The sequence below is a fragment of the Oncorhynchus clarkii genome, chromosome 17 (genome assembly GCF_045791955.1).
Source record: "Oncorhynchus clarkii lewisi isolate Uvic-CL-2024 chromosome 17, UVic_Ocla_1.0, whole genome shotgun sequence".
NCBI lineage: Eukaryota > Metazoa > Chordata > Actinopteri > Salmoniformes > Salmonidae > Oncorhynchus > Oncorhynchus clarkii.
Genome location: NC_092163.1, coordinates 51685807 through 51748663, shown reverse-complemented (window position 1 = coordinate 51748663; position 62857 = coordinate 51685807). Strand labels below are relative to the sequence as shown.

Genomic DNA, 62857 nt, shown 5'->3' with positions numbered 1-62857 from the left:
GCTGTGCAAAGTTGCTGGATATTGGCTAGAACTGGAACACGCTGTCGTACACGTCGATCCAGAGCATCCCAAACGTGCTCAATGGGTGACATGTCTGGTGAGTAGGCAGGCCATGGAAGAACTGGGACATTTTCAGCTTCCAGGAATTGTGTACAGATCCTTGCTAGATGTTGCCGTGCATTGTCATGCTGAAACACAAGGTGATGGCGGCCGATGATTGCCACAACAATGGTCAGCAATTGTGTTCGTTGTCTGTAGCTTATGGCTGACCATACCATAACCCCACTGCCGCCGTGAGGCACTCTGTTCACAATAATGACATCAGGAAACTGCTCGCCCACATGACATCATACGCCGTCTGCCATCTGCCCGGAACAGTTGAAACCGTGATTCATCCGTGAAGAGCACACTTCTCCATCGTGCCAGTGGCCATCGAAGGTGAGCAATTGCCCATTGATTTCGGTTACGACGCCAAACTGCAGTCAGGTTAAGACCCTGGTGAGGATGACGAGCATGCAGATAAACTTCCCTGAGACGGTTTCTGACAGTTTGTGCAGACATTTTTCAGATGTGCAAACCCACAATTTCATCAGCTATCCGGGTGGCTGGTCGCAGATGATCCTGAAGGTGAAGGTCCTGGGCTGGTATGGTTACGGTTGAGGCCGGTTGGACATACTGCCAAATTCTCTAAAACGACGTTGGAGGCGGCTTAAGGTAGAGCAATAAACATGAAATTCTCTGGAAATTCTCTGGACATTCCTGCAGGCAGCATGACAATTGCACACTCCCTCAAAACTTGAGACATCTGTGGCATTGCGTTGTGACAATACTGCACATTTTAGATTGGCCTTTTATTATCCTCTGCACCAAGTGTACTTGTGTAATGATCATGCTGTTTAATCAGCTTCTTGATATGCCACACCTGTCAGGTGGATGGATTACCTTGGCAAAGGAGAAATGATCACTAACAGGGATGTAAACAAATTGGTGTACAGAATTGAGAACATTTTTGTTGTTGTTGCATATTGAACAGTTATGTGATCTTTTATTTCAACTCATGAAACATGGGACCAACACTTCTCATGTTACAGTTATATTTTTGTTCAGTATATACACAGTGCCTTCAGAAAGTATTCAGACCCCTTGACATTTTGTTACATCTGAATACTTTCCGAAGGCACTGTAGAACTTGTTTGTTCAGTTTGTTTTGGTTAGATGACAAAATACTAACTTGTCATTTTGTAATGGAATTATGGTGCGCTGCAGCACCAGATGTGGGGAACCTCTTGGATGTGCGTGCACATAAAATGTGTTATTGTTTTGACAGTTGAAAAGGTCTATAGAAATGTGGGTACAATTTTGTGGACAAACTACAAATCGCACCTTTTAAAACCTCTTACAGGTCGGACCCTTTTTCCCACGTCTAAAATGACATACCCAAATCTAACTGCCTGTAACTCAGGACCTGACGCAAGGATATGCATATTCTTGATACTATTTGAAAGGAAACACTTTGAAGTTGTTGGAAATTAGAATTTAATATAGGAGAATAACACATTAGATCTGGTAAAAGATAATACAAAACAAAAAAATATATACCTTTTCTAAAAAAAAAAAAAAGTTTGTTCCATCATCTTTGAAATGCAAGCGAAAGGCCATACATTAACATAGGAGCCTAGGTGTAATTTAGAATTTGTCCACAAGATGGCAGCAGGTGTGTGCAAAGTTTCAGACTGATCCAGTGAAGAATTACCTGACTACACAACATTTTGCATCAAGTCTGCCAGGAGTTTTTCCAAATTAGTCAATTTATACATTTAGAAGTACATAACTATAGAGAACATACAAAATGCTATGGTAATAATAGCTTCCCCACAGAAAAGACACATCTAGATGGCTGGGCGGGGTGGGTGTGGAGCCAGAGACAGAAGTGGGGTCAAACCGTCGAACTCAGCTCCAACATTTTTTTCAAACAAAACTACATTACATTTTATCTCTGGGACCCTCAGGATGACAAATCAGAGCAAGATTACTGAATGTAAGTACATTATTTAGCCTGAATGTGTCAAACCAGTTGCTGTGCACTATCATCAAACAATAGCATGGTTTTATAAAAAAAAAAAAAAACTTTAACAAGGCACCCCTGTTACACTTTTTGACAATTGCTTACACATGATATCTGAAACTATGGCTCCTTTTCTCTAGACTCTACACACACAACCCCAAAACACACACAACATGCAAAACGTCACATCTCTTGCAAAACAAACACTTAATTCCAAACAATTTGAACTCCTCTCAAAATTGTGTTTTTGCAACAAAACTCTACACACAAACCATAAAATCCGCTCTTATACACGCCAACTACACACAGATTTGAAAAATGTAAAAACACTACCATCTTGTGTCTTTTGCATGTTCAATGTGCAGTGGAGTCCACGGCAGTTCATCATAGCACACGTACACGTGCACAAATATATACAGTATGTATGCATATTCAGTATATATTTACGCTATAAACAGAAATGCAAGGGGGGAAAAAATAACATTGATTTATTTCTCAAAACATTATTTTCATCCATATTTCAGGATGAACAGTAACAGACAAAACAAATACAGTACAAGATAAACAAATAGGCTAGTTACTATAAAGAAAAAACAATGCATCCTGTCTCCTATTTGGGTCTGGCCACAGCACCTCATCAACATCACAAGCTATGTTCTCTCTGGCTAAACAGCGGGGGAAGTAGCGTCTGGAGTGGCGTATCCAGCCCTGGCATGCCCCCTCGTTTATGTCACCACAGGCCTCCTCTTTGTCCTCGTCCCCCTCTTACTCTCTCCAAAATTTGCCTCCATTGTTATCCAAACCAAGAAAGCCAACCTGAAGTCTATTTATAGCGCTCAAGCTCTGATTTCGAAGTGAAGAAATTAGCTCTAAGTGTTTTCACTCGTGAGCATTGGGTGTAGGTAATCGGCAAATGAGTGTGTCATTTTGAATGGCAGTGTTTTCCAAACGAAACACAGGACCTGTTAGTTTTGAAAGATGTCTAATGTAGAGAACTGTGTTTAGTAAAAAGTGTTTTAAAATTGCAAACTGAGTGTAAAGCATGTAACGTACTTGCAGTTTTGCAGACTTGGTTTTAAGATTAGGTACATGAGTTTATGGTTTCACTGAGTGTGCCTCAAGTACCACTTTTAATGTGTAAGCGATTGTAAAAAAAAAAAAAAAAAAATTGCATTCCAGGTGACTACCACATGAAGCTGGTTGAGAGAATGCCAAGAGTATGCAAAGCTGTCAAGGCCAAGGGTGGCTACTTTAAAATACAGTTGAAGCCGGCAGTTTACATACATACACCATACAACAGCTAATTTTCAGGTTTCCCCCCTCTCCACTCGGACAAATTCCAGACCGTTCTAGTACGCGTTGCTTGAGAACATGCTCTTTGCTAAGAATTATAATAATTATATATATTTTTTTAACTATTTTAATTGAAAACAATCACAGTGAGGTACTTAATTGTTACGCAATTTGTTTTGATATTGAGATAAAAACAGCTGCTTTGGTCCTGTTTAAAAAACAGTTTGTTTGAATGTTATGTACAATACAAATTATACATCTCAAGCCAAAAACATGACAGCATCCTCTGAGGGGACAGCAAGTATTTTTGAAACCGTCTGTGAGATACAAGTTTGAGGTGGGGTTTTTGAAGTGTTTCTCTCACTTATGCTTTGGCCACAAATACAAGTATAGGATGAATCAAAAACACTATTTGGGTAGGAGTTAAGATGTGCTTTTAAAAGTGAGACTTTCACTGGACAGTTAAGGCCAAGACTTGAGTAAGGACTCTATAAATATGGCTCTGACTATAACTACATGAAACACTTCAAATAGACATTTATTTTAGCAGAAGACTACAGCAAGAGATTTAACAAAAAAAATATTTATTCCATTTGGATGATGTAGATATTTACATCGAATGCATCATATTCTTGGCATGTTGACAAACAAGTCAAAATGGACAAACAAGACATGGTGAACCTGCTGAAAACGATAAACAACCAGTGAGCGATTTATTGACATTCACAGCATTACTGACACCTGATTATTATGGTGATTGTTACTTGTGTTTACACAGATATTAGTAGTCATTTCAATTGATTTGTCATGATACTACAGATGCTAAACTACAGCTGCATTTTAGACATTGAGCAATAGAGCCAAACACATTCTAGATATAGCAGATCACTGATGCAACATGAAAAAAAGTCAATGAGTTTAGATTTGAACTAGATGACGAGGACCTTGATTGAAAAAAATAGATGTGCAAAACCACCTTTATATGTCTGATTTTATACCAGACATATATATATTGAAAAAAAAATATTACCTACAATTTATGTCCCCACCTAGAGTCCGATTCCAAATATCACATCTTCTGCAGCGGGTAAACGCAATAGTTGGTTTAATAGGAAATTCACAAAATAAAAAACAGCTTTAAAAAAAACACTTGTTAACAGACAAATGGTTGGACAAAAACTAAAATACTAAGAACAAGGAGTATTACATTTAGCTTCCACAGGCTGCCAATTCTGATCTTTACCAAATGATTGACAAAAGAGTTGATCTGATTGGTTAAAAGGCCAATTAGTGGACAAAGTTCAGAACTGGGCTGCCTGTGTAAACGCAGCCAGTGTCAAGACACTTTACAATTTGATTAAAAGCCATATGTCATGTATATAAAAAAGGTTTCACATCAGATTGTTCATAATACACTCACTCACACACATACAAAACACACTCACAGGCACACATACCCCGATAGTGGGGTGAATCACCATTGAACTGGATTCCAGTTCTCTAGACGTTTAGACAGGCAGCCTAATTCTGATATTTTTTTTCACAAAATTGTTTATGATCAATCAGATCAGCTCTGAGAAAGATCTGATATGATTGGTCAAAAGACCAATTTGTGGAAAAAAGATCAGGATTGGGATGCCTGTCTAAACACAGGCAATTTTGCACAGAAGGAAAGACACAGATCAGGTGAAGAACCAAGATTAAACAAGTATGTTTTTAAAAAGAACCTTAAAAGGGGAAATCAGCAGTCGCTAATTACATTTTTGGACTTATAAATGAATGATTCTTGAAGAATAAAATGTATAAATGCCTCCATCAGAACCCAAAATCTAAGCTTTTACTCCAATGTTTGTAACCAAAGTAAATGTAAACAAACACTATATAGCCTCAATACATGGTTAAAACTCAATGTTGATATCATGAATGGTCATCCCAATTTGAGAATAGTTACATTTCTCCAGCCCATCCCTCAGCTTTTTACCGAAACCGGGGATCACTCTTCGTTATTGTTTCCTCTGCTGATTGCCGCTGTAGATTGAAATATGTCAAATGAAAGATTCGGATGCACTCTTCAAATCCCGCTCCAAGGATTTTTTAAAATAGCAATTTGCATTGATTTCTGATTGAGTAGATGAAGTAGCCATGGTGAGCGTTGGCACTTTGGAGTCTAGGGCCTGGATTCAATCAGATCAAGCATTAACCAGTGGTAGCCAACACCTGCATAGCTGGTGTTTAGAAGGTGCTGGAAGTGGAACTGCTTTAGAGCTGAGCGGCTGCTCGTGCGGTTATTGTCACCAAGCCACACCCGTCCCACTCACGTTAGAAGTTCATAACGAGAAAGTCTAGGCTATATAGTAATAAAGACACTCAAATTGAACATCATTAACCTAAATAATGAGGATTCATATTTCAGCCTAATCGAGGTGTATATTACAACACATTCCCGTGTTTGAACTTGTAACAAGGCTGCATGGGATTATTACTAATGCGACTCGTCACATAAAATGGAAATGTCCGCAATAGGTATCACGCCGGGAGTCGCTTCCTGATTTGACAGCTCTAACGCCGTTACACCTACGACATTCAATGAATAAAAGCAATGAAACTGCTATGCAGTTGTCAGTTATCGCAGGTGAAGGAAGAACTGATTGAATCTAAACTTTGTGCGCCGTCACTCATCACTGGTGGGCGGGGACTGTGAACAGGGCTTCTTCCGGCATCCGTGAAATGTCTACATTCTGTACAATGAAAAGAGAGAGAAAGCAGTCAGTACTAGGACACAAGGTTAGTTTAATTGAACCTTTTTCTCTCCGTTTAGCTGTGTTCACATTAGCAGTTTGAAGTGACTCAAATCCTACTTATTTGCATATCCGAATCGAAAATCGGTACTTTTTCCTGCAGTCTGAACAGCCAAAAAGTACATAAGATTGGATACCTAGGTGGTTTGACGTCGGTTACAATCCGATTTCTGGCCATGCAACTTCTGTCTGAACGGTAAAATCAGATTTATGCCCTCAAGTGGTTTATTATTAGTCATATTTATTTTTTCATTTATTTAACTAGGCAAGTCCACTAAGAACAAATGTTTATATATCTTGTTGCTTGCGTGTGGTAGCAAACTAGCTTCTTAATTGTTTACATAAAAATGAGCGAATGTGCTAGAAAGTTAAACAGCTACCTAGCTAGCTAGTTGAGTGCTGTGGCTAGCCAAAAAGGACTGGTTTTGAAAGTTGGATCATCTTATCTTGAGGCTTTAAAAGTGTTGTTACACTATGATTTTGAACATTCAAAGCAAACATCCATGGCAGGCATCGTTGTCACCTTAGCACGCTACATAACGTCTCAGTGATAGGAGGCACGAGCACCACTACCAATCAGCCTACACACCAGTCATTACTATGACTTCTGTAGCCTTGTCAGCAAATTAATGCTGTCTAAACACACAAATCCGATTTGGTAACTTGTAACTTGCTGTTTGGACAGTCAGTAGTACAAATTGTATTTGAAAAACAAAAAAAACATATTTGAGCATTAAGGCCTGCAGTGTGATCAAGGCTTTTGAGAGTGCAAGCCCAGTAAAGAGTGCTTCTGTCTGGGGTACCTACCTCTGGCCTGTCCCTATGGGTGTTCACAGCTTCCACATTCAACCAGACAGACTCTACTTTACATCCTACATGGACAGGATGGGAGACAAAACAAAACATGTTCCTTCGTCAGACCACTAGAGAGCAGCAGCAGTACACTGGGTCTAATACACAGTTCAACACTACTAAGGTACATAAAATATAGGTGCAGTGTAAAGGATCCAGGTGTTCCGAATCAAATGGATAAATACATGTCATGGGAGTAAATATGCATGGAATAAAGCAGGGGCGCAACTTTTATAAAAATATAAAACACTAAAGCACACAATGCCACTTTTTGTATCACAGTGTAATGATACAACTGTGGGGGGGAGACATACACAAAAATGCTATTTCAGAATGTGTGGGAAGGGGGGGGGGGGGGGGGGCAGGTCCCCAGTGAAAGTTGCATCCCTGGAATAAAAGCATCTCATTGAAACCACTATGCTGTGTTTATTAATACTTTCATGCAGTTATTGATAATAGTGTACTCACCATACGCCACAGGGGTCAGCTTCAATACAGTGTGCAAAGGGCACTTCAGGTAAGGCAGCTCCTCTGAAGAACAAAAACAGAACAATGTTGTAAAAGCCTAAATGGATTCAATTGAGTTGAGTTAGAGCTACTACAATCATATACCAATGCTTCTCTGATCATGACTGATGAACAGCACATGCAGAACTCACTCTCTATAGTTTGTTATTGAATAGTAGGAATTAAACCGTACTACTGGGGTGTGTTGGGTATTTTAAGAGATATATGGTACCTGCACTCTTATCCAGGAAGTAAGCGAGCAGGCAGCGCATGACAGCCTGGTGACAGATGACCAGGACGTTCTCCTGCCTCTCCAGCTCCATGATGACTGGCTCCAACCGCTGCACCAGGTCCTCATAGGACTGAGGGGACAAGTAGAGGCCTGTTAACACACACACTTTGTCAGTCAGTGTTGGTGCTGCGATGGACTCACCTCTCCTTTAGGGTAGCGGTAGCGGTATTTGTCCTGGTCTCTCAGTGAAAACTCCACAGGGAAATGTACCTGGATCTCCTCATACATCATCTCTTCACACACACCCTAGGAGAGGGAAACAAAGTAAAACAAGCTGTTTAACAGCAGGGTTAGGATACATGGGAAGTGGGAACCACCAATCCCATTGGCATAATCATAGATACACTATGAAAGAATAAATACAAACAAAACACCAAGTCTAAACACACATGCAACAAAAAACTAAAAGGTTGTTTAACAGCAGGCTTAGGAGACATCACATTGAAATTAAAAGGACACATTCAATTCATATTTTAGGCCACAATTGCATACACACACACACAGACTTACAGCATCGATCTCATTGAGAGCCTTCCACTGCTCATAGGGGACAGCCACGGCCTCGGCTGTCTGAATGGTTCTCTTCATCTGACTGGTCCACACCTTCAGATTCTTAATGTTTTGCTCCTGGATAAACTTCCCCAGACACTTTGCAAACTGACCAACAGAAAAGGGAGAGAAAGATTGTTGCATATACATTTTTATTACGGAAAGACAGACGGCCAAACCAACAAACCTCCTTGCCCCTGCCAGACAGGCCTGAGTCTCCTCCGATGCGTCCTTTGACGTTGAGGTCACTCTCTCCATGGCGACATAGGTAGATGGAGCGTGGTGTGATGTGGATATTCATTAGGTAGTAGACAATGCGGCTCTGGATGTGGTCCAGCACCCTGTTCACCAGGTATCTCCGGCCCACGTCCATGATCTTAATGTAGGACAGATCCCTGGGGTGGGGGAGGGAGTAGGAGTGACTATCAGATCTATTAGCAGTGTGAGGTTAAGACTGCTGACCTTGTCCATGTGTATTCTGAGTATGTGTTTGCATTCTCACTTGTCCAGTATCTTGTCAAAACGTATTCTGAAACCACTAGTGTGTGTGCGTGCTCACCTGTCTAGAAGCTCATCCAGTGGCTGGTAAGAGTTCTCGTAGCACTTGATTCTCTTCATGAAGTCCTCGATGACCTCCTCTGTATTACAGTCTATGTAGTCAGGACTACCCAGCTTCACTTGCTGCAGGGACAGATATGAAATACAGACAGTAAGAGGAAATACAGACAGTAAGAGGAAATACAGACAGTAAGATGAAATACAGACAGTAAGAGGAAATACAGACAGTAAGAGGAAATACAGACAGTAAGAGGAAATACAGACAGTAAGATGAAATACAGACAGTAAGAGGAAATACAGACAGTAAGATGAAATACAGACAGTAAGAGGAAATACAGACAGTAAGAGGAAATGAGTCGAGAGAAAAAGAAGAAAACCATCTTGCGTGTCTGAATGTTTGCCAGGGCATATCAACAGAAAGATAGTACAAATTATTCATCAGGAGGCCTGTCACACAGGAATATCAATTATTAAAGCAGATGTCTTGAATTTTATGAGCAAGTATGCTTAATAATGTCTGATCTTTTATACAACCAGTGACACACGAACAGTGCTGAAAGATAGCAGAGATGTCACGCACCGCTATGTTCTCTGCAATGACATCAGGGTCGTCACACACAGACTCCACAAAGAACACCTGGGAGGTTGAAAATGAAGATTCAGTATAAAATACATTACAGTGAAATATACTGTACACTATAAGAAAAGGTAGTGAAGCCAAAGAATAGACAATAACTACAGATAGTAACACCTGGCCCTGTGGTTCCATACCTTAAAGCCATTCTGCTCTGCAAACCTGGTGATGGTCCATCTCCTCTCCCTGGTGGTGTTAGTGGCATCAAACACCTGAGGTAAGGAACATCAAACTCCAGTCAGTCACAACATCCTCATTTGCATTCAGGTAAGGAGTCCCGGCAGCATCAAGCAAAACATGAACATGTATAGGAGTTGCTGCACTTACCCAAACAAGTCTTGTAGACTGAAGAGCAATAGTGGGAACAAGGGTGCACATGCCAAAACACAAGTTATTCTCTGCATAGTAGGCTAGATTAATTACATACCTGTATATTGAATTTAACATTCAAGACAGCCCTGGCATTTGAATACATGTACCGAATGTACATAAATACATTCAGTAAATGTAATTACCAAGCAAGAAATAACTATTGGCGTGTGCACCCTTTTCCCACTATTCAGCAACATCCTCATTCACACTGTGATCATGAACCAAACAAGTCACCGTGGGCCTGATCTGCTCTACTCACCGCCACCTGGCCTCCCTCCACAGTCAGGTACTGGCACACATCATTCAGCGCCGTCAGTGCACACTGCCTATGGGTGGACACGAACACAACAGAATCAGAAAGATGGCAAGAAACTACTTCAAGAGACAATGTAGGTACAGATCTATGATAATTAACTGAATTGAAACTTTGCTAAAATAAAGCAACTGGGTCAAAATGTATTTTGTGGATATTAATGTAAATAGATACAGTTGAAAGAGGGGGGGGGGGGGGTGGAAAGAAGTATCTGCCTAGTAGAGCCCAACAAAGAGCCTATTCCCTGTAACTTTGGCCTGTAATGAGGGATAAGGGAATAGAGTGTTGAGTTAGGCCTAACTTGTCCCATGCATTTCAATCCATCAGCCCTTCTCCAGCCTCACCTCCTGATCTTCAGCCCCTCTTCATTGTCTGGACGGAAAAACTCAAAAGACTTGTAGATCTTCACACACTCCCTCCTGTACTGACCCACGTTGAACTCTAAACAACACATAGATACTTTTAGTCAAGATTAACATGTTTATAGGGTAAACCCTATTCCCTGTGTGTATGTGTCTATGTGTGTGTGAGACCGAGAGAAAAAGCTTGACCTAGTACCTTTGGTTGGCACACCAATCCAGTTGAGATAGCGGGTCAGCTTCTTGGAGATGTAGGTCTTCCCTCTCGCTGGGAGGCCCACCGTCACAATGAGGGTGGGACAGTTGGTCATACATACTGAGAGAGAAAGAGGAGATACAGAAAAATAGGAAGAGAGAGACAGAAAGTTGAATGAACAGAGACATTGTAAATATCAGTGGAAGGTACAGTCTATTGTTGAATCAAGTGGGACCTTGCCCCATTAACACAGAAACTAATCGAACAACTCAAGACGTTAATTAATGCGTAGACTGGATGGAGTAGCTTTGGGTGATCATTTGAGTGAAGGTAAAGCAGACACAAACAGATACATGCATTCACAATGAGAATTGAAACCCCTAGCATATCTGAACCAACTGAGGAACAATGAGAATGTAGAATGGAGAGAGGAGAAGTAGGCATGAATTGTGTTGTTGACAGAGGGAATCTAGGAATAAAAATAAATGAATAAATTGCTCCCATACCGGAGAGCAAGTCAAACAGACTATGGCTTTGCAAAGGCTGGTGAAGCTGTGAGACACATATTTGCAGATGTAATTATACTAGGGTAAATAGACCTGACGCTAAGAGGGATCCACAGACTGCACACAGGCATACTATCCGATGAGCCTAGAACAACCAACTTACAGTGATCAACTACAAAACAGCCTTATTGAAACCATCAACAAAAGTTCAAAAAGAGTGACACAGCATAAAAATGCTGACCAACTGCTTGCTCCTAGTGCTGAGGGCAAAAAAAGCATCTAATGACGTACTTAGCTTTTCTACGAGTGGTCTGAGGCAGGCATTAGATTACGAGCTCCTACGAATGTTGAAACAATGAACTTAGCCTTAAGATGCTTTTGGTAAACCGGGCCTGGTTTGACAAAGTCATCCTGTGGCCCTCTTCTAAACAGAGGGAAAAGTAGCCAACTGTACTACAAACTCTGGCTGCTAACAGGCTATCCCTCCTCCTTGGTAAACAAGCAATTGTAATCCCCTCCACTAGCCCTATGAAATCACACCAAGTCTGGCATGGTTCTGTGTTCTAGTATTTTTCCAATTACTGTGCCAAATATACAACGAGCCAAAGTGGGCACAACCACCTCTGAAATCTTCAGCGGTTGCACCTGAGGGAGAGAGTCGAGCTCAGCACAAGGGAGCATCTGGAATAGGTCAGAGGGAGAACAGTGTTTTTTTAGTGTGAGGACAAGGAACAAGTCAAACCTAAAATATTACAGATTCCAAGCAGTGGCTGACTGAACCCTTGGTTGACTCAGCGAAAAGTAGACAGAGTTCCACAGGAGGTGAGACAAATCAAGACTGCAGAGTAATCATCTGCTGCCTACCTACCACACACAAATTACACTGCCCTCCACGCAAACAAAATCTCTCTTCTGCAACACAGTTATGCAGCAGTATACCACCCTGAATCCCATTGCTGGCTTGCCTTTGAAGCTACGCCTGGTCAGTCCTTGGATGGGAGATCAGATGCAGCTGAAAGTGGTGTTGGAAGGCCTTTAGGGAGCACTCTTCCTTCTGATCAAAGGAGATCCCAATGCCCCAGGGTAGTGACAGGGACACTGCCCCACGTAGGGTGTCGTCTTTCGGATGGGACGTTAAACGGGTTTCCGGACTTCCTGTGGTCACTAAAGATCCCATGACACTTATAGGAAAAGTAGGGGTGTGTTAACCCAGGTGTCCTGGCTGAATTCGCAATCTGGCCCTCATACCATCATGGCCACCATCCCAGCTTCCAATTGGCTCATTCATCCCCTCTTCCCCCCTGTAACTCTACCCCAGGTCATGGCTGTAAAAGAGAATATGTTCCTAGTCAATTTACCAGGTAAAATAAAGATTAATTAAAGAAATATGCCCTCTAAGGAAATGTTCTTCATAAAACCGTCTGGGGAAACCTCTGTTGGGACCCGAATCCACAGTGAAGGGACATATGGAAGTTCTGTAGTGAATCAGTAAGTTTTCCCCAACTGTTTGTTTTGGACTTTTGACGATGGTTGGCTGCCTGTTATTCTGCCGCGCAACAATAACAGTGGCTCATATTGATCGTTTACCAGTCTCTCCTCAATGCTGCTGGGACATAGACAGGTGGACCAAACAAACAAATACACAAACAGGCGCTCCTGTGCTGTCCGTTCCATAAGTTCAACGTCGCCTTTACTGTGCATATATTTGCTCAAATTATGTTTAAAGGGCGGCTGAACTCACAGAATTTGCCTGGGCTTTCTGCTGCTCATTAAGAAAAACGTCAACAGTGAAGTCACCGTCAACAGTGAAGAGGTGACTCCGGGATGCTGGCCTTCTAGGCAGAGTTAAAGAAAAAGGCATATCTCAGACTGGCCAATAAAAGAAAAGATTAAGATGGGCAAAAGAACACAGACACTTGACAGAGGAACTCTGTCTAGAAGGCCAGCATCTCATAGTTGCCTCTTCACTGTTGAGACTGGTATTTTGCTGGTTTGCTGTATAACCACCAAAAAAAACAAGTGTTAAACAAATCTAAATATATTTCAGATTCTTCAAAGTAGCCACCCTTTGCCTTGATGACAGCTTTGCACATTCTCGGCATTCTCTCAAATAGCTTAATGAAGTAGTCACTTCGAATGCATTTCAATTAACAGGTGCGCCTTGTTAAAAGTTCATTTGTGGAATTTCTTTCCTTCTTAATGCATTTGAGCCAATCAGTTGCGTTGTGACAAGGTAGGTGTGGTATACAGAAGACAGCCTATTTTGGTAAAAGACCAAGTCCATATTATGGCAAGAACCTCTCAAACAAGCAAAGACAAATGACAGTCCATCGTTATGTTAAGACGAGGTCAGTCAATACGGAAAATGTCAGTGCAGTCGCAAAAAACATCAAGCACTATGATGAAACTTGCTCTCATGAGGACCGCCATCGGAAAGGAAGACCCAGAGTTACCTCTGCTGCAGAGAATAAGTTGGTTAGAGTTACCAGCCTCAGATTGGAGCCCAAATAAATGCTTTACAGTGTTCAAGTAACAGACACATCTCAACATCAACTGTTCAGAGGAGACTGTGTGAAATCAGGCATTCATGGTTGGATTGCTGCAAGAAACCACTACTAAAGGACACCAATAAGAAGAAGAGACTTGCTTGGGCCAAGAAACACAAGTATGGACATTAGACCGGTGAAAATCTGTCCTTTGGTCTGATGAGTCCAAATGTGAGATTTTTGGTTCTAACCGCTGTGTCTTTGTGAGACGCATAGTTGAATGGATGATCTCCGCATGTGTGTTTCCCACAGTGAAGCATGGAGGAGGTGGTGTGATGGTGCTTTGCTGGTGACACCGTCAGTGATTTATTTAGAATTCAAGGCACACTTAACCAGCATGGCTACCACAGCACTCTGCAGTTATACACCATCCCATCTGGTTTGTGCTTAGTGGGACTATCATTTGTTTTTCAAAAGGACAATGATCCAACAGACCTCCAGGCTGTGTATTTGACCAAGAAGGAGCGTGATGAGTGCTGCATTAGATTACCTGGCCTCCACAATCACTCGACCTCAACCCAATTGAGATGGTTTGGGATGAGTTGGAGCGCAGACTGAAGGAAAAGCAGCTAACAAGTGTGCAGCATATGTGGAAACTCTTTCAAGACTGTTGGAAACGCATTCCAGGTGAAGCTGGTTGAGACAATGCCAAGTGTGCAAAGCTGTCATCAAGGCAAAGGGTGGCTACTTTAAAAAATCTAAAATATATTTTGATTTGTTTAACACTTTTTTTGGTTACTACATGATTCCATATGTGTTATTTCATAGTTTTGATGTCTTCACTATTATTTTACAATGTAGAAAATAGTCAAATAAAGAAAAACCCTTGAATAAGTAGATGTGCAAACTTTTGACTGGTACTGTAAATAAATCAGAGGCGCTGCGTAATGGGCAGGTTTGTCTCAGGTCCTGCTGCTATGAGTGGATAGAGTGTAATCAGCCATCAATCATGACAATTCGCCCTTGTAAATCATAGTCCACAGATGCTAGGACGCCATAGTCCGGCATCCCTGTGACACTAGCTACACTGCCCAACCAACATGTCTCCAGTACATGTACTCTCTTAATTTGATTATGTTGACAGTTTGAGAAATTGCCTGAGCTGTGCTGAGAATTTTAAAAGATTGAATGCCAATGGTCCAATATTCTTGAACATTGCATACGTGTACATGTTTGGTCTGAGTCCGCAGATAGAGACGCTAGCTATAGTCTGGCATCCCATTGTGACATAGCTTCGTAGCGCTCTGAGACCACCATCCACGGGACTAACAGCCCTAATGCGCACCTAGCCAGAATTCCCAACCACTGCACTGCGTCCATTTGAACGTGTTGACAGTTTTGATTGAGCCACGCAGATAATTCGAAAATCGAGAAGTATGAAAGCCAATGGTCCAATATTGTAGAACACGCGTTTTGGACATTTGTGGCACTTTAATGGGCAAGTGCATGATTGTAATCCAAACCAACCCTCATGTAAATTGTGACAACCTCAGTTACACACATCTCACAAAACTCGGAATAGACTGACTATGACCAAATGTATCCTACTTACACGATTTAGTCAATTTTGCAATTGGAATACGTGTTTGACTAATACCGATGCCACATATGCAATTTCCACTAGATATGTTGGTTTTAGCATTCAGTTTCCATTTAAACATGTTTAGTTAAACAATAAAATAACCTTGTTTTACTCTACATCGGCATGGTTGGGTTGATCGGTTGTGCGATCACGGGCCAACCGGCGCGTTGTCATGTGCGTGTCATCTGCCTGGTCTAATTCAATTCTGAGCGCTTCCATACCCTTTCGGTATCATAGGCCATTTCTCTAGCAATTCATATAGTCATAGCCTATGCGTAATTGCAATATTGGCATGAATAAACATTTTGAAATGGAAATAGTGGATTCAATATTTGGCTAGTCCCTTGAAGAAAATCCTGACCTTGTCATGCTGCGCAACGCCACTGTGTAGAACACCTGGGTATCTCGAACTTCGATGAAGTACAACATATCTACATTTGTTTAAAATATAAAGTATTTGGCCAAATCGAGCATACCCTTCCGCTGCGCCCATGTGCTGTTGGCACAAGCCGGTGTTTCTCCAAGGCAACTTACCCCTTCTTTGTAAAATGTGTACAAAGAGCCCGTTTTTCCATGGCATCCATATTTTCTTCAGCGGGTTCTGAGTAAGCTCACGGGGTGATGTTGCCATTATATGGTATTCGTTGGAAGTCATCCCGACAGAAGCGATATTCTACTTAATGACAGCTAGTTTGAGCAACAGAGCTGCGAGGGAATGATATCATATTGGCTGAGGAACATAAAACGTATATCATTACCGTAATGTCACTACGCTGAGCGCATTAAATGGTGTAGGCTACTTTTATTATCATTCAATAAAGTTGAGCAAAACGTTGTAATTTAGGCTATTTTCTGTTTATTTACGTTTCTATGAAGATGACCTACCATTAACTCAGAGCATCTGTGTGTGTGTGAGGTCTGACTTTATTGTATGGGGCTTACTTGAAAAGGGATGCCAGTGTCAATGACTTCCCTGTTTTAGTCTACAGGCCTAGGCTTAAATGCAACATTAACATAATAACATGCCATGTTATATAGGAATACTATTAATGCTCCAAATACTGTCAGAGTTAGGAGAAAATATACATAGCCCGTTTGATTTTAAAATGCTTCAAAATGCATTGTTCACGTTTTAACAATATGGCTACTGCATGCTACAATTTAACAACCCAACTGTGCTTGTACCGTAATATCATAGAACAGTGCCCCAAAAAGAGGGGCGCACTAAACTAAAGTAGGGGAGGGATAAGAAACGGGTCTTCCGCTGTTCGCATGCAACGCACATGGACAGAGAATGTTGATGTGAATTTAACCAATCACAGGTGAAAAGAGGAAATGCATCATCCAATGGTAAGGCCGACACATTGGTCAGGAGGGCGTGTTCACGGCATGGGATCTAACGATAAACAACACAACACATCATGCTAATTCATGGCATATGTTCACGTTAGTTAACAGCAGTCGGTCAGCTACCTGGCCAAACGGGGTGATAAGCGGTAGTGTAAAGTACTACTTAAATATTTTTTTCAGGTATCTGTACTTTACTGTTTATATTTTTGACAACCTTTAATTTGATTTAGGAATGTAGTGAAGTAAAAGTACGTGCTTTTTACTCCTTACATTTTCCCTGACACCTAAAAGTACTTGTTACATTTTAAATGCTTAGCTGGACAGAAAAATTGTTAAATTCTTGCACTTATCAAGAGGACATGCCTGCTCATCTCTACTGCCTCTGATCTGGCAGACTCACCAAAGACAAATGCTTGTTTGTAAATGAGGTGTGAGTGTGCCCCTGGCTAGCTGTAACAATAGTGCCATCTGGTTTGTTTAATATAAGGAATTTGATGATGATTTTTACTTTTGATACTTAAGTATATTTTAGCAATTCAATTTGCTTTTGATACATAAAAGTACATGTAAAACTCCAGAGTGGCGCAGGGGTCTAAGGCACTGCATCTCAGTGCTAGAGGCATCACTACAGACAATGGTTCGATTCCAGGCTGTATCACAACCGGCTGTGATTGGGAGTCCCATAGGGCGGTGCACAACTGGCTCAGCGTCGTCCGGTTTAGGGTTTGGCCGGGGTAGCCGTCATTGTAAATAAGAATTTGTTATTAACTGACTTGTCTGGTTAAATAGAACCCAAATACTTTTACTCAAGTAGTATTTTACTGGGTGACTTTCACTCGAGTCATTTTTGTTATGAAGGTATATTTACTTTTACTCAACAATTGGGTACTTTTTCCACCACTGGTGATACGTTTCCCTACACAGAAAGTGTCATTGAAACAGAGTTGATTAAAAGTTCATTAAAATATGTGTATTATGCCACTAACAGTCGGTATGTGCTTTGAACTGTAGCAATAGGATAAACACAGCTTCTAACCAGTGTGTTGTTTTATTGTGCCTGTATCGTAATATAATAGAACAGTGCGCCCTCAACAGTGTATCTGACAGCACATTATGCTAAAAAGAGGGGCGCACTCGGCGAAATGAAGGGGAAAGGTTAAGATAACGCGCTAGTTTGAGAAAAATACGTCTTCCGCTGTTCACATGCAACGTACATGGACAGTGAATGTTCATGTGTATTTAACCAATCACGGGTGAAAACGGAAAATGCATCGTCCAATGATAGGGCTGACACATTGGTCAGGAGGGCGTGTTCACTGCATGGGGATCTGAAGATAAACGCAGTGGTCAAAGAGTGGGAGGTGTACAATTCATTCATGTTCAGCAATTCGAACAAACTGTTCAGAACAAACTCCCTTCCTCTGCATCAAAATAACCTGGATGAAAATAATCCAACATACCACACACAGTACATAACTGTATTTTGCAACAACACATCATACAGATTCATAGCATAGATTCACAGGTTAGTTACAGCAGTCGGACAGCTTTATCCACTGTCTTCCTGGACAAACTGGTTGATTATGAGTTTCCCTAATCAGAAATTGTCATTGAATCAGAATCGATTAAAAGTTAATTAAAACACGTTTATTATGCCACTAATAGTCGGTCTGTGTTTTTAATTGTAGCAATAAGATAAACAGCTTTTAACCAATGTGTTGTTTTATTGGCCGAGCTGACAAAGTTCTACTAATGGACAGAATATTGAATCATGTTGCAATATTGTAGCTACAGTTTTCCCAAATTGCCAGTACTCACTTTCAGAGTAGAGGGATCATAGCGCCCCCTTGTGGCATTTCCTAGCGGAAAACTGTGGACTTTCTAAAAACACTGGGAGGGGCTGTGTACCCACTCAATCCCCCCATTGACACCAAGTAACATAGTAATGGAGATAATACAATCATATCTATCTACATATACACACACACACTACCGGTCAAACGTTTTAGAACACCTACTCATTCAAGGGTTTTTATATGTTTACTATTATCTACATTGTAGAATAATAGTGAAGACATCAAAACTATGAAATAACACATATGGAATCATGTAGTAACCAAGAAAGGTTAAACAAATCAAAATATATTTTATATTTAGCCACCCTTTTCCTTGATGACAGCTTTGCACACTTGTCATTCCTTCAACCAGCTTCATGAGGTTGTCACCTGGAATGCATAACAGGTGTGCCTTCTTAAAACTAAATTTGTGGAATGTATTTCCTTCTTAATGTGTTTGCGTCAGTTGTGTTGTGACAAGAACAGCTCAAATAAGCAAAGAGAAACTACAGCCCATCATTACTCTAAGAAATTAAGGTAAATCAATATGGAACATTTCAAGAACTTTGAAAGTTTCTTATGTGCAGTCTCAAAAACCATCAAGCGCTATGATGAAACTGGCTCTCATGAGGACCGCCACAGGAATGGAAGACCCAGAGTTACCAGCCTCAGATAAATGCTTCACAGAGTTCAAGTAACAGACACATCTCAACATCAACTGTTCAGACTGTGTAATAAGGCCTTCATGGTCGAATTGCTGCAAAGAAACCACTACTAAAAGGACATCAATAATAAGAAGACACTTGCTTTGGCCAAGAAACACGAGCAATGGACATTAGACCGGTGGAAATTTGTCCTTTGGTCTGATGAGTCCAACTTTGAGATTTTTGGTTCCAACTGCCATGTCTTTGTGAGACGCGGTGTGAGTGAACGGATGATCGCCGCATATATATATTTCACACCGTAAAGCATGGAGGAGGAGGTGTTATGGTGTGGGGGGCGGCTTTGCTGGTGACAGTCTGATCTATTTAGAAATCAAGGCACACTTAACCAACATGGCTACCACAGCATTCTGCAGCGATACACCATCCCATCTGGTTTGGGCTTAGTGGGACTATCATTTGTTTTTCAACAGGTCAATGACCCAACACACCTCCAGGCTGTGTAAGGGCTATTTTACCAAGACGGAGAGTGATGGAGTTCTGCATCAAATGACCTGGCCTTCACAATCCCCCAACCTCAACCAAATTGAGATGGTTTGGGATAAGTCGGACCGTAGAGTTAAGGAAAAGCAGCCAGCTAGTACTCAGCATATATGTGGGAACTCCTTCAAGACTGTTGGAAAAGCATTCCAGGTGCAGCTGGTTGTGAGAATGCCAAGAGTGTGCAAAGCTGTCATCGAGGCAAATGGTGGCTAAAATATATTTTGTTTAACCCTTTGATTACTACATGATTCCATATGTGTTATTTCATAGTTTTGATGTCTTCACTATTATTCTACAATGTAAAAATAGTAAAAATAAAGAAAAACCCTTACAGCCATATTCTAAAATTTATGAACGTTTTTTCCCTTCAAATCAACACACAATACTCCATAATGACAAAGCAAAACAGGTTTTTAGAAATGAATATAACCCCTCCCCTCTGGAAATATCACACTTACATAAGTATTCATACCCTTTACTAAGTACTTTGTTGAAGCACCTTTGGCAGCAATTACAGCCACGAGTCTTCTTGGGTATGATGCTACCAGCTTGACACACCTGAATTTGGGGAGTTTCTCCCATTCTTCTCTGTAGATCATCTCAAGCTCAGTCAGGTTGGATGGGGAGCATCGCTGCACAGCTATTTTCAGTCTCTCCAGAGATGTTCGGTGTGGTTGAAGTCCGGGCTCTGGCTGGGCCACTCAAGGACTTGTCCTGAAGTCACCCCTGCGTTGTCTTGTGTGCTTGGGGTTTGCTTAGGGTCATTGTCCTGTTGGAAGGTGAACCTTCGCCCCTGTCTGAGGCCCTTAGCGCTCTGGAGCAGATTTTCATCAAGGATCTCTGTACTCCATTTATCTTTCCCTCAATCCTGACTAGTCTCCTAGTCCCTGCCAGTGAAAAACATCCCCACAGCATGATGCTGCCACCACGCTGCCAGGTTTCCTCCAGACGTGATGCTTGGCATTTAAGCCAAAGAGTTCAATCTTGGTTTCATCAGACCAGAGAATCTTGTTTCTCATGGTCGGAGAATCCTTTAAGTGCATTTTGACAAACTCTAAGCAGGATGTCATGTGCCTTTTACTGAGGAGTGGCTTCCATCTGGCCACTCTACCATAAAGGCCTGATTGGTTGAGTGCTGCAGAGATGGTTATCCTTCTGGAAGGTTCTCCCATCTCCACAGAGGAACTCTGGAGGAACTCTGAATTTACCACAGGTGGACTCCAATCAAGTTGTAGAAACATCTCAAGGGTGATCAATGGAAACAGAATGCACCTGAGCTCATTTTAGAGTCTCACAGCAAAGGCTCTGAATACTCACATAAATAAGTTTTATTTTTTATAAATTAGCAAACATTTCCAAAAACCTGTTTTTGCTTTGTCATTATGGGGTAATGTGTGTAGATTGCTGATCATTTTTATTTATTTAATCAATTTTAGAATAAGAGAAGGGGTCTGAATACTTTCCAAATGCACTGTACTCTAATAGACCACTAATAGGACCTGCAGTAATATGCTGCATCCAATGTCATTCAGAATAGGGATAGAACAACAGAGGCTCTTCATATTACTTTAACAAGTCCTAGGCACCTGGTTTTATAATCTAATGTGTGTTGAAGAACGATAGTTTTTAAAACATTTTATTTTAACCTTTATTTAACTAGGCAAGTCGGTTAAGAACAAATTCTCATTTTCAATGACGGCCTAGGAACAGTGGGTTAACTGCCTTGTTCAGAGGCAGAATGTCAGATTTTTACCTTGTCAGCTCGGGGATTCGATCTAGCAACCTTTTGGTTACCAGCCTCCCCAGTTACAGGAGTTGTAACTCCAGTTCTATGGGTGGAGCAGAGCCCCCGCTGCCTAGGCAGCAAATAGCATGAGAGAAAATTATGCACACACCTGCAGCCAATAGGAGTACAGGTGTCCCTATATAAGGGGACGCTTCCCCTCAATCAGCCTTCCAAAAAATTAACTTCAGCGAGACTGGGGGTCGGCAGGGCCTTAAGTCCTATGGGGCTCCGCTCCACTCATAGAACTGGAGTTACAACTCCGGTAACTATCGTTCTATATTGTGGAGCTCCGTCCCATAGGGGAGCTCTGCTCCTAGTGGTTTATGTCGGAGCGAAACGGTCCAAAATGTACTCCCTGCCGAGCCTAACACTTCCCACTTAAAGAAAGGTTGGGCCCAACAATGGCTGCAACAGTAACACACTGTGAAAACAGACTGCGTCATAATGTACTGGGTCCTCAGTCTAATCCACCCTACGCAGTCTAAAAGGCATAGCCAATGACTAGTGCGCAGACAAACAGAATATGAGTCATACTAATCTGTACCACCAGATAGATGAGCTCAAAACTGTCAATACTAAAGATTGGTCTAATAGTACTGTAACACCAGTTACAGAAACTATTTCCCCTAATCCTTCCGCCCAAACACAGTCATAGACCTGTGAGCAGGATACAACACATGACTCTACTGTGCCACACCCCCAGCCAAGAGTCATGTCATGTAGTCATTCTAATAGGAAAAAGCAGACCTGATGGAAACCCTGTCCATTTGTTCTGCTTTTCCCACCTTAATTCTAGCCTTCACCTCAGCAAAGCTGAGTAGAGGCTGAACCAACTTAGAAGACATACTCACTGATTTCTCAGTGTAACCCACCACACTCAATCCATAGGCAAAGCCAATGATTCATGGGGCTGATAATAGAATATGGACTAGACATTCCCTACTGTACTGACAAAGTCAAACAGAGGTCATGTCGCACATGTCTCTCTTTGCCAAAAAGAACGGACCTAATGGGAACCCAGCCTAATAGTCCCGCATCTTTTCGGCCACGCTGAGTACAGAACGAGCTAAAGAGTTAGTCGACATGTCCAACAGGTAGAATCAGATAAAAGGAGTTAGTGACGACCACGACACCGCTGCACAAATATCCTCTATCCCAGTTCCTCTGAAAAGGGCCGTAGACGCCACTACTCCACGAGTGGAGTGGGCTCTTACGCCTTGAGGTATTGGTCGCCCTGCTGCCTCATAAGCCGTCTCAATGCCTTCACAAAGCCAATGACACAGTCGCTGTTTCGAAAGTGGTCTACCCAGTGTACTAGCACCGTGACACACAAACAGCTCAGGCGATGACCAACTCATCGGCGTGTTATGTGCAGCGCACAGCAAGGCGCGCACCGGGCACAAGCGTGAAGTCCACCGACCAAACTTTCCCAATTCACAGCGAACGTGTGAGATGAATTACTGTCTGTGTCGTGTGTGCCATTACCAGCTCTGTTGATGGGGCCAGAACCACTAGGTTGTCTAGGTAGGCTAATAGCCTTCTCCCTTGACGACGCAATGGTTACAATGCCTCCTCCATGCATTTGGAAAAGGTGCGAGAAGCCAGGGCGTACCCAAATGGCATACTCGTACGCCACCCCTTGAAAAGGCGAAACGCAGAAATTTCCTGTGACGCCGATGTATCGGCACATGAAAGTATGCGTCCTTAATGTCTATGCTTATAAACTCAGCAAAAAAAGAAACATCCTCTCACTGTCAACTGCGTTTATTTTCAGCAAACATAACGTGTAAATATTTGTATGAACATAACAAGATTCAACAACTGAACAAGTTCCCCAGACATGTGACTAACAGAAATGTAATAATGTGTCCCTGAACAAAGGGGGGGGGGGTCAAAAGTAACAGTCAGTATCTGGTGTGGCCACCAGCAGCATTAAGTACTGCAGTGCATCTCCTCCTCATGGACTGCACCTGTTTTGCCAGTTCTTGCTGTGAGATGTTACCCCAATCTCCACCACAGCAACCGGCAAGTTCTCAGACGTTTCTGGGGGGAATGGCCCTAGCCATCACCCTTCGATCCAACCCAACAGGTCCCAGACGTGCTCAATGGGATTGAGATTCGGGCTCTTCGCTGGCTATGAACACTGACATTCCTGTCTTGCAGAAAATCACACACAGAACGAGCAGTAAGGCTTGTGGCATTGTCATGCTGGAGTGTCATGTCAGGATGAGCCTGCAGGAGGGGTACCACATGAGGGAGGAGGATGTCTTTCCTGTAACGCACTGCATTGAAATTGCCTGCAATGACAACAAGCTCAGTCCGATCATGCTGTGACACACCGCCCCAGACCATGACGGACCCTCCACTTCCAAATCGATCCCGCACCAGAGTACAGGCCTTGGTGTAACGCTCATTCCTTCGACGATAAATGTGAATCCAACCATCAACCCTGGTGAGACAAAACCGTGACTCGTCAGTGAAGAGCACTTTTTGCCAGTCCTGTCTGGTCTAGCGACGGTGGGTTTGTGCCCATAGGCTACGTTGTTGCCGGTGATGTCTGGTGAGGACCTGTCTTACAACAGGCCTACAAGCCCTCAGTCCAGCCTCTCTCAGCCTATTGCGGACAGTCTGAGCACTGATGGAGGGATTGTGCGTTCTTGGTGTAACTCGGGCAGTTGTTGTTGCCATCCTGTACCTGTCCTGCAGGTGTGATGTTCGGATGTACCGATCCTGTGCAGGTGTTGTTACACATGGTCTGCCACTGCGAGGACAATCAGCTCACAACGTCCTTCTGTGTGTGCTCAACTACGCACTCATAGTGGGCTGTGCTACACGCAGAGTGGTGAGAGGAAGAAAGATAGAGAGAGAAGGAACTTGAGCGGTCTCAGTTTTGTTATGGAAGAGGTTCTCATGTGACAAAGTCAAATGGAACACACTCTTAATTAAACTTCTTGACGCTACCCATTCCTTAAGCGGGATAATTGTCATCAGCAACCGCTGAATAACATAGCGCCTCAGTCAAATAATATTACTAAAAATATTCATATTCATGAAATCACAAGTGCAATATTGCAAAACACAGCTTAGCTTTTTGTTAATCTACCTGTCATCTCAGATTTTGAAATTATGCTTTACAGCGAAAGCAATCCAAGCGTTTGTGTAAATTTATCGATCGCATGACAAAACATTAAGTACACTTAGCATCAGGTAGCTTGGTCACGAAAATCAGAAAAGCAATCAAATTAATCGTTTACCTTTGATTATCTTCTGTTTTCACTCACGATACTCCCATTTACACAACAAATGTTCCTTTTGTTCCATAAAGATTATTTTTACATCCAAAATACCGCCGTTTGTTTGGCGCATTATGTTCATAAATCCACAGGAAAGAGCGGTCACGACAACGCAGACAAATTCCAAATAATATCCGTAACGTCCACAGAAACATGTCAAACGTTTTTTATAATCAATGCTCAGGTTGTTTTAAAAATATATAAATCGATAATATATCACCTGCAAATGTCTTTCACAGTAGGAGAGGGAAAAACAATATCTGTCCAAATTCTGTTGCGTGAGCAAAACTCAAAACTTGACGCGATGTTATCGTTCTGGCTAATTTTTCAAAATAAAAGCCTGAAACTATGTCTGAAGACTATTCACACCTTGAGGAAGCAATAGGAAAAATAATCTGGTTGATATCCCTTTAAATGGAGCAATGGGAGGCTATGGAACATGGAGTTTTCTAAATAGAGGCCACTTCCTGGTTTGATTTTTCTCAGGGTTTCGCCTGCAATATCAGTTCTGTTATACTCACAGACAATATTTTGACCGTTTTGGAATCTTTATAGAGTTTTCTATCCTAATCTATCAATTATATGCATATTCTAGCATCTGGTCCTGAGAAATAGGCCATTTACTTTGGGAACGTTATTTTTCCAAACATAAAAATAGTGCTCCCTAGCTTCAAGAGGTTAACAAAAGGACACATTGGCTCCTCCATCCCTTTGCAGGGGTGGGGAATGAACAGTGGGCGCTGTCACAAGAAGTGCTGTGCTCTCAAAGGTCTTCTCCCCTTCGTCCCGTCATAGTCATCGTCTCTTCTGACTGCCTCTCAGCTGCCAGGGCGACGAAATTAAAACCTCTCGTTGGTTGAGCCGCTGTCTTCTCTGGTGCTGCTGGAGGGGCAGGGCCCGCTCTTGGTACACCAGGTGCAGCTGCTTGGCGGGCTCTCCGTCTGGCTGTAGACCCAGGTCTACTGGAGACGGTGGCGCGAGGGGGTGCCTTTGAAGCTGCTCTAGACCCTCCTGCAAGTGGCAGGTGTCTAGACAGCTGCTTCTTCTCCTCCTCCTCAAGCATCCAGAAATGCACCCCCGCATCTTCAACGGTGGTTCCGATGAGACCGCAGTCAGAGATGGAGGCGTTCAATAGGGCGGTTTCATTGGTCTCCTTCATAGCCGTCAAAGACAGCCAACAGTTGTGCCACGACCACCGAAGTGGCTGTGGACCTCCACGCACATACCGCCCACGCCGGTGTGAGATGGAGGATGGAGCCGGAAATCGTTGACGCTTCCTCCATCTCCTCTCTTGACAGCTCAGTCCTACCCATGGTAAGACAGAATAGAGAGGCTGCCAAGAGGGCAATATTATTAGCTGCTGCTACAGCTTGTACACTTAGAGCGAAGGACTTCTCCACCAGCTGTGCTGTGAGCCGGTCCTTGGTCGTAGGTAGTGTGGGAACCTGGGACGAGGTACGCAGCTAGTGCATCCTGAGTCTAGGGATCTCAAGGTCGTTTCCCGTCCACTCTGGTGAATGGGGTGTACGCCTTCGCCGGCGCTCTGGCCATTAAAGGCATCTCCCATGCACCCTACACATATTTAGTGATCGAGGGCATGTTCGGTGCCAAAGGCACAGCCGCCAGTCTTGATCTGGAGTAAGGGCCGCCCACCATCATATCCACTTCCGGAACGGAGGGAAGTGTAATCTCCAGACGACTCAATGTGCCTTGTGAAATCAGAGCGCAGAGAGGCCGTTGCGTAGGAGGGGGCTGATGAAAATTCAGAGCCCGTCTCTTCCTCGCACAAGGTTGTGAAATTCCCCTCGCTCTCCCAAGGGGGGTGAGGTGTTTTTATCATCGGTGGGTAGATTCAGGTTTTCAGGAGAAAAACCCAGACACTTCCCAATATCCTTGTCATCTCCAGAGGCGCCGTCGTCGTCTGACGCCTCAGAACCTGAGACTAACATAGACATGGCGTCTTGTAGAGGGGTATCCACCCTGAAAAATGCCCATCGCTGCTTCCTCTCCTTTAAGAAAGGAGGGTGCAGCTAGGGCATTCCGGAGGTTCTGTAAGGCCGCCCCTAGCGTGCTTTGAATCCAAGCACACAAAACATAAGTCGTGTGGGTCCAAAGCCGCCATAGAGGAGCAGCGACACTGAGCTCTTAAAATAGCCTTTGGCAGTGGAAAAGGCATGCTCATTTTATTTTTTATTTAATTAGGCAAGTCAGTTAAGAACAAATTCTTACTTTCAAAGGAACAGTGGGTTAACGGCCTTGTTTAGGGGCAAAATGACAGATTTTTACCTTGTCAGCTCGGGGATTCGATCTTGAAACCTTTCGGTTACAAGTCCAACACTCTAACCACTAGGCTACCTGCCGCCCCTCATGAAGGACGACATCGAGAACAGGATATCGACGGTGGGTTCGTCCTGAGATTTCTCCTCTTCTGGGCTTCTTCAGACCAGTCCTGTCGCTGAAGATGATGGGAGGCTGATTGAGGGGAAGTGTCCCCTTATATAGGGACACCTGTTCTAGTATTGGCTGCAGGTGTGTGCATAATTTTCACTCAGGCTATTCGTTGCCTAGGCAGCGGCACAAACCACTATGGGGCAGAGCTCCACGATATAGAACAGCACAGATGCAACATTTGGTAACAAGATGACATTCATATCTCCCCAAAACTCTTAAAAATCAGTACAGTACAATACTGGACTCTGCTCTAGTGAGCTTTACTGTACTCTGTACTGAACTGAACTCTGCTGTACTGTACTGTGCTGTGCTGTACTGTGCTTATAGCCGTCTATAATTGGTTCAGATTTGGTCCGGTCCAAATCTGAAACAATCATAGAAGTCTATGTTTGGACCAAATCAAGGCCAGTCTGGAACAAAAAAACGACATCTGTGGATGTTGAAATCAAGGCCAGGGCAAAAAGTAATGTAATCTCTTTCTCATCGCCTATGGATGTTTGCTTTCGGTTGGTGCTCAGTGGGTGAGGATGCTGGTTACAGTGAATGGAAAGAGAAGGGGCTCATGGGTAGTTGTCAGTTAAATTGTGAAGATGGGGAAGAGAGGGCGGGGTTGTCCAGACTGGTTTCACACTCTTTCTTTGACCACCAGATGACAGAATGAGAAAGAAAACATTATGAGTTGACCATAACAGTTTGCCAGTGGAAGGGAAAACAGTAGCAGGTGACAACTATGCCTACTATGATTTCCTATTGTAGCCAATCGCAGTCATTCTGTTAGTGATTTCTCAGTCCTTCCGTTACCGATTTGGTTATAGAATTATGGTTTTTAAATCACTTAATACATCATAATTGTTATCAGTAAAAACAAGTGATAGGTCTACATTTTCTTGTTACTTCTGTGAACTTTCATTATCACCCCTCCTCATGAGGGAGAGATATTAGAAAATATCTTAAAAGATGTGGGTTTTTGGTAACAAAATGACAAGGCACTAGGCAATATTTCTTAAACTTACAAAACAAATCAAATTTATAGAAGGCAAATCCTTTCCGCTAAACTACATTTAAATATTAGTAGTTGGCAGGAGTCTATTTCAATATTATTGTGTTTATGTATTTCTAATACATTGGTAAGACAAGACAATTGAATACATATCTAGATAAAAATGGGCTCCGATCCAAAAACTATATTTTAGTTTGAAACGATTCGGTTTGATTAGAGGAACGAATCGGTGTGATTTCGTTAGATGCGATATACATTTGTGATACTGACATTTGTTGCATAAAACACATTAATTTTCCATTCTAAATTAAAATCTGCTGCCAATGGAGCTCAGCCTCTCTGAGCTGGATTTGTCAGAGCTGACTTCTTTCTGTGTGTGCATGTCAATGATGTATATGTCTATTAGTCCATGAGCAAGTTTTCATCCAATATGTTGCGAATACAATATTGTAAATGATGAAAGTATTGTTGGTAAGATAGGAATGTTATTTTAGGTGTCATGAGAACTTCTAATCATATCCTTTGCACATTAAGTAGCCACGCCCGAGTGAGGTCAGAGAGCTTGTCAGCATGACGGAACGCCCCTTTTGACCAGGAGTGCATAAAGGCTTGGAAGAGGAATCAACCTTTAGACCAGGAAACGTGAGGCGAGAACTACATGTTTTAAATCTAAATGTTTTAAAAACAAGTGTATCTTCTTGAGATCACTCAAGCCTGTCATTGCAATAGAATTCTCCAATGCGCTCTGCCTAAAAGAAAATCACAGACTGACTATTGCATAGTTATATTTGTTATGGATTGCATTGATTCAAACAATTCTCACAGTAGAAGAAACCATTGATAGTGTAAATTAATGGGTCAAACTTGAGTAAAATTGATTGAAGTTCAATCTCGTGCATCTGCGCAGGCTGGTATTTCTTCTACACGGCAGTCCTGGACGAGCTGTGCACCCGCTCAACTTAGAGGGAACATTGGGTATGACGCTAAATTACTTGTTTATTGTTCTAATTATGTTGGTAACCAGTAAATAATAGCGATAAGGCACCTCAGGGGTTTGGGGTATATGGCCAATATAGCACAGCTAAGGGCTGTATCCAGGCACTCCATATTGGCAATATACCACAACCCCCTCGGGCCATTTTGCTTAAATATAACCATTATCTAGTTCTACAGGGCTTAGACAGCTGCCTTCATGGCTTAAATTCCTCAGTATAATTTATCTTGTTCTACAGTATACAGAGCTGTCCAATGTGGTGTTTTGGCCCAATGCTTTCCAATGAATGAGTCCAGTGGTCATGTGATGTCTGCAATAGACCACCATGCTGTATGGGAGGAGTGGTTTGTTTGCCACCTAACTCCGGTATCTACACAGTCTTGTGCCATTGACCTTTTTCTTTATATATCCGTTGTTTTTTTTTTTTAAAGGTCCAATGCAGCTGTTTTTATCTCAATATCAAATAATATCAATATCAAATAATTTCTTTGTAACAATTAAAAATGGCCAAAATGGGCCTCCTGGGTGGCGCAGTAAGGCACTGCATCGCAATGCTAGCTGTGCCACCAGAGATTTTGGGTTCGAGCCCAGGCTCTGCCACAGCCGGCCGCGACTGGGAGGTCCATGTGGAGACGCACAATTGGCCCAGCGTCGTCCGGGAGGGTTTGGCCGGCAGGGATATCCTTGTCTCATCGCGCACTAGCAACTCCTGTGGCGGTCCGGGCGCAGTGCACGCTGACCAGGTCGCCAGGGGTACGGTGTTTCCTCCGACACATTGGTGCGGCTGGCTTCCAGGTTGGATGTGCGTTGTGTCAAGAAGCAGTGCGGCTTGGTTGGGTTGTGTTTCGGAGGACACATGGCTCTTGACCTTCGCCTCTCCCGAGTCCCTACGGGAGTTGCAGCGATGAGACAAGACTGTAACCCATTTGACACCACGAAATTAGGGAGAAAAAAAAATATTTAAAAAATGGCCAAAATGAAACAAATAAAAATAGCTTCTTAGCCAAGAGCAGTTTCTCAAGCAAGAAATTAGCTAGGCTCCCGAGTGGCGCAGCGGTCTAAGGCACTGGAGGCATCACTACAGACCTGAGTTCGAATCCGGGCTGTGACCAGGAAACCCATGATGCGGCGCACAATTGGCCCAGCGTCGTCCGCGTTAGGGCAGAGTTTCGCCTCTCCAGAGTCCGTAGGGGAGTTGCAGCGATGGGACAAGACTAACTACCAATTGGATATCATGAAATTGGGGAGATAAAAGGGTAAAAGTACATCAACAAACATAATTTAGCTAGGACTGTCTGGGAGTGGGGAGAGGAAAACTGAAAATGAGCTGTTATTGGCAAAGAGGTTTAGAACTCTTTCTTATTGGTCTTTTAACTAATTTACCGCATGGAGATGTCACCATGTAAGGCCAAAACTCCCACCCACCAAAACAGGCTGAAATTTCAGCCAGTCTTTTCAAACAGCTCTTACACCAAAAGGACATTATCACCATTTTAACAATTTAACAGCATTATTCCAACCTCATAGTGTGGAAATATATATAAACACAGGAAAATCACATTTTTGACTGCACTGGACCTTAAAAAGAGATTTAAAATGTTTTAAAAGTACCTATTCAATGTTTGGAACCACAACCATCGTGTTGTTGAAATGTGTATGCTAAAAGTGGCTTATCAGTTTCAGAACCATAACCACAGGAAGAGGGCCACAGAACGTTGGAGCCCTATGGGGCCGTTTATGGGAATTGTCTTTCTGGGCTGGACATCAGTTAAACTGCAATACCAAAGCTGTCCTCTGGGTACAGTCAAAAGTGTGCTACTACCAGAGTTGCCAAACCAGACAGATCAAAAGGTAATTTGGAAATAATCACATACCAGGCCTAATGTAGGAGAGAAACAGTCACATGCAGGAACCAGGACGCGATTATCTAATTTTAGCAACAAAGTAAAAAAATAATCTGTGATGATCAAGGGAACTCTGTATTTATCATGCACAGTGGCCTGCATCAACACAGACAGCAATGGAAAGTTACTGGCTACAGTTCAAGCTTTTAGAAATGATCCAGCCACCCCACAGACAGAACAGACACCGCCTTTAAAGCCCTTCCTGGTCCTTGTGAAATATCCGTGACTTATTACTCTGTTACAACAACCACCACCCACCTCATCAACTCTCCTCCAGCTACAATGGGATCAGGGGATGGGCTGACAGTGCAACGACAATTTATAGCGGGAGATACTAGCATAAATCAGGCTTCAATTCATTGCAATGGTTGGTTCTACGCTCCACTTTGACACAGCTCTGCAGTAGGATCAGGAGTTTTTCCTGGGCCCTAACAATAAAACGCAGCTCTGCTTTGCGAGCCTTAACACAAACCAAAACACACACATATACAAACAATGGCATCAGCCTCTCTCTGACCTAACTAATATTGTTTCATGCTGGTGCACACCCTGTAATCAGTTAAATCAACGGAGCAGTCCAAAGAATTACTTCATGGTCCGTCTATCATTCGACTAGTATCAACGATAGGCCTATTTCATTTTCTATTCCATCAATGACAAAGGCTTATAGCATAATATGTTGCGTTTGTAATAAAAACACATTCAATGCAAGCCCCCTCTGGCATTTGTCCTATGTTTATATTGTAGTGTAGGCTATGGCTTTTAGGAAGCCAAGACATTCTCATCTGGATGGACCTACAGACAAACATGGATTCATGAACATGAGCATGCACACAGGCAACATAGGAGAGAGTGGAGTAAGTTGAGACACACCTTGTTTCTAGGAAACAATACACAAAATGAATCATGTGAGCAAATATTTAGGAAGATAATCATTTCATGGAGTCTTTGAAGGAATAAACCACATGGAAAAAGTGGTAAGCAAGTTAAGTCCAGCTAACTGATTTTTACAAAATCAAATTCAGTTTGTGTTATAGGTTTTATGATGTCTGTATCTAAACCAAAGTAGATTGTTTTACACATCAGTTGGGGTGTTTATAAGCTACAATATGAGGTCCTAAACCTAGCATGAAAGTACACCCTTGTAGCTCTGTGGGACAATATTATAGTTTTATTTATAGTCAAAATGTTTGCCTTGGGGTAAATTGAGCCAATGGCCACCATACCCCATACAAATTATGTTAACATTTTGTCCGTTTCATGCATAATATGCATAGTATTTTTGGCAATACGTCATGAATATGAACTCAAGATAGTGCAGCCAAGAAAGTGAGCAAAAGTCCATTTGAGCAGCAGCAAGGGATGACAAAAATAGACTGAATGACACTGAAGAGGTACATTGACAAAAAATAAAATGAACATGTATCTGTGCGAAAGAGAGGCTATGAGAGAGTAGCAGAGGAACATGAGGTCTTATCTGATGACCGAGTCTGAGCTTGCTAAACATCAAGAATCTCGTGGACCAGTTTTATGGGTTTAGTAGCCTCAAATGCAAAGAACTTGCCTACGAATTGACACATCGAAACAACATCACTGTCCCAGACAACTGGTCAAGAAATGGAAGGGTAAGTTATTGTGATAACTCTGCATTTAGATATATTCAGACTGATACAGTGGATGTGCAATTTTACAGTATATCAACTGTAAACTCACTGTATATTTGTATATCCACTGCTCATCCTCTTACAACTAGGTAGAGTTGTATGTATGTATGTAAGCAAACTTTGCTTACTTTAGCTGTCAGTCTCTAAATGTTGTTTGTTACTAGCAGCACCATATTGCCAGGTAAAGTTCTAGTATGTGCAAATGATCTTGGCAAAAGGTGATTTTGATATTTAACAGAGAGATCTACAGTAACAGTCAAAAGTTTGGACACCTACTTATTTAAGGGTTTTTCTTTATTTTTACTATTTTCTACATTGTAGAATAACAGTGAAGACATCAAAACTATTAAATAACATGTATGGAATCATGTAGTAACCAAAAGGTGTTCAATCAAAATATATTTTATATTTGAGATTATTCAAAGTAGCCACCATTTGCCTTAATGATAGCTTTGCACACATCTGGCGCACTCAACCAGCTTCACCTGGAATGGTTTTACAAAACTGTCGTTTACATCAATTCTGATTATTTCCAGGGATACACAACATCCTAAAATATATTTAGAGATCTTTCCCTTGACATAGTGATGCTGAATGTAAAAAAAATGTCTCAACTTATCCCACTCTTCCCTAGACGGATGAACATGCACACAGACACACAGTAGCACACACAGATAAATCTCTCCCTGGAGCCTTTAATGGGATTGAGAGCGTGGGGTTGAACTTTCACACAGATAGAGGCAGAGGAGAGATATAGGCAGCATAGAGGGAGGCAGATGGAGAGGCAGCATAGATAGAGTGAGGGAGAGAGAGAGAGGCAGAGAGAGCAGAAGGTGTGAGGAAAAAAAAGGTACTTTTGAGGATTTATTAGGCAGAGAATGAAGATAAGGGTGGAAGTAGAAGGGGGTTGTTGGCGTAGAGGTTTGATTTCATTTATATCATTCATGCTTGCAGACTGAATATGCAGAATGCACAGTCACATTTAGACAATACTTAAATATACTACATTCAATTAAAATAGGTCCTAGCTTAGAAGAACAGTTTACAAAGTGACATTTTGTTATTAAAAAGTCTGATGGCATTGGCTATGGTAGAATTTGTCAGCGTATTTGTCCTTGCGTCGACACTGGACAGTTGTTCCTGGTTTCGCAGGACTCCCTTCTCTGTGTAGAATACCTTGTAGAGAGGGTGGTCAGGCTGGTGCATTTCAGTGACCAATCTTATTGCTGCTTGCTCTAGATAAAAACCCTGTGGCATACTGTCACAGTGGAACACACACTGGCCTGATCCTACCAGTCCTGTCCTGTCCCTATGACAGTTCTGGGCACAGCACAGATCTCCAAAACACCCCCCTCTGTCTATACCTGACATAAATGATTAGGGGTCCACCTGTTTCTAACACACACTGACATAACCTAAAAAACAATGGGATGAGGGGGTAAATAGCCTCTCTTTCACTCTGACCTCAGTAGCTAGGCTATTTAGTGTCTGAGACATTCAGATGGTTCTTTGGCTCTACATCTGAGACGGTGAGAACAATGTGAGAGTAAAATACTCCCTTCAAAACCACACCCATCATTATCATATTTCCCAGCATGCTCTACTGAAGTTTTTAATATCTGTGTATTCGCATGTACATTGATTGATTGATTAATCTCATGCTACACAAGCATAAATAACAGAATGATATATTTACATGATATATTTACACAAATACATTTATTGCACCTGTTACTGAAATGTGTGATCCAGTTTAAATGGTTTAGGTAGTCTCCTTTATCAATGTCAGTCATTCTGAATGTAGGTTGCTGATGAAAAGTTCCAACAGTTGGATGTCCTAACTCTGGATGGATTCCAATTGGAATTACACATCGCTTGGCAAACCAGCCGAATGTGCCCTGCAGGCCTGATGTGGCCTGTAAACCATGATGTTCCTAGCACCACTGTGTCAAGGTAAAACTCATCCATCAAAGTAAGTGATAACATGTATTGGTCAACAGTTTTATTTTAATGATAACATTTGTTTACAGTAGGAACTCACTTGGTGAATTGCACAGGACTGAAACAGAACAAATTTAACAATCAAGTCACTGTCACTAACACATACAGTCATGGGTGGTAACTCTACAATTCAATTGAAAAGGCAAGGGACACTGGGAAATTATATTGGGGGTGTGGCTTGATGGGGACAAATTTGTGGCTACCCGTGAGTGGAAGTGTGGTACCAGTTTAAGTGGTCTATGGTTATGTAAATTAAAATGAAAAAAGACCACTACTAGTGCTGAAGTATATAACTTGCTTACATAACGGCATGTGACAATAAGGATTTAGAAATACTATTGTAATGTCCATAACCTAACACTGAGTGATCTTGTCAAGTGATAAGGACCTTTATGTGTTGGTTCAAAATACTATATGAGGTGTTATTACATAACACCGTTGGTGCAAACTATACACACTTCCTGGAGTTAAAAATACTATACAAATCAAATCAAATGTATTTATATAGCCCTTCGTACATCAGCTGATATCTCAAAGTGCTGTACAGAAACCCAGCCTAAAACCCCAAACAGCAAGCAATGCAGGTGTAGAAGCACGGTGGCTAGGAAAAACTCCCTAGAAAGGCCAAAACCTAGGAAGAAACCTAGAGATGAACCAGGCTATGTGGGGTGGCCAGTCCTCTTCTGGCTGGTTGTTATTGCATAACATCTTTGGTGTAAACTATATACACTTCCTAGAGTTAAAATTACTATTCAAGGTGTTATTGCACAACACCATTGGCGTAAACTATATACACTTCCTAGTAGTGATGTTATGTTTGATACTGGAGCTCCAAGGCATGCGCAGAAATCGCTAAGGGGCTAACTTCGAAGCAGTGTGCCGATGCGTGTCACTTTATCAGAGGTACGTCATCAATGACATCCAAAGCTTTGTTTGATCACATGCCTTTTCAAACTGTGTGTTACAAAATGCGAGATCCCACTGATTTTGCAGTGGTTCCAATGCTTTTTTCAATTCCAAGCTGCTTTCAAACACCGACCTCTACTAGACACCATACTTACAAATCTAGTTAGGATTTTCTATGAAGTTTTACCTGACGGGTAGTTTAGCAGGTAGAGTGTGGAACTATGGTACATTCAGGGACGCGAGGGTGAATTATGTGAAACCACACTTTCTGCACTGTTGTTCAAATAATTAGCTTTATTTAGTATAAGCTTATGTTTTAAGCATCCTAAATAATGCCATAGATTCAGTAAAAAAAAAAAAAAAGAAGGCAAAAAAGGAACTGTGATCGAATTGTGGGAATTGTGATCGAATCATTTAACAGTCATTATCATGGACCTGTATAGACAGTGGCCCAGTGTTAAATTTAACACTGTCAGGGTTGATTTAAAACTGGAGAATTTGCTATGTGCAGCTGTGAGTGCTGTGCATTTAGTCAAGTTACCTTGGGGTTCTTGGGCACAGGGACTAAGGTGGTCTGCTTGAAATATGCAGACATTCCAGACATGGTCAGGGAGAGGTTGAAAAAGTCAGTCACGTGGTCCAGCCTGACTTGGATCAATTCTGAAGAATAGAGGGTGGTGATGATGATGCTCCTGCTGCTAATGTCCTCACTAGAAGCATTCAGGTTCCATATAGATGCGGTAAAGAGGTCAAGTCGAACTAGACCAAAACAATGGAATTGCCATGGAAACGCGTGGGAGAAAGGGCCGTGGGGGAAAGATCCCGAGGCTCCTCGTTGCCCCCCAGCAAAATGTGCCTACATTTCATTGTTTATGTGTATTTCACACTATGTTGAGATAAAAATCTGAGTATAATGCTTGTATGGATGTCAACCCCAACACATGTTCATGTCATTGTTACCAATAAACTGCATTACAGTTAAAAATTACTGACCAGCTTATACGAATGGGAGTTAGCATTTAGCAGTCACTTCTTCTCAACCTGAAAAGGGACAACTTCTACATGTTATGTAGCGAAAAACAGCCAACTATATCTAAATCGGACTTAAATAACAACGTTCTGCACCTGTTACAATACATAAATCATGGCGGATTTGACAAATATCCACTTTGTTAGATCAGATTTGTTGAATGTGCGCCAATCTGGTTAATGGAAGGTCTGAGCTTGTTTTGATGCCAGAACAGGGGTCTTGCATAATAGTGCAGTGTCATAATGACTGAGTCATGGGATAACATACAGCATCAGCTGTTTAAAAATGGAGATAGAAATGGTATACTGTGTAGTCAGACAACAGCAGAAGAAAGTTTACCTATTCAACTGCCAACATTGTAATGCTTTTTACCATTGTTGGACACTCAGTGAAAAAGCAGCTTGTGCACTCACACTCTAGCCTACATACAGCATGTGTCCAGTCTGAAATTGATGGTCATGTTCATGCTGCGCCCTTGATATGGGACAACAGATTGTTTGTTCATAGAGAAACAGCCAAGCCTTCTGGAAGTGAAATCTGACAGTCCCACATATGGAAGAAACAGACCTGATATGGCTCTTCTAACAGTGTCCGTAAATTAAACTGAGTCTGTAGCTGTAAAAGTATTAACAAAGAATGCTGTTTTCTCTCATGCCACAGACAGACTACAGTTCACCAAGGCTTTCAGAATCCCACATAATAGAAGTCAGTCCATTATTGGGATACACAAAGCCTAAAGGAGCCTAACGCTACTCCTTATAGTCCAAGGACCATACGCGTTCTGTTGAGAGGCCAATTGGCTCTGACAGCCAAAACAACCAAAAACTCCATCTAAACGTGAATCGATTCTCAATTGCGTTACCGTTATAGAAACATAAAGCCCTTATCACATCAAAATTATTTCACGAATGCAAAATACACACTTAGTGTACACTGTTTTAAGAGGTTTTACAGTTGCAGCCGACAATATATTTTTTATAACACGTTTGTGGCCGTCTTCTATTTGCACACAGTTCTTAGGAGAAACAGATAGCTAATTAGCACAGGTAGCTGTTTTACGCAAGTAAATGCTGTAACATGGGGAATATGGCTGTGTGGGAACCCTAGCCCTAATAAATTGTAGTAATTTAACCGTTTTTTTATGATTATTTCTCAATGACTGGAAATATACATTCCATTTGTTTCCAAAACCGGGCTCTTAACAAAACTCTCCCTGCCAGAAGATACTCTCGTCAAGGCATCTATGAATGGGTTAGGCTATGTGCAGTACTCAGCAATTAAATGCTTGCATCTGACAGGAGGTTTATGGTGACACATGGTTCAATATATAGGCCTAAGAATCATAGCATTCTATGACAAGGATTGGGCTTTAAAATACAAGGCCACGTGTAAATACCATTTTAAAGAACTTAGATTAGATAATACGTTCCCAAGGGTAAAGCCTCCCCTACATAAACACTATTATGGTACACATTCACACACCCCACTTCTCCAGTCCTGCAGATGTCAGTTCAGGGCTTAGCAAACTAAACCACTCCATGGTGAAGGACAGGGCGGCGCACAATTGGCCCAGCGTCGTTAGGGTTTTGCCGGGGTAGGCCGTCTTGTAAATAATAATTTGTTCTTAACCGACTTGCCTAGTTAAATAAAGGTAAATATATTATTTATATATATTATATTATATATATATATTATTGTATATATATTTAAAAAACGGAGTGGCGCAGAGACCAAGTTTTGTGTAATCTAGCTCCAACCACATCGGTTCAACAAGGTCAATACTTTAAACAAATGTTTAAATGAAACGCCTACCTTGTACCAATGTTTGTCCTCTGTCGTTGTGTGGCTTTCTTTGCTAAAATCCATACTTTTCAATAAACGTTAATCAAATACAACCACTGACTGTTTCCTTGTTGAGATTCAATCGGCACATGCACATTTGCGCTGAGCAAACACTCAAGAGGTTGTATTTGTTCATTAAAAAAATATGGATTTCAGCAAACAAAGAAAAGCATGCAACATAGGCACAAGGTAGGTGTTTCATCATTTCCATGTTTCGTTAATATTGAACTTGGGCGAATCGATGTAGTAGGAGCTAGATTTAATGTAGCATGATTCTCTTCTCCACTGTTGGTGGAGTCATCAGAAACTTCCTTATTCAGGGAACTGCGTGATAGGCTATTTGTGGATCAAATATGCGCAATGTATTTAATTTCCCAAAACATTGCCTCTCACATAGCATTTATTGCACAATATTTAAACGCATATTTAATAATGAAATAGACAAGCTAACGTTAGCAAGATACATTTTGACTAACAGCTGTCATCACCACGATTCCACTAATACAAACGCAACATGTACTAACATTGACTAACCAACCAATAGTCACTGACAGTTGACGGTTCACTAGCTAGACAGATTGCGATTCTTCTAGAGGGGCTCTATGAACAGCGGTCTTTGCAAACGCTGACAATATTCGTCTATTGCTTCTAAAAAAAGAAAATCGGTTGACATCGCTTTATTATTATTTGAAGAGTCGATATGGTTATGTTGTTGTATGTAGACCTAGCCTACATGACAACCTTGTTTACTTCCTCCGCCGCGCGCTAGCTAGCCGACGCACTAGGCAGTATGTCCTCGTTGAAACTCCCTCATGGCATCTATCATGAACTTATACATGTTACAACCCCATCGGTGTTGAAACCCTACCTGTCCAGTCTTGCGTGGCTCGTGGTCGGCAGGAACCCCTCATAGTCCAGGTTTGAAGGAGAGCTGCTCGTTGCCAGCGTTGTTTCGTTGTGTGCGTCTCTCCGCGGTGCTTGATGGCAATGAATGGAGTCACGTTTGGAGAGGCATGCAAGTCCTCTCCAACAGGACGGAGAGGATTTCAGACAGCGCAGATGCGCTACAACAGGCACGGGGTTATGAGAGCACTAGCTAAATTGAGTTTTTCACTAGCTGTAATGACTAATCTTTGAAAATACACATTTCATTGTTTTGTTTAAATATGGTTGGGTTCACATTAATCAAAAGATGACAGCCTATGTGGCAATAAGATCAGGGGTCACCACTTGTGTTGTGTTGCGTTGTGATGAGGTCAGCAAGAATGAGAACGTTCATAAACTCATAACATCTCTCTCTTTCTCACACACATTCACACAATTCATAGGACATTTTAGTCATAGTTCAATGGAAAGGATTTCACATATTTAATTTCTTAGAAAGGGCTTGATTGTGCATTGCAATCTTCAATAAAATATCAGTACTTCCACAATACATCTTAGAATGAATAATGATGCAAACTTTTTTCAAAAGCAGAATTCATTAAAAAGAAGAGAATGCTTGTGAAACAAGATATTTCTCCTCTCAGCTGGGATCTCTACAGCTGCACCCCACTGCAAGAATCCAGCCCTGCAGAGAGGACAGACATAATGATGAGTTGCAGAACATGACTGACCTGACAAAACCAGTGGCGATTTTAGCATGTAAATCTTGGTGGGGCAAACAATATATTAATTGCACTATAGCGGTGAGAAACGGTGCCCACAAACTGTTAGGGCCTACATAAAACTGTCCCAACAGCAGAGTCCCAACACCTTACCACCGCTACACCTGGCTATCAGCAGAGCCTTGTCTGGCAGCGAATCAGTTCATTCAGCCTCATTTACTGCCATTTAAAAAAAACAGCTGATATGGCTGACCTGCTTAAACAAATGTGTTTTTTTAACAGCTTTTTTTCTCCCCAATTTCATGATATCCAAATGGTAATTACAGTCTTGTCCCATCACTGCAACTCCCGTAAAAGAGCCATGCATCTTCCAAAACACGACCCTGCCAACCCACACTGCTTCTTGACACACTGCTCGCTTAACCCGGATGTGTTGAAGGAAACACCATACAACTGACAACCATGTCAGCATGACCCCGGCCCGCCACAAGAGTCACTAGAGCAGAGCGCAATGGGACAAGGACATCCGGCCGGCCAAATCCTCCCCTAACCTGGACTACACTGGCCCAATTGTGCGCCGCCTCATGGGTCTCCCATACGCCCAGGTTCGAACCCGGGTCTGTAGCAATACAGTGCCTTAGACCGCTGCGCCACTAGGGAGGCATACAAATGTGGTTTCTACTGAGAATTGAGATGTACAAAGTATGGCATAGGGTGACAACGGGCAGATAATTCGTATTTATATATTTATTTTATTTAACCTTTAACTAGGCAAGTCTTAAGAACAAATTCTTATTTACAATGAGGGCTACCCCGGCCAAACCCGGACAACGCTGGGTCAATTGTGCGCCGCCCTATGGGACTCCCAATCACTGCCGGATGTGATACAGCCTGGATTCGTACCAGGGACTGTAGTGACGCCTCTTGCACTGAGATGCAGTGCCTTAGACATCTGCGATACTCGGGAGCCCAAAATAAGAGGCAATCCGTAATTTCAATTAAGACATTAATGAATGAGCTAGTACGGACGTAGTCAATATAACTTTGTTCGGCACTTTTGAAATGTACGAAATGTACGAAATGTATGAAAAGCTCTTACAAATGCTGCATGTGCACCACCAAGTCAGAACAGTAGGTGAAATTATGAAGGGAAAAGGGACCAAATTATTAGGTTGAGGCACATGGGCTACTAAAAGCTTACTACACAACATACTTAGTATTACTTTCTTAGCTACAGTATACATATCTCCTGGCATATTAGATAATTTATGCAGCAACATACAATACCTTTTTTGGACCTTGTGCTGTGCTCACTTGAACTGGAAGGTGGTGCGGCAGTCCTTCCTCTGCAAATTTTGTCATCAAAGTCTGGCATTCTCTGGATTTATGGTGCTTTTGAGATAGCTGGGAACTCATAAAAAAATAAGGTTGAATCATGATGTCAGTGATCTTCAGGTCGGAGCTCTAGAAAGAGGCCTGATTTCCTGACTTGCAATTCCGAGTTGGATGACCGTTCAAAACGTATTTTCCCAGTCGGAGCTTGTTTTTTCCCAGAGAAACCAGTTGTTTTGAACTCACTGAAGTCTGAGATTTCTCAGTTCCCAGTTGATTTGAGCGCAGCAGACATCATGCTGCATTAACGGCATGGTCAATGTTGTAATGTTTGTCCTTTTAAGCTTGGAAAAGAGACCCTTAAACCCAGACTTGGACCACACACCCACTCCACTGAATAGCAGGCTAGTGATTGCTTTGCAATGCTTGCAGTTAGTTTCTGATTCCTTGCAAACCCTTCATTGTTGAATTTGCGATTTCCGACTAGTGTAAGGTTTATGTCCAATGGCCGAAGAGCACCGATACGTTTTACGTATAATTTCTCTTCATGTGGCACGGATTGGAAATAATTGTCCAGTATATTGTTGACTTGATTCATGATGGTGACTGCTAGCTAAGATTTTGAAAGTATGATGTTGACATGATCAGTCCAATCAAAGCTAGTGTAGATATGTGATTTGACGTCATTTTATCTGTGGCCAATGACCTTGAGCCTTCTTGGATGGGCACTTCTAATGTAACTCTATAGCAGCACCCAAGGGGCTTGAATTTGAGCTCTACTCGTAGATTTTTGCGGTGACGTGTCCCCATGAGTGAGCCAATCACGGCGCAACTAGATAACATTACCAACCCCTAAGCTCTATATTTTCCGCTGGTTGCCCCACCATCACAGAAAGCACAGAGCCAGGCTGAAACACCTGCATTTTGGAGCTGCTTTACACAAGAAAGCAAAAAAGAGACCAAGTTTGTTTGTAGCTTTATTAACTTAATGATTATTTTACATTGTTTGCAAACATGTGTGACATGTATTAATGCCAAAATAACATGAAAAACAGGCAACAAAAAGCTTAACAGGTGGGGCTCTGCCCTGAATGACAGGTCACCACTGCGTCACAGACTGTGGATGAGATGAAATAGAGAGAGATACAGATCAGTTCAGACTACAGCAGAAGGTGAGCCCACCTATCATACGTGCACACAGACACCATTGTACTAACCACACATCAAATTCACCATGTATTGGAAATTGTCTACAACTGTCATTGACATGCCACAGTCATATTCTCTCACTGATCGAAAGCTCTTTCTGATCATCTCAGGGTGTGCCCCTCTAGGAGGAGGGTGTGTCTGTCCTTCATATCCTCCTCGTTTAGCCCCGCCTTCCTGAGCAGCTTCCTCAGAGCAGGGTCCAGCTCACTAGACTGCACACAGATGAGGATGTTACAATACAATAACATTGATAACTGTGATATAACAGAGATATAAATGTGATCATAATGCAGTATCATAATGTTAATGGTTGTGTTAAAACAATAGTGGTGCAGGTGCTGTACTCACACTGAGGCCTTGCTCTGGGCCCACTCCCACCTGGGACTACTGTCTGGAGAAGAGACAAGATTAAATCAGTCAGACAGCCATTTATATTTTCTTCCATTCTAATGCAGCATCATAAAATGTATCTAATAGTGAATTATCTGGGTCTGTCTGAGCTCCAGTGTGCTGATGTTGGCCTATATATTTCTCGTTCTGACACATCTGGATATGGAGTGCTGATCCCAGATCTGCTCTGTTCCTGTTCACACAAACAGCCTGAGGCAGAGTCCACACTGTCAGTACGGTGCAGCTGAGTCTGCCCACTAGCTCTGTTTGAGAAAGAGAGGGAGAGGAAGAGAGACAGCAAGTGAGACAGCGAGATCGGGGAAGAGGAGACGAGGAGACGAGGGGAGAAAGAGAAGAGGACTGGCCTGCCTGAAGCTGAGAGAACTAATTATATTGTAAATGTGATGTGACGTGTGTGTGTGTGTGTTGCTTTCCAAATCTGGGGCTTGTTGGATCTGTCTCTCCAAGGCTGCACAGAACCTCTCTGCATCAGCTGCAAAGTTCAGGCTCACCTGGCAGTCCTGCACAAACACACACAGCCAGTGTGGGAGGCCATCAAGGACCAGAACAAAGATGTTTTCAGAGCCATGCTATTGGCCAAAGCCTTTTTAATAGCGGAATGGTTAATATTCCCCTAAAAGCTGTTCCATAAACAGTTTTGTTGCTTTGACCATCAGGGTTGAAACAGGCTTATAGGATTGTGTTTGATAAGGGGAGAACATGGAGCATGTCACTTACATTTGCAGGGAAGGTGTGGCAGTAGGGGCAGATGCAGAGTAACAAAATGGAACATACAGTTCCTGTTCCCATAGCAACTCAGCTCTCTGGTATATTAAAGGAGAAAGAGATTAGATAATTAAGTGTGGTTAAAATGAGTCATCAGTAATTTACAAAAGAAAAACATCCACACCCTTTACAACAAAGCCTATTGTTTTTTAAGGAACATGCAAGCTCATGGTGACTGGTAAGACATAAGAAAACTATGTTACGTTCCCCAGTTTCTGTGTTGTTGTGGGTTTGTATGTATGTGTTTGTGTATTTCAGGAAATGGAATCTTGTATTCTTCAAGCAGCTGATTGGTCGGCCCCATCGATGATTGGCGCTCTGAACCCTCCCTCTCGTCAGGGGAAACACCTGTCTTCAATTACCAATTCCTTCTACAGCTGGATAAAAGCCAGTGATCATTGGTCAGGAGGAGAGAGCTTCTTTGATGTCCTGTGTTGGTTGTTAGTCTGTGAAAGTTTTGTTGAAGTATTTTGCAGCTGCTACTCCTGTATGCCAATAGGGCCTAGTGTTTTTGATTATTGAAATTGTTCACTTTCAGTTAGTAATTATTCTGTTTTATTTGTTCCTGGGGGGGAAGGGGAATGCACCTTTGGAGTGTTTAGGCAAGAGGCCTGTGGGCATACATAAGCTGTAGTATTTACTGTCTATGCACACTAGGCAAGACCTGGTCGGACCACCCCCTGTATTTTGGTTAGCTCGCCAGGAGGTGCTAAAATATTAGGTAAGTAGTGGGTAGGTAGGAGAGGGGACTATTTAACTTTTACTTTATTTTCTCTGGTTCTGTCCAGCCCCTTTTCCCCACATTTCTGTGTTAGGAATAATAAATTCACTGTAAATGGTAAAAAAAATTCTGTCTCTGTTGTCCTTCCCCTGTACCTACGATCACATACCTTTTTCACTCCACGGGGAGTTGAGTTGTAGCAGGGTGTTGCGTTCCCTCCACCCAGGGGGCGTATGTAACATAATGGGGGGCTCATCCGGGATTATTAAATCCACAGGACCCCGCTGCTCTGATCTCTGTGATTGGAGACTGAGGTTTGGTTGTGAGTTTGGGTGACTTAATTTACATGTGTTCACTAGGCTGCTGTGTACCATGACTGCCTCAGCCATCTCCCATTTTATTGAAGCTCCCTCGGTTGGTGGGGTTTTGTAAAGTAGACCTTTGCGCCATAGCTGATCATTATGGACTCTTTGTCCCTGAGGAAGCCCGAAAAGCTAAAAGCTGAGCTGTTGGTGCTAGTCAGGGGGGGGTTTAGTGAGAAAATGAATTTTCTTGTTGAAATATGAGGGAGGCGGATAGACCTTCCGATGCCAAGGTGGAGGAAGGGGTTGCTCGTACCCCTTCTACATTGCCCCGATTCAACCCTTTATCTTCTGCTTCGGGTTGTTCAGACGGGACCGCTAGGCTAAAGGTGGTGCTGGCCTGTTTGGAAATGGAGCTAAAATATAAAGAGCGTGTTTATCCAGCTGGAGTTTGATTTAGAAATTAGGAAAATGGCCATATAAGCCGACAAGGAGGTGAGGATCCGACAACTCCACAACCTACCCATCATCAAGCCTACTTTGAAGTGAGTAAAAATATTGCTTTAGTCCTTCCATTTCGGAAGTTGATTCCTATTTCTCTGCTTTGAACATGTGGCCGCTGCACTGCATTGGCCACTCGAGGTTTGGCCGCTACTGTTGCAATGTAAATTGTCTGGAAAAGCCCAGGAAGTAGTAGCCGCTTTCTCCCTGGAAGACAAGTTTACAGTACGATATAGTTAAAACAACCGTGTTGCGGGCTTATGAGTTGGTGCCTGAAGCTTAAAGGCAGCGCTTCAGGAACCACAAACCCTCTCACCGTACTTTTGAGTTTGCTAGGGACAAAAAGTCTGTTCAATCGCTGGTGTTCGGCCCGTTACGCTAACACCTTTGATATTCGGAAGTTGATGCTGTTGGAGTATTTTAAAAGCAACCTGCCTGAGAGTAGTAGTTCATTGAAATGAACAGAAAGTGGCGACATTGGCCCAGGCAGCAGTGTTGGCAGATGAGTAAGCTGGTGTGCCTCATTTTGAAAACCTAAGGTCTTCAGTGCCTCGTTCGGGTTGTTGTTTTTTCTACAACGACCCTAGCCTTCGCATGATGTCACCAAAAGGGTCACGTGATTGCGGACTGCACAGTTTTGCAAAATAAACCGAAACAATCCCTGTCACCATCCCCTAAATTAAAAAGCGTGGGTTTAGTACCGTCTTTGGCTCGTCCTTCGAACCGAGTTAATGATTCAGCGTTTGGGAAACCGGATCCTATCTATGCTCTTTTATCTCTGCTGGTTGTTTCCTTAACTGAAGAACAAGCAGATCAAATCTTACAAGACACCAGGACTGTGCAGTCAGTAATCATTACTGACGCTTTTACCCGGTCCCCTGAAACCTATTGTTGCTCGCATGTATAGAGACAAAATAAACATACCTGTACCATTACACTGGGTCCACTTAGTGTCAGACTTGGTATTAGGACGTTTCCGTGTTGGTGTAGTGTCAACACTGCCTGTAAAAGGAGTCCCATTGCTACTAGGGAACAATATCGCTGGTGGTAACGTAACTCCTGTGTTAGAAGTAGTAGACAACCCAGAAATCAAAACTGCAGATGATAAATTGGTTCAAGCATTTTCCCATGTTTTTCCTGCTTGTGTTAACGAGGGCACAATCTCGCAAGCTGGGAGATGTGGTGGAATTGTGTAGTTCCATTTTTGAGAATGTTGAGGTAGCAGACAATGCATCTAGTATTCCTTCTGCAAGGCTGACGGTTTTTACCCCCGTAAATCGCGCCCCAATTACGTTACATTATTTTGTAACCCCCGAGAAGGTGATTGAATGTCAAAAGGGAGACACCAGTGCAAGTGTTTTGCTTCGGTAATTTCCATTGAGGAAGCTAAAACTAGGGAGACCGCCTACTTTATGGAAGCAGGAGTTTTGATGCGTAAATGGGCAGCTCATAACAGTCAGTAACTGGAGTGAAGTGGTTCAAGTGGTTGTTCCTACACCGTTCTGACAGCAGGGGCTGTCACTCGTCCATGACCAGGTGTGGTCCAGACATTTGGGGATCACGAAGTCCTTCATTTTTTTTCTGGCCAGGTTTGAAGTCTGACATTGTCCAATTTTGTAAAACATGTCATGTATGTCAACTCACTGGGAAAGCGACTCAAACAGTTTCTTGTGCACCACTCTGCCCGATTCCTGTGGTGGGGGAACCGTTTGAATGAGTGATAATTGATTGTGTAGGTCTGTTGCCAAAAACTAGGTCAGGTAACCAGTTCTAACTAACAATGTGCTGTGCTACTCGATACCCAGAGGCTATCCCTCTCCATACTATAACGGCTAAGACTGTGGTGAAGGCACTAGCGAAGTTCTTCTCTATGTTTTGACTCCCTAAAGTAATCCAAACTGATCAAGGAACAAAATTTATATCAAAACAGTTCTCAAATGTGTTAAAGACTGTATTTCCCGTCAGGTCTCCATGGGCCCTTGAACGCTGGCATCAGACGCTTAAGGCGACTCTACGCAAGTATTGCATGGATACCAGTACCGATTGGGATGGGGGGGTGCCCTTTGTCTTATTTGCTATCAGGGAAACAATACAAGAGTCATTATGCTTCAGCCCTGCTGACCTTGTGTTTGAACACACCCCATGGGGTCCGCTAAAAGGATATGCTCCTTCAAAACTATCTCCTACACCCAGTAGCGCCCCTATAAATGTGTTGGATTATGTCAGAAAAGATGCGGGAGAGACTGAGCGCCGCATGTGCGTTGGCACAAAAGTCTCTCTCTTCGTCTCAAACACATGAAATTACATGACAAAGAGGCTGTTGGCCATTCTTTTGCACAAGGGGATCAAGTTTTGGTTTTGGTTCCCATCCCTGGCTCATCTGTTGGAACGTATTTTTTTTTATTTTTTACATTTTATTATTATACCCCATTTTCTCCACAATTTCATGGTATCCAATTGTTAGTAGTTACTATCTTGTCTCATCGCTACAACTCCCGTACAGGCTCGGGAGAGACGAAGGTCGAAAGCCATGCGTCCTCCGAAACACAGCCCAACCAAGCCGCACTGCTTAACACAGCTGCACATCCAACCCGGAAGCCAGCCGCAAAAATGTGTCGGAGGAAACACAGTGCACCTGGCGACCTGGTTAGCGTGCACTGCGCCCGGCCCGCCACAGGAGTTGCTAGTGCGCGATGAGACAAGGATATCTCTACCGGCCAAACCCTCCCTAACCCGGATGATTCTATGCCAATTGTGCGTCGCCCCACGGACCTCCCGATCGCGGCTGGCTGCGACATAGCCTGGACGCGAACCCATAGTTTCTGGTGGCACAGAGATGCAGCACCCTAGACCACTGCGCCACACGGGAGGCCCTTTGGCACGTTTTTCTGGGCCATATCTTGTGGAAAAGAAACTCTGTGACACCAATTATGTGATGAAGACCCCGGTTCGTAGGCGTTCTTCAGGTGTGTGTCATGTTAACATGCTGAAAGCATATTATATGCGTGACTCTCCAGACAGCTCCTCGGGTAAGCTGGTCCAGCCTGCCATCTCCATGCTGAAAAAGTTACCCTCTCAAATGGAACATTTGGATAATGATCAAACTATTGATCTTATCCTATTAATAAATAGTTCTCAATGTGTTTCAGGATGTTCCAAGTCACACGTCCATCTTGGAACATGACGTGGATGTGGGGAACACTGCTCGTATACGTCAGCAACCGTACCGGGTTAACGCTAAGAAAAGGGATGTAATGAAAAGTGAGGTAGCTTATTTATTACAGAATGAAATGGCAAAACCCAGTAACAGCTCTTGGAGTTCCCTGTGTATTCTCCTTCCTAAGCCTGACGGTAAGTCCCGCTTATGTACGGACTATCGTCGCATAAATGCCATTACAAACGGCTGAAGGCACCACATTCATCTGTACAAACAATAGTACGCAAGTATAAACACCATGGGACCACGCAGCCGTCATACCACTAAGGAAGGAGACTCGTTCTGTCTCCTAGAGATGAACGTACTTCGGAAAAGTGCAACTCAATCCCAGAAGAACAGCGAAGGACCTTGTGATGATGCTGGAGGAAACAGGTACACTAGTCCTATATCGACATAACTTGAAAGGCCACTTAGCAAGGAAGAAGCCACTGCTCCAAAACCGCCATAAAGCCAGACTATGGTTTGCAACTGCACATGAGGACAAAGATCATACTTTTTGGAGAAATGTCCTCTGGTCTGATGAAACAAAAATAGAACAGTTTGGCCATAATGACCATTATGTTTGGAGGAAAAAGGGGGAGGCTTGCAAGCTTAAGAACACCATCCCAACCATGAAGCACGGGACTGGCAGCATCATGTAGTGGGGGTGCTTTGCTGCAGGAGGGGCTGGTGCACTTCACAAAATAGATGGCATCATGGGGTAGGAAAATTATGTGGATATATTGAAGCAACATCTCAAGACATCCGTCAAAGTTAAAGCTTGGACGCAAATGGGTTTTCCAAATGGACAATGACCCCAATCATACTTCCAAAGTTGTGGCAGAATGGCTTAAGGACAACAAAGTCAAGATATTGGAGTGGCCATCACAAAGCCCTGACCTCAGTCCCATAGAACATTTGTGGGCAGAACTGAAAAAGTGTGTGTGAGCAAGGAGGCCTACAAACCTGACTCGGTTACACCAGCTCTGTCAGAAGGAATGGACCAAAATTCACCCAACTTATTGTGGGAAGCTGGTGGAAGGCTACCCAAAACATTTGACCCAAGTTAAACAATTTAAAGGCAATGCTACCAAATACAAATTGAGTGTATGTAAACTTCTGACTCACTGGGAATGTGATGAAAGAAATATAAGCTGAAATAAATAATTCTCTACTATTATTCTGACATTTCACATTCTTAAAATAAAGTGGTGATCCTAACTGACCTAAAACAGGGAATTTTTACTAGGATTAAATGTCAGGAATTGTGATACTGAGTTTAAATGTGTTTGGTTAAGGTGTATGTAAACTTCCGACTTCAACTGTGTATATACAGTGCCTTGCGAAAGTATTAGGCCCCCTTGAACTTTGCGACCTTTTGCCACATTTCAGGCTTCAAACATAAAGATATAAAACTGTATTTTTTTGTGAAGAATCAACAACAAGTGGGACACAATCATGAAGTGGAACGACATTTATTGGATATTTCAAACTTTAACAAATCAAAAACGGAAAAATTGTGCGTGCAAAATTATTCAGCCCCCTTAAGTTAATACTTTGTAGCGCCACCTTTTGCTGCGATTACAGCTGTAAGTCGCTTGGGGTATGTCTCTATCAGTTTTGCACATCGAGAGACTGAATTTTTTTCCCATTCCTCCTTGCAAAACGGCTCGAGCTCAGTGAGGTTGGATGGAGAGCATTTGTGAACAGCAGTTTTCAGTTCTTTCCACAGATTCTCGATTGGATTCAGGTCTGGACTTTGACTTGGCCATTCTAACACCTGGATATGTTTATTTTTGAACCATTCCATTGTAGATTTTGCTTTATGTTTTGGATCATTGTCTTGTTGGAAGGCAAATCTCCGTCCCAGTCTCAGGTCTTTTGCAGACTCCATCAGGTTTTCTTCCAGAATGGTCCTGTATTTGGCTCCATCCATCTTCCCATCAATTTTCAACCATCTTCCCTGTCCCTGCTGAAGAAAAGCAGGCCCAAACCATGATGCTGCCACCACCATGTTTGACAGTGGGGATGGTGTGTTCAGCTGTGTTGCTTTTACGCCAAACATAACGTTTTGCATTGTTGCCAAAAAGTTCAATTTTGGTTTCATCTGACCAGAGCACCTTCTTCCACATGTTTGGTGTGTCTCCCAGGTGGCTTGTGGCAAACTTTAAACTACACTTTTTATGGATATCTTTAAGAAATGTCTTTCTTCTTGCCACTCTTCCATAAAGGCCAGATTTGTGCAATATACGACTGATTGTTGTCCTATGGACAGAGTCTCCCACCTCAGCTGTAGATCTCTGCAGTTCATCCAGAGTGATCATGGGCCTCTTGGCTGCATCTCTGATCAGTCTTCTCCTTTTATGAGCTGAAAGTTTAGAGGGACGGCCAGGTCTTGGTAGATTTGCAGTGGTCTGATACTCCTTCCATTTCAATATTATCGCTTGCACAGTGCTCCTTGGGATGTTTAAAGCTTGGGAAATCTTTTTGTATCCAAATCCGGCTTTAAACTTCTTCACAACAGTATCTCGGACCTGCCTGGTGTGTTCCTTGTTCTTCATGATGCTCTCTGCTCTTTTAAAGGACCTCTGAGACTATCACAGTGCAGGTGCATTTATACGGAGACTTGATTACACACAGGTGGATTGTATTTATCATCATTAGTCATTTAGGTCAACATTGGATCATTCAGAGATCCTCACTGAACTTCTGGAGAGAGTTTGCTGCAATGAAAGTAAAGGGGCTGAATAATTTTGCACGCCCAATTTTTCAGTTTTTGATTTGTTAAAAAAGTTTGAAATATCCAATAAATGTCGTTCCACTTCATGATTGTGTCCCACTTGTTGTTGATTCGTCACAAAAAAATGCAGTTTTATATCTTTATGTTTGAAGCCTGAAATGTGGCAAAAGGTCGCAAAGTTCAAGGGGGCCGAATACTTTCGCAAGGCACTGTATTTAATTTTTTACTGCCACAGCAGTAAGTTGTTGGCTGTAGTAGCCCTCAATCAATTGGAATACCAGGTTCACATGTTTGCCTTCAAGTTGACTATTTTTTCAAAAACATAATCTGTGGATTTATTTAGGTTGCTTAAGACAAACTTATTCAATACTAAATAAATTATTTCAACGGTGAAAAAAGTGTGGTTTCAAAACAAATGGTGTCTTCTATGTCTTCCATGCCCTTACGTCCCTGAATGTTCCCTACTCGACCTAATGAAACATTTGCTACTAACTAGATTTGTAACTACAGTGTCCAGTGGAGGTCATGTTTGAAAGCAGCTTGGAATATACAGTGCCTTGCGAAAGTATTCGGCCCCCTTGAACTTTGCGACCTTTTGCCACATTTCAGGCTTCAAACATAAAGATATAAAACTGTATTTTTTTGTGACGAATCAACAACAAGTGGGACACAATCATGAAGTGGAACGACATTTATTGGATATTTCAAACTTTTTTAACAAATCAAAAATGGAAAAATTGGGCGTGCAAAATTATTCAGCCCCTTTACTTTCAGTGCAGCAAACTCTCTCCAGAAGTTCAGTGAGGATCTCTGAATGATCCAATGTTGACCTAAATGACTAATGATGATAAATACAATCCACCTGTGTGTAATCAAGTCTCCGTATAAATGCACCTGCACTGTGATAGTCTCAGAGGTCCGTTAAAAGCGCAGAGAGCATCATGAAGAACAAGGAACACACCAGGCAGGTCCGAGATACTGTTGTGAAGAAGTTTAAAGCCGGATTTGGATACAAAAAGATTTCCCAAGGTTTAAACATCCCAAGGAGCACTGTGCAAGCGATAATATTGAAATGGAAGGAGTATCAGACCACTGCAAATCTACCAAGACCTGGCCATCCCTCTAAACTTTCAGCTCATACAAGGAGAAGACTGATCAGAGATGCAGCCAAGAGGCCCATGATCACTTTGGATGAACTGCAGAGATCTACAGCTGAGGTGGGAGACTCTGTCCATAGGACAACAATCAGTCGTATATTACACAAATCTGGCCTTTATGGAAGAGTGGCAAGAAGAAAGCCATTTCTTAAAGATATCCATAAAGTGTCGTTTAAAGTTTGCCACAAGCCACCTGGGAGACACACCAAACATGTGGAAGAAGGTGCTCTGGTCAGATGAAACCAAAATTGAACTTTTTGGCAACAATGCAAAACGTTATGTTTGGCGTAAAAGCAACACAGCTCATCACCCTGAACACACCACCCCCACTGTTAAACATGGTGGTGGCAGCATCATGGTTTGGGCCTGCTTTTCTTCAGCAGGGACAGGGAAGATGGTTAAAATTGATGGGAAGATGGATGGAGCCAAATACAGGACCATTCTGGAAGACAACCTGATGGAGTCTGCAAAAGACCTGAGACTGGGATGGAGATTTGTCTTCCAACAAGACAATGATCCAAAACATAAAGCAAAATCCACAATGGAATGGTTAAAAAATAAACATATCCAGGTGTTAGAATGGCCAAGTCAAAGTCCAGACCTGAATCCAATCGAGAATCTGTGGAAAGAACTGAAAACTGCTGTTCACAAATGCTCTCCATCCAACCTCACTGAGCTCGAGCTGTTTTGCAAGGAGGAATGGGAAAAAATGTCAGTCTCTCGATGTGCAAAACTGATAGAGACATACCCCAAGCGACTTACAGCTGTAATCACAGCAAAAGGTGGCGCTACAAAGTATTAACTTAAGGGGGCTAAATAATTTTGCACGCCCAATTTTTCAGTTTTTGATTTGTTAAAAAGGTTTGAAATATCCAATAAATGTCGTTCCACTTCATGATTGTGTCCCACTTGTTGTTGATTCTTCACAAAAAAATACAGTTCTATATCTTTATGTTTGAAGCCTGAAATGTGGCAAAAGGTCGCAAAGTTCAAGGGGGCCGAATACTTTCGCAAGGCACTGTAAGAAAGCACCGGAACTACGGTGATTTAGTGGGATTTTGCAATACATGGTTTGAAAAAGCATGTGATCAAACAAAGCTTTGGCCGTCATTGTTTACGTACTTCTGATACATGAATCGGTACACTGCTTCGAAGTAAGCTGCTTAGCAATTTCGAAGCATGCCTCAGAGCTCCAGTATCAAACGTAACATCACTTTTATTTAGGATAATACCATACGTATTTCACAAGGCCTTATTTTGAGGGCCTAGTTTTCCCTAATATACAGGGGCCTGAAACTCATACACATCCCTTTGAACCAAAACCATGCCCATCATATTTCCCAGCATGCTGTATTGCAGGTTTATTTTTTAGAATTGTTTTAATAGCTATGTTTAATAGCTATGTTTGCATGTACATTGATTAATCTTATGCTACACAAAGATAAATAACATACATTTTTCTAAACTAATCTAATCAATTAGTTCGATCGCTGGAAGAATGTTCAGGCCTCGCTGTTGCTCAATGACTGACAAAACATTTGAGACCCTGATGTTCATCAATTGCCATCTTAAATGATTAACCAAGATCTAAAATGATCGGTGAAGAACCATAGGCTATGACGGTGATGTAAAGAGTGATGTAATGCATGATGTAAAAAAAATCTGGAAACTAAACAGTCTGTTTAGCTTGATATTTGTATTACTTTCATTCTTTTGATTGATAAATGTTAATGTTCATCATGTAAAAAAAAATAACTTCAATCATTAAGTATTTAATTCTAGGCTATTAAGATTCCTATCTGAAAGCCCTCCAAACCATGTGCTAATTATATTTAGACTAAACTAACTTCTAGTTTTTGGTTCTTCATCAAAAAAAGTTTATTTTTTATTTAACTTTTCTGAGACCTGTATTTGAATATCAAAGGAAATAGTTACCTTTTAATTGATTCTCTATATTCGACTACTTCAAGTATTTGAAAAGTTGGTCATTTCAAATAAACTACAAAATACAACAGTTTTTCTCTCTCACACGCATCAGTCACTTAAACAGTCATGCATACACATACAGAAATGTGCATGAGGAAGGGGAGGTACTGTACTCCATGTGAGACCACATCCTCATACATGACACATTCAGACCCAAACAAAGTAATACAAACTTCTTTAGAAACAAAAATTTATTTCATGAAAATAATAGCAGTAAATAAACATGACATCTACAAAACAAAAGCAATTATATTATAGATCAGTCTGATTAACTGAGCTGGAATCTCGTATGAGCTGGTGACAGAACAAGTAAAGGACAGAGAAAAGCCTTATCTTTCTGATTACTACCAACAGAGGGCAAATTGCTGCCATCTCAATCTTGGTGTGGTCCAATTAAACACTTATTTTGACCAATAACGAGAATAGTTTTCCTGACCACAAGATCTGATTAATTCCCGAAACAACTTGTGATCAGGGCCCTGGTGAATATTGGTCCAAATAATGTCCTTAATATAACACCCCCTCCTCCCTCTCCCTTCCCTCCCCTCAAACTCTCACTGGCTGTTACAAACCATTGCTCCGACTACTCCTTCACCCCCTCCTCCCCCACCACCTCCCCCTCCTCCCCCCTCTCCCTCAGCCTGCCCAGCACCAGGTCTATTGCGTCTCTTATTGAGCAGCGGGTTGTTGGACGTGTCCAGGTCTTTGATCTTCACCTGGTCATAGTCTACACGCATGGTGGCCAGGGCACTGGTCATCTCTTCCTGTAGGCAGACAGTACAGATACAGCGCTTTCAGAAATGATGCATACCCTTTGACTTATTCCACATTTTGTGTTACATCCTGAATTCAAATTAAATATTTTTTTCACCCTTCCAAACACAATACCAGATACGGTAATGACAAAGTGAAAACATGTTTTTAGAAATCTTTGCATATTTATTGAAAGTTAAATACAGAAATATCTAATTTACTGTACACAAGTATTCACATCCCGGAGTCATGTTAGAATCACCTTTGGCAACGATTACAGCTTTAAGAGGTTTGAACACCTGGATTGTACAATATTTGCACATTCTTTTAAAAATGATTCAAGCTCTGTCAAGTTGGTTGTTGATCATTGCTAGACAGCCATTTTCAAGACGATTTTAAGTCCACTGTAACTAGGCCACTCAGGAACATTCAATGTCGTCTTGGTAAGCAACTCCAGTGTATATTTGGCCTTGTGTTTTAGGTTATTGTCCTGTTGTAAGATGAATTTGTCTCCCAGCAGACTGACCCAGGTTTTCCTCTAGGATTTAGCCTGTGCTTTGCTCCGTTTTCATTTATTTTCATCCTAAAAAAATCTCCCTAGTCCTTTGCCGATGACAAGCATACCCATACCATGATGCAGTCAACCTCATGCTTGAAAATATGAAGAGTGGTAATCAGTGTTGTGTTGGATTTGCTCCAAACATAAAACGTTGTATTCAGAACATAAAGTTAATTTCTTTGCCACATTTGTTGCAGTTTTACTTTCGTGCCTTATTCCAAACCAGATGCATGTTTTGGAATATTTGTACAGGCTTTCTTTTCACTCCGTCATTTAGGTTAGTATTGTGGAGTAACTACAATGTTGTTGATCCATCCTAAGTTTTCTATCACAGCCATAAAACTCTTGCTTGTCTTTCTGGCAACTGAGTTAGGAAGGATGCCTCTCTTTGTAGTGACTGGGTGTATTGATACACCATCCAAAGTTTAATTAATAAATTCACCATGCTCGAAGGGATATTCATTACCCATCTACCAATAGGTGACCATATTTGCGAGACATTGGAAAACCACTCTGGTCTTTGTGGTTAAATCTGTGTTTAAAATTCACTGCTCGACTGAGGGACATTACAGATAATTGTATGTGTGGAGTACAGAGACGAGTCACTCTAAAACGATGTTAAACACTATTATTGCACACAGAGTGAGTCCATGCAACTTGTTTTGTGACTTGTTTATTCCTGAGCATATTTAGGCTTGCCATAAAGGCTTGAGTAGTTATTTTCATTTTAAATGAATTTGTAAAAATGTCTAAACATTAAATCCACTTTGAAATTAGGAGGTATTGTGTGTATGCAGTGACACAAAATCGAAATGTAACCCATTTAAAATTCAGTTTAACACAAAATGTGGAAAAAGTCAAGGGGCGTGAATACTTTCTGAAGGTGCAGTGTGGGTCTTGTAAATATAGTGTTTACCACCCCCTAATGGCTTCTTAGTTTTAGATTAAATTGGCCCATTGATATGCAGTTTTTCTTATTACCACAGTGTCCGTATTTTACAGTTCTCTAGTCTCACCTTGACATCGTCCCACAGTTCTCTGTCCTCTGTCAGAACACGGGACGTGTGCAGAGGAGTCGGAGGGACCACCATCGACTGCTGTAATGTCAACACACACACACAGTGTAAATGAGAGTCATATTATCCACAGCACTCAGACATGCAGTAGTAATACTCACATTGATCCAAGGGTGGTTCATGAAGTGCCCGATGGTCATCCTCTCGTTAGGGTCTGTCTTCAGCAGCTGGTTGATCAGCTGTTTGGCTACAGAGGTAAAGGTCATAGGTCAACAAGCATAGTAAATAAAACATGATCAGGTAAACTAGTCAAGATGCTTATCAAAGGACCTACAAATCACAACCGTAGAAAAATCTGTCAAATATTTGGAACTTAGCAGAACATAGTTTGTCTTGCAGTGAAGCATCTCCCTCTACTATAGACCACCCCCAGTTTTCTGTCTCTAGTCTGACCTTCCTCAGACACTTCCGCCCACTCAGGGTTGGGGAACTTGTACTGGCCCATCCTGATCCTCTGCTTCATCCCTGGAGAGATGGCCTGGCCAGTGTTAGAGTAGAATGGAGGGAACCCACATAGCCTGGGGACACAGCACACTCTTCAACATGAGAATAGAGCAACTACAGCTACTGTATGCACTCCAACTGGACACTCATTGAACAGTCATTCATACTATATACAAGGAGGGAGAGAAGGAGAGGGGGAAAGCAAGTGGACCATGAGAAGCTTAGTGTTAAAAGAGAGGTAGTAGAGAGAAATGAGGGTGTAAATGAGGCCCAGGGGTGAACAGTAGGGGGAGTGAGAGTGAATGAGAGGCCTGTGACTTGATTCTCACACACAAACAGACACACTTACAGACACACTCACTGACACACTTATAGCACACAGACACACTAGGTACTCACAGGATGTACATGATCACGCCCAGAGACCACATGTCACACGACTTGTCATACTTCTCTGGACCAAGCACCTCGGGGGCTGATAGACAGACATTGAGACAGAGACCAAGACACCAAGAGACAACCAGTCAGGCAGACAGACAGGGACAATATGATGGGTAAAAGTCAACCATAATACTTTATAGCCTACACACCATTCACATCCGGATAGTATACTACACCACTACTGGTGTAACAGACCCAACACTCACCAACATAGTAGGGGGTGTAACAGGGTGTCTGGAGGGAGTTGTGGAGGGTGGTCTCCTTGGCAAAGCCAAAGTCAGTTAGTTTCAGAACGCAATTGGTCTCCTTGGTGGTGTACAGCAGATTTTCAGGCTGTTGTGTGTGTGTGGAGGGAGGGAGGGAGGTGTAAAAAAGAAAGCAATAAGTACATCACTAAAACCACCAGAGGTAAATACATGCCTGTCAGCGAGTGTCAGGTGAAAAATAAAATGATGTAAATGTGTGTCTAGGAGTAGAGTCCCACCTTGACATCTCTGTGAGCTATGTCCATGTGGTGGAGGTACTCGATGGCCGTGCCTATGTCCCTCATGATCTCCGCAGCCTCTGATTAAAAGCCATGACATATGAATCTGATTAACAAAATGCGCACATCTATAGGGTCACTGTAAATAATTGAGCACTGTAAATAATACAACACAGTTCCCCATCATAACTCACCTCTCTCTGTGAACGCCTGGTCCCCTCTGGCCTGAATGTGACTGAACAGCTCCCCTCCTTCCATACTGAGCCAGGAACAACAACACGAGAGACAGATCAGAGCTTCTCAACAAGAGAACAAAGCCATCAATTAAACAAGAACAGCCTTGTCCCTTAGTAATTACCAGGCAATTACTGAGCCCAATCAACTAATTCTAAGCATAATGACCAAGAAAGTGAACTGGGACATATTTGATGTTTATGTAAACTTTCATTTGGCCAGGAGTTTTTCCTGACCACGTGACCTAACCAGGAAAAATTCCTGGCCCTATTAATTAGTTACGGTTTTAAAGTCTGACATGCTAGAAAAGCTAAGAGGATTCATTACACAAATGCATTCTGGTCTATGTAGTCTCTATGGTCCTCACCACTCCATGATGATAAGCAGGCATTTCTTCCCCTGGTGCATGTTCTCATAAAGGCTGAGGATGTGAACGATGTATGGGCCCCCCGACACTCTCCAATGCAGCTCTACCTCTCGCCGCGCCTTAGGACAATCATACAGAATCTGCCCCCAGAAGAAGGGTGGGTATAGAAACAGAGACGAAGAGAGAGAACAATGGGCATGTTTCGGAAGCACATTTACTATGACTAGGTATGATGATGGATGCAGCATGCATCTGTAGTGGAACGTAGGCATCTATGCAACATGTACAGTATCAGTCAAAATTTTGGACACACCTACTCATTCCAGGGTTTTTCTTAATTTTTAAATATTTTCTACATTATAGAATAATAGTGAAGACGTCAAAACTATGAAATAACATATATGGAATCATGTAGTATCCAAAAAGTGTTAAACAAATCAAAATATCTTGCTGTGACAAGGTAGGGTTGGTATACAGAAGATAGCTATTTGGTAAAGACCAAGTCTATATTATGGCAAGGACAGCTAAAATAAGCAAAGAGAAACAACAGTCCATCATTACCTTAAGACATGAAGGCCAGTGAATACGGAACATTTCAAGAACTTTGAAAGTTTCTTCAAGTGAATTTACAAAAACCATCAAGCACTATGATGAAACTGGGTCTCATGAGGACCGCCAGAGGAAAGGAAGACCCAGATTTACCTCTGCTGCAGAGGATAAGGTCATTAGAGTTACCAGCCTCAGATTGCAGCCCAACTAAATGATTCAGAGTTCAAGTTACAGACAACTGTTCAGAGGAGACTGCGTGAATCAGGCCTTCATGGTCGAATTGCTGCAAAGAAACCACTACTAAAGGACACCAATAAGAAGAAGAGACTTGCTTGGGACAAGAAACACAAGCAATGGACATTGGACCGGTGGAAATCTGTCATTTGGTCTGATGAGACCAAATTTGAGATTTTTGGTTCCAACAGCCGTGTCTTTGTGAGGACACAGAGTAGGTGAACGGATGATCTCCACGTGTGGTTCCCACCGTGAAGCATGGAGGAGGAGGTGTGATGGGGTGGGGGTGCTTTGCTAGTGGCACTGTCAGTGATTTATTCAGAATTCAAGGCACACTTAACCAGCATGGCTGCCACAGTATTCTGCAGCGATACGCCATCCCATCTGGTTTGCGCTTAGTGGGACTATCATTTGTTTCTCAACAGGACAATGACCCAACACACCTCCCAGGCTGTGTAAGGACTAGTTGACCAAGAAGGAGAGTGATGGAGTACTGCATTAGATGACCTGGCCTCCACAATCCCCCGACCTCAACCCAATTGAGATGGTTTGGGATGAGTTGGACTGCAGTGTGAAGGAAAAGCAGCCAACAAGTTCTCAGCATATGTGGGAACTCCTTCAAGACTGTTGGAAAAGCATTGCTCATGAAGCTGGTTGAGAGAATGCCAAGAGTGTGCAAAGCTGTCATCAAGGCAGAAGAATCTCAAAAATAAAATAAATGTGGATTTGCTTAACACTTTTTTGGTTACTACATGATTCCATATGTGTTATTTCATAAGTTTGATATCTTCACTATTATTCTATAATGTAGAAAATAGTACAAAATAAAGAAACCCTGGAATAAGTAGGTGTGTCCAAATGTTTTGACTGGTACTGTCTATCCTGTGTGAGTGTGTTTTTGAGTGCATGTGCCCATGTTGTCTATAACCACTCACAGGTCTTGGAGGAATTGATCAAGGGTATAATAACAGCCTTAATCAGGTTAAAATCGCTGAATCTTAGTCCCACATCTCTCTCTCACCTATCTTTGATACTTTCTCTCTCTCTCACACACACACACAGAGTCTCTTCATATTCTCACGTAAGTGAATCTATCATTACAAATAAAATCTGGACCCTTCATTCATATTAATTTGCTTGTCAGGACGATTCCCTCAAGAGCTTTTAAAATGAATGCTGCCTTTTATTAGTGCATTCAAACTCTGCATTCAAAGTGTACCAGTAATAACAACCTTGCAATGTGATTGGATGTAAGGATGGGAGGGATCCCCAGACACCACAGCCAGATAAACTAGCTTATCTTCTGTCTGTGACAGGATGCAGTGCATGGTGGGACAGGGAGGAGAGGGCAGGTTGAGATTAAACTGTTTATAGAGGAGTAACCTAATACTCTGCTGAAAACATTGTCCACAAATACTTGAAGAGCACACTTATGAAAGAATGTATACACTTGTGCCAGTACAACTGATCATACTCAACACATTTCATTGATCTATCTTTTCATCCTTTCATTTCATTGATCTACCTGGACAAAAAGAATAGGGACCTATTTTGGAGGTTGAGACTGTTCCATTGAAAACATATCCATAGGCTTTCTGTTATTGTTTTCTCAAGAATACTTCTGGTGACCCATTATTCTGGTTTTGAATTTGCATAACCTGTTGACCTAGCACTGTTTCCAAGTTGCTCACTATTCCAGTGGTTGAACTTCAAAGAACAGAAGAAAAACATTCCCCACTGGGCACAGATGTCAATTCAATGTCTATTCCGCATTGGTTCAACGTCATTTCATTAAAATGACGTGGAAACAACGTTGATTTAACCAGTGTGTACCCAGTGGGTGACCACAGATCCCCCTATGTCCAGAAAGGATAGATAGAACTTAGAGCACATGCCAAGGCATAACTTAAGGAAAGGGATGGGGAACATCTGGTCCAGGTGGGTTGCATTCTGTGCAGGCTTTTGTTCCAGCCCAGCATGAACACACACCAGATTTGAGTTGAATCAGGTATGTGAGAGCTCGGTTGGAACAAAAGCCTGCACACCAGAGTAGATCCTCTCTAGATGGAACATAGAATCAGTCCAGACAGAGCATGTCATTGTCCATACAACATGACAATGACTACTGGCACTAACAACCTACCCTCTGTGTAAGACACGGTCCCACACAGTACATCACTATCTCTTCCCAGACTCATCCACTGTCTGTCTGGACAGGAGTCGAGTTAGCTTAAAGCGCTGCACTTTTACCGCTGGTGGCTCCTCTCCAAACCTGGCTCACAGAGAGACAGTTATCTATTGGTGTTATTAGTGCTTAAGTGGACCTCTTTACAAGAAGAACAGGCACCAGTCAAAGAAACACACTCTCTCTCTGACTCTCTATATCCTCTTGTTTGTTGATACAGTAAATGTAGCAGAGGGAAGAAGTGGGACAGAATGTGACAGTAAGTGACAACCTCTGTAACCTCTGCACACCAGATGCATGCTGTATACTGTAACCATGCCAAAATATGTCAATATGTCAATCAGTTTTTAGCATTATAATATAATATAATATATATATATATATAATAATGTCCTCCTTCATACAACACCCCACCCCACATCAGACAAATTAAGTAATTCCAAATAAAGGAGTCCCATTGGGGAAAGTGAGCTGCAAAACTGAATGCCAAAATGTGCGAGGGGCTGCCTTAATCAACATCCATGTCATCGGTGCGCAGGGAGCCGCTGTTGTAGGGGGGTTGGTTAACTGCTTTGCTCATGGGCAGAACGGCAGATTATTTGATCCAGCAACCTTTTGGTTACTATCCCAATGCTCTTAACTGCTAGGCTACCTGTCGCCCCTGGTATCAAACCGCAAAGAAGGATGAGAGATCTAGGAAACGACTGTCTAAGATGGAGGAGTAGTGAATAATTGATGACTATTCTCCCTCTTATCGTCACTATTGTAAATACATCCTCAAGTTCCCTTTAATTTACATCAGAGGATAAGAAAAGAAAGCAAGCAAGACCTCAAATACTTGGTGCCACTTGGGTCTGGTGACTGATGGTCTCTCTCGCTCTCTTGCTCAAATTAAATTCAAGGTGCTTTATTGGCATGTGA

At 42.2% G+C, this 62857-nt stretch overlaps 2 protein-coding genes and 1 long non-coding RNA gene across 4 annotated transcripts in view; all 3 read right to left on the bottom strand.

Moving 5' to 3' along the window:
• Positions 1–3879: 3879 nt before the first annotated feature.
• LOC139371058 (6-phosphofructo-2-kinase/fructose-2,6-bisphosphatase 4-like) lies at positions 3880–39658 on the bottom strand. Of its 2 annotated transcripts, none has more exons than XM_071111104.1 (14): positions 15957–16142; positions 10792–10908; positions 10578–10674; positions 10180–10246; positions 9686–9760; positions 9495–9551; positions 8916–9037; positions 8544–8751; positions 8318–8464; positions 7949–8053; positions 7748–7877; positions 7477–7539; positions 6964–7028; positions 3880–6096 (listed from the first exon to the last, which is right to left on the bottom strand). In XM_071111104.1, the coding sequence occupies exons 1-14, from the start codon at positions 16075–16077 to the stop codon at positions 6037–6039; spliced, it is 1434 nt and encodes a 477-aa protein (XP_070967205.1). In that variant the 5' UTR covers positions 16078–16142; the 3' UTR covers positions 3880–6036. The 2 variants fall into 2 exon arrangements, with proteins under 2 accessions (XP_070967205.1, XP_070967206.1); XM_071111105.1 differs by lacking the exon at positions 15957–16142 and adding an exon at positions 39552–39658 and having other exon boundaries at positions 4447–6096.
• Positions 39659–42586: 2928 nt separating this feature from the next.
• Positions 42587–46802, bottom strand: LOC139369810 (uncharacterized). The gene is made up of 4 exons (XR_011627077.1): positions 46456–46802; positions 43960–44045; positions 43180–43742; positions 42587–43043 (listed from the first exon to the last, which is right to left on the bottom strand). It is a non-coding gene; the product is annotated as an uncharacterized lncRNA (long non-coding RNA).
• Positions 46803–54786: 7984 nt separating this feature from the next.
• The window catches only part of LOC139371090 (MAP kinase-activated protein kinase 2-like), a 9089-nt gene continuing 1018 nt past the window's right edge, over positions 54787–62857 (bottom strand). The window contains exons 2-10 of the mRNA XM_071111154.1: positions 58969–59108; positions 58562–58626; positions 58368–58447; positions 58090–58216; positions 57842–57917; positions 57392–57516; positions 57100–57185; positions 56939–57019; positions 54787–55374 (exon numbers count right to left, since the gene is read on the bottom strand). Of these exons, the coding sequence (XP_070967255.1) occupies positions 55165–55374; positions 56939–57019; positions 57100–57185; positions 57392–57516; positions 57842–57917; positions 58090–58216; positions 58368–58447; positions 58562–58626; positions 58969–59108 (990 nt within the window). The 3' untranslated portion in view covers positions 54787–55164. The remainder of the gene's footprint in view (positions 55375–56938; positions 57020–57099; positions 57186–57391; positions 57517–57841; positions 57918–58089; positions 58217–58367; positions 58448–58561; positions 58627–58968; positions 59109–62857) is intronic.

Bases quoted from the DNA above. Each gene is read 5' to 3' on its own strand.
- LOC139371058 (XM_071111104.1), bottom strand. From the start codon at position 16,077: ATGACTTCCAACGAATACCATATAATGGCAACATCACCCCGTGAGCTT. The intron at 10,909-15,956 runs GTAAGTTGCCTT...TTTCTCTCTCAG, and splicing joins ACACATTTTACAAAGAAGGG to TATGTATGACCAACTGTCCC. The intron at 8,752-8,915 runs GTGAGCACGCAC...CCCCCACCCCAG, and splicing joins CTGGATGAGCTTCTAGACAG to GGATCTGTCCTACATTAAGA.